Genomic DNA, 72,089 nt, shown 5'->3' on the forward strand with positions numbered 1-72,089 from the left:
TCTCTCCAACGTTGCTCTTTGCTGATTGGATTCCGTCCAGATTTGCGAGTCCTTTCCTTAGTTGTCCAAATTTGTTGATTGTATGGTAATCTTTGCCAATTAATTTCTTCCCTTATTCATCATGATTGACTCCAGCATTCTTGTGGTATCTTCTTGACTTCTTGTAATTGATTTCCTTTCACATGTATATTATTTGCATCATTAAAACTGGATCTAGCAATATCCCCTTTTTGATTATGGCAAAATAATATAGTAATAAAAAGAAGTAAACACCAGTTGACTTCCCTGTGTTTTACTCCCCCTCAATGTATGCAATTGACTTGACTAGTCCATGATACTCCCCCTCAATGTATGCAGTCAACTAGACTATGACCAAGTCGACTTCTCCGTTATACCTGTAAAAATACAGATGTTACCTGGACAATATAGATTTTTTCCCCCTTTTTGTCATCAGCAAAGAGGGAATAAGACGAGAACTAAAGAGATATCATTAAAACTAAGGAGGTAAAGTGAATATCCAACGGCTGGAAGACAGCCCATAAAAGAAGCACAGCAAAAAAATAAAAGTCATCCTAAGGCTGAAAACACAACCCAAAACCAACATAAAACAAATTGTCTTAAAACAACCACACTAGCGGCGTAGGAAATAGGTAAAGGTGTTGCAGATGGCCTCCTTTAACTGTTCGAAGCTTGCATTCGCAGAGACGCTCACACTATCCAACCTGTCATGAATCTCCCTGAAAGCTTTGACAACATTCTGCCTCACTCTGAGAATAACAACTCTAATTTTGGACACGTCAAACCTTGTTTATTTGGAAATAGCATGAATGTCACCAATAGTAGACTGAGTAGCTGTGAGAAGGTTCTTGATTTCAGAGAGTTGAGAGTTAATAGCACGAAGCTTTTCACTAAGCTTAGAACTGTCAAGATTAAGTGGAGGAACAGAGGTTGAAGGTTTGGGTTCTACAGGGGCCTACTTTGCTTCACTCTCGCTCTTTTTAACCCAGGATCCCTTGATATTCACATAGCCTATACTAGCAAAGGCTCTAGAATTGTAGGACTTGGAGACAGTGATGAAAGGATGGTTGGACAGGGAAATTTGATGGGCTTCCAGAATATGAGTGATTGCAATGCCATAGGGTAGACTAGTGGGATCTCCAGCACTCTCGATCATGAAATTGATAACCCAGGAGGAAAGCTTGATTTTGAGTTTGGTTGCAAGGCAATAGACAAAGAATGTGTCTCTTTGAGAGAAGATTGAAAAGGAGACAGTATGGGGAAGCAAAGTGGTTGCCACAATGTGGGTCAGAACTCGAGTTTCGAAACTGACATCACTGGGACCTAGTTGGTTTGGAAGGGATTCAGAGGGACACTCAGCAATACACTGTTTGGCTTGGTCAAAAGTAATTTTGAAGTCATCAGGCCAAATGTTTTTAAACAAAGTAGGAAAACCAAAACAACAACACTGAAAAAGTGAGTCAAACAGGGCACAATCAAGAACAATGTGCTTACCTAGCACTAGAGATTCCAACCTATCAGGTTTACTAGAATGAAGATTTGTATAAAACATTTTGACCAGGGATTCATATACCTTAGGCAGAGGAATAGAGAAGAACTTTGTCCACCCTTGATAAACAAAAAGTTCTTTGACCTTATAATTAAGGGCTTCCATGTTATCAAGATCGAAAATCCTTCCATGAGTAATGGGTTTGTCTTTTAGAGCAATAAAAAGATCCATATTTGGGAAATCCCAGAAATTTAGGTTAGATTAAAGAGAGGCATAGAAATCAACCTTTGATTTCTTTTGAGTGGACGAAATAGGGGGTTCTTCCATGGGTCGCTTGCCTAAAGCCTTTTCTCCTAAAAGTTGTGAGTGTTCAGAAAAATCTCCCTGAGATGAGGCGAAGCCTTCAGAGTGATCAAAACCCTAGGTCTACTTGTTCAGGGGGTGCAGAAGGGGTTTTTGCTTTGGAAAGGGTGCTCTTTTTGGTGTAAGCAGAGGGATTTTTGGAGTGTTTCGCCATTGTAGAGAAAGAGCTTTGATTGAAACTTTTGGAGAAGAGATGGAGATGAGAGTGATTGAAAGGGTTTTCTGTCTTAAGAAGAGGGTTTTGATGGTTGAGTACAGGAAAGGAAAAGTTGTCAGTTGAGAAGACGTGATGATTGGCTTTCCATCTTTGAACTGCGAACTGATGTGAAAGAAGTGAAAAGAGAGGGAAAAAATGGAGGCGTAATTAAAGCATGGGAAAAAGACAATTATAGCAAATAAATTAACTGAGCACATAGGTCCTAAGAGTTATTAGAAGTGCATATAATACCAAGTAAATTTCTTAAAGTACAAAATCTCTCTTCTAATAAAGGCTTAGTAAAAATATCAACTAGTTGAGCAGAAGTTCCAACAAAAGATATTTTTATGTCTCCCTTAAGAATACGATCTCTAATGAAATGATGCTTAATATCTATATGCTTTGCTCTAGAATGATGCACAAGATTTTTTGAAAGACAAATAGCACTAGAATTGTCACAAAAAATTTGTATAGGCTTAAACGAAAGTTCATAGTCAGCAAATTGATGAGACATCCATAGTAGTTGTACGCAACATTGTCCAATAGCAATGTATTCAGCTTCTGTAGTGGACAATGTGACTGATGCTTACTTTTTACTATTCTAGGATATTAATGCATTTCCTAGTAATTGACATGTACCGCTTGTGCTTTTTCTATCCTCTTTATCACCTGCAAGGTCAGCATCTGAAAAACCTTCTAATTTAAAAGAGTTAGAGAGAGGATACCATAATCCATGAGATACAGTTCCAATGAGATATCGAATGATTATCTTTACAGTAGTCACATGTGACTCATTGGGGGCTGACTAAAACCTGGTACATTTACATACACTGAACATGATGTCTAGTCGACTTGCTGTCAGATACAGTAGTGATCCAATCATTCCACGATATTTGGTTTCATCAACAGGAGTGCCCTGTTCATCTTTGTCTAGATTCGTAGAGGGGCTCATTGGAGTGCCAATTGATTTTGCATTGCTCATACCAAATTTTTGAATTAGCTCTTTTGTGTATTTGGTCTGACATATGAAGGTTCCTTCTTCAGATTATTGAATTTATAGCCCAAGGAAGAATACGAGATCACCCATCATACTCATTTCAAATTCGCTTTGCATAAGATTTGAAAATTCCTTGCACATAAGAGGGTTAGCACTACCAAATATAATGTCATCAACATAAATTTGAATAATGATGTTACCTTCTGATGATCATTTAATAAACATGGTAGTATCAATTTTACCTATTGTAAAGCCATGATCAATAAGAAAGGTACTTAGCCTATCATACCAGGCACGTGGAGCATGTTTTAACACATATAGTGCTTTAGTGAGCTTGTATACATGGGATGGGAATTTTGAATCTTCAAAGCCTGAAGATTGTTTCACAAATACTTCTTCATCGATGAATCCATTTAAAAAAGTGCTTTTAACATCCATTTGGAACAGCCTGAAATCTTTAAAAGATGCGTATGCTAGAAAAATTCGTATAGATTCGAAATGAGCTACTGGGGCGAAAGTTTCATCATAGTCGACTTCTTCTTGTTGTGAGTAGCCCTGAGCAACTAGTCTGGCTTTATTTCTTCTAACCTTTCCATCTTCGTTCAATTTGTTCCTAAAGCACCTATTTTGTTCCGATTACAGACACATTATCAGGTTTGGGTATTAGTTTCCACACTTGATTCTTGCTGAACTGATCTAACTCCTCTTGCATGGCTTGCACCCAGCTTGAATCTTTCAGTGCTTCCTCTATCTTTTTTGGCTCAATTTGAGAGATCAAACCGATGTTTGCTTTCTTTTTGAGAGCTGCACTGGTTTTCATTCCTTCGTTTGGATCTCCTATAATGAATTTCTGAGGATATTCAGGCTCGCTTCTCCATTCATTTGGACGAACTGCATTTGTAGTCAACTCGATTTGTGGATCTGGCATATTGCTCCTACTTTCACCAGTTGACTTAGTCGCAGTCGGTGTATTAATCGATTGTTGTGATTCGCCTTTATCCTGAGCTTCTTAAGTTTGATATTCATCACCTGTAGTAATTCCTTTCTCGACCAAGAGATTATTTTCATCAAATATAACATGTACAGATTATTTCACACATAAAGTACGTTTATTATAGACTCTAAAAAATCTACTATTTAATGAATAACATAGAAAAATATCTTCGTCACTTCTTGGATCAAACTTTCCAAGATTATCCTTACTGTTATTGTGAATGAAACATTTTCTCCCGAAGGGACGGAAGTAACTGATATTTGGACGTTTACCTTTCCAAAGTTCATATGGGGTCTTCTTCAGTATTGGCCTTATGAGGCAACGGTTGAGGATGTGACATGTTGTACTTACACCTTCTGCCCAGAAGTGGTTTGGCAATGAGTATTCTAGTAGCATGGTTCTTGCCATATCTTGGAGGGTTCTGTTCTTTCTTTTCACAACCCCATTTTGTTGTGGTGAGCGTGGTGCAGAGAAATTATGAGTGTATCCCTGATCATTACAAAAATCTTCAAATGCTCTGCTTTCAAATTCTCCTCCATGGTCACTCTGAATTGTTGAAATCAAATGTCCCCTTTCTCTTTCAACCCTTTTGCAGAAAACTTCAAAATTTCTTAATGTTTCATCCTTATGAGACAAGAAGATTACCCAAGTGAAACGTGAATAATCATCAACAATAACAAAGGCATATCTCTTTCCTCCTATTCTAGCAGTTCTAGTAGGCCCGAATAAATCCATATGAAGTAATTGCAAAGGTTTTGAAGTAGACACTATATCTTTATTTTTGAAAGAATTTCTGGTTTGCTTACCCATTTGACATGCATCACAAATATGAGTTCTAGAAAAATTCAGTTTGGGCAAACCAACAACTAATTCATGTTTGGACAGTTTTTCTATCAAATGCATGCTAGCATGACCAAGTCTCTTATGTCATAGTCAAGGATCATCAGACATAGAGGATAAGCAAATATGACCATCTATCTTTTCAAACCCATCAAGTATATAAACATTTCCATACCTTTTTCCAGGAAGAATTATCTTACCTGATTCGTCTTCAATAGCACATCCTGTTTTCTTAAACTTTACATCATATCCTGAGTCGCAGAGTTGACTTATTCTCAAGAGGTTGTAGTTGAGGCCATCGACCAGATAAACTTTAGTAATATTATAATTGTTATTAAAGGGAATTGTTCCAGTACCAACTATTTTGCCCTTTGAATCATCCCCAAATTTAACACTTCCTCCATCAATTTTTGTAACTTCTTTGAACATGTTTTTGTCACATGTCATATGACTGGAACACACACTGTCTAGATACCATTTTTCTTTGCGGCTTACTCTGTGGTGTTCCTGCAAGACAAGATAATTACTTTCTTTTAGGTGTAAGCACGTGATTTTTTCCCTATATGAGAAATACTCCCAAAAAAATGCAAAATAAAATGATTTTTCTTGGTGTGCAATTTCGTGTATTTTTGTAATATTTTTGGATAATTATTTGTATTTGTTTGTGTTTGCTTATTTGTTAAATTAATAAAAAATATAAAAATATATCGCATTTTGCATGTAGGATTTAATTCTACAGTTGTTAGTAATTAAATTAGTTTTACAAAAATTAAAAATTACAAAAATAGGCATCTTTTGCATTTTTAGCATTTAATGTCCAAATATACAATTTTATGCTTAGTTATTACTTAATTGTGCGTTAATCATTATTGGGAGTTAATTTGCGATTTTATAACTTAATTTAGTTCTTAATAATAATTTAAGTACTTTTATAATTTAGTTTTAGAAAATAAAAGAAGAAAAGATAACAAAAATACAAATAAAAATCGGATTGGGCTACTTCTTCAATTGTAAGCCTCAGGCCCAAATAATTGCCCAATCTTCCCCATGACCCAGTCCACTTCAGACCGGGTCGACCCGGTCCGCCCCATTAACCCAATTCCCAACCCCATTCTTCATTTTTTGGTCTAAACACAAGAACAAAACAAAAAGAACAAAAATAAAAAACCCTAAACTACCATCCGCCTCCCCCCTCCATCTTCTTCTTCCCCAAACTCAAACCACCCCAAGCATCCATGGCTTCCCTTTACCTTCCTCATCACCCCCACGACCTAGCTGCCCAGCTTCCCGTCCAAACACCACCAAACGACACAACCTCCTTCGCGTTCAAACGACCCCAGCCTTATCCGCCATTGATGAAGCTCGTCGAGCTCAAGCTCGTTGAGCTCGACGTCTATGTCGCTGCTGCTTCTGTCTCAACCAAACAACCAAACGAACACAGCCTCGATGAGTCATCTGTTGTTCGAAGCTCCCATCGCCGCTGCTCGTCACGGCCAAGCTCGCACGCTGCCATCGGGAGCAGTCCGTTCCGCCATGGACGTCGTCGACCAGTTGCTTCTGCTTGTTGCGTCGACCAGCTTCACTGCTTCATCTTCCTCCTCGACGAACAGCTGCTCGACGTCCTTAAGCCAAACAGACCCATCGAGCTGCTGCTTCTGCTTCACTCGATCTCCTTCACGCACACAACCAGTCGCCGTTGTTTCGTCTTCTTCGCTGCTGCGTACTGCCGTCGACGACCCCATGAGTCTGCTGTTTGGTTGCTCACCATCGTACTGTTGTTGACGATGCAAGGCAGTCCGGTTAAAGTCCGGCAAAGGTCGAGGGTTTTTCGTCGAGTCAAGATCCTGTACGTAGTGAGTTCATTGTCAAGTTCATTGTTTGTTTGGTCGTTGTTCGTCGTTTCGATCCGGTTAGTAGTTTTTGAGTTTTATTTTGTCCGTATTTTGTTTTGATATTTTCGAATCTAAAATCAACAAATGTTTGTGTTGTTTATCGTTTGAATTAATTTTTAGTTCATGTTCATGTGTTGTTTGTTGAATTAATTTTCAGATTCCAAATGAAAGATTAATTAATTGTTTTTCATGTTTATTTCATGTTTGTATTGTTGTTTAAGTGAATATTTGTTAGTTTAATGTTTGTTAGATTCAAATTGAAATTTAATTAATTATTTCTTCAATTTATTTCATGTTGTTATGAATTTTCCAGAAAATATTTATGTTGTTTGAATCGTTAGAGTCCGTCATGTTTGTTGCTTAAAATAGATTTAATCCATGTTCATCTTTGTTTGAAGTTCATGTGTAAATTCAGTGATTTAATGTGAGTTTATGTTTGTTTGTGATTTGTTAATTTAATTTGAATCATGCATATTGTTGTTTGTATTGTTGTCTCTTTGTTCATCCATTGATGGTCTAAATTAACCAGGATTGGTTCCCAATATGGTTGATTTATTTCCATTAATTTGGAGTTTGTGTTGTTCATCATGTTCATATGATTTGTTGTTGAGATTGTTGAGAAATTGGTCATCTTGACTATATTTTGGTTGAGTTATGATTAATTGTTTGTTTAGAGCTGAGGGGTAGTTTTGGTAAATTGCATTGCATTCGGGGGTAGAATGGTAATTGCAATAAGGTCGGAGGGGTAGTTTGGTAATTGAACATTATTTTGATTCTTTATGTTAAGCATGGGGGATAATATAATGGGGTGGGGTTTTTGATGTACTTGTTTAATGTAATGGGGGACAAGACAAAACATAATGGGGAGGAATCTTGTACTTTTTTAATATAGGCATGGAAGACAAATTGTAATGGGTTGGGAATGTGTTAGTTATTTAATGTAGGCATGGGGGACAAAGTTTAAAATAAAGAAGACATTTAATAGTGGGCTAAAGCATGTCATTGGGGGAATAATTTTGGGGTTGGGAATTGAAGACTTGTCTTGCTATATATAGAGTCATTCTTGACATTAAAAAGGGGACTAGATTTTGAACATTGAAAAAAAAAAGTTGGAGAGTTGACAGATTTTTTACACTTGAGAGTTGACATACTTTTATACTTGAGAGAGTTTGTGATAGTAAAAGAGAAAGACAATTTGAACTTTCACTCGAACAATTCTGTTTGTTTTTCTTCGAGTGTTATTCAAAAATCCGAAGCTACTGCATCTCGTATCTTTTCTCTCTTCTGCTTTGACTACGATTGCACTTTTGCACTGCTGAGTTTTCAATCTGTTACTGGGTCATTCTACTGGTTGTTACTGGTTTTGCGGTGTTGCTGAACCTGCTGTTGCCGCGTTATTACTGTTGCTGACTCCTACTTCTTTTGTTCTTGTACTGCTGTTTCCAGGTACACATTTATACACTCTTGGCTTGAAGCGAAAAATGAAATATTAATCAGGCTCCTGTTCCTGTTGAATTCTTTTGTTCGGATTTGTGTTTGAATATTAATTTTCCTTTTTGTATAAAAATGTAGTCGATTAATTAATGAGTAATGGAGTTGCATATGTACGATTTCTTCATCTAATAATGCTAGTTTAAATTATTTGAAGAATAGTTAATCTGCTTTGATATTATTGTGTATCCCTCTCATGTTCTAGCATTAGTAAATAATAGAATATAAAAATGAAAGCAGTTTTTCTTTATACAAACTCGATCGCAATTTTCCAATCGCATTAGCCTTAAAACTAATAACTAATAAGTTACGTTTTCAGCATGTAAATAATTAAGAGATTTTCTTTTATTTTAGAGACGAACTTAATAGAAAATATAGTCACTAATAGGTTTATCCTTAAAAATAAAAATGAGACGAGCCTCGCCAAATAAATCACAAACCGCCGGGGCCCTCAATAAAATACATAACCATTCACTAGACTTTGGATTTGGCCGTTTAATGAACCTTCACGGCCTCTTCCTAAAATAACAATACGTTAGACTCTTTAGGACGCGCCTTAATAAATCTTACCTTCTTAAACTCGGGTGCACATTTATGTGACCCAAATCCAATTCTCAACGGAGTCGAAATATGTTTCTAATCACGGGTACATTGATTGTGACGTGGTTCGAGATGCGTGTCCATGACGTTGCAAATTCCTTTTAAAAAATAAGAATGAGATGAGCCTCGGCAAATAAAAGTACAAAATTGTGGGGCCCTCAGTAAAGAGTTGCTTTCAAATTGCTTAGATTTCGGGGTAGACCGTTTAGCAAAATTCCACGGTCCTACCCAAAATAAATATGCTAGTCGCTTTAGGCGTGCCTTTAATAATTTAATTTCCTTAAACTCGGGTGCACATTGATGTGACCCAAATCCAAATCTCAACGGAGTCAAAGTGTGTCGACGACCACGGGTGCATTGATTGTAACATGGTTCGAGATACATTTTCACAACGTTGCAATTCTTGATAAAAATAACAATAAATGATAAAAGCGGTTAAAAGTTAAAATTTGCACATAAGTTCATATTCGTATAAAATCAGATAATCAAGCCAAATATAACAGTTGAGCGACCGTGCTAGAACCACGGAACTCGAGAATGCCTAACACCTTCTCCCGGGTTAACAGAATTCCTTATCCGGATTTCTGGTACGCAGACTGTAATATGGAGTCATTCTTTTCCTCGATTCGGGATTAAAATTGGTGACTTGGGACACCCTTAAATCTCCCAAGTGGCGAATCTGAAATAAATAAACAAATCCCGTTTCGATTGTCCTTTAATTTGAAAAACTCCCTTGCCCCCTCGCGGTGTGGAAAAAGGAGGTGTGACAGCTCTGGCGACTCCGCTGGGGATTAATGACCCAGAACCACTGGTTCAGGGTTAAGAATTCGAGCTTAGCATAATTGTTATTATTTGGCTTTATTTATTATCTGATTTTTACATGTTTTGAGCCTAATGTGCTAAATGCTGCTTTTACCGCTTTGATATTATTTGAACTGTATATAAATTGTGCCGAAACCTTTCTCTTCTTAGCTCCGGGGATGTGCTTACTGGTTGAGACTCCCTATTCTGTTAGTGTCATACTCTGAATAAAAGAGGCTCGGAAAGTTTCTAAGCCAGCTGGCCTTTTGGTTCCCGGAAAGGAGCTCCTTCCTCAGCTCGAGTTGTCCGCTCGGGTACACAGTCTAGAACACCGACCCAGGTTTTGAACATAGAATAACGTGACTTCATGCCGGATCCCTAGTAGGAACGCTTATTTTGCATCACGTTGCATTTGACTTAGGGGACTCAACACAGGGGTTGGGTCCGTCTAGGACTAGCAACCTGATATGAAAAGACCATCCTGATGCATCCTATTTGTTTTCTGTGCATTTATTTCGTCTCGCTGACCGGTGTTTGAATATTATGAATATTGTGAAACTGGAAAAAAGAAAAAAGAAATAGCGGTTAGGGAATTGATTGTTTATTTTCGAATAAAACCAAATGCCTGAATACTGTCAAAACTCTGCCGAAATTTTTAGAAAATGAGAAAAAAAAAATGTTTAGTTTGTTTTATTAAAAGGAAAAATAGAAAAAAAATCATCATTGTTCTGTTTTTCATTAGTTTGTTTTGCCATGAAAATGAAAAAGAGTCTTATTTTTAAAATAGTTTTTTTAATTTGTTTATGAAAATGCCAAAAATAAAAATAAAAAGAGTCGGGCGTTGAACGTGATTTTATTATTTGTTCCAAAAAATATATATATATAATCAAAAAAAATTCGAAAGAAAATTCAAAATTAAAAGTATTTTTCTTTACTTCCAAAATATATATATATCTTTATTTGTTGCAAAGAGTATTTGTCTTGCCAAGAAAATTCAAAGTAAAATTCCAAAAAGATATGACTTGCAAAATATATATATATCTATTTTCTATTATTGATTTCTTTAGAAAATCTTTTTAATTGTTTTTTGTTAAAATAAATAAATAAAATAAAAATATAACAATAAAAATATTTTCTTTTAAAAAAAAATCCGAAAATATTTTGATTCTTCTTTCAAAATTGAAAAGAAAGTTCAAAATTCAAAAAACATTTTTAGAAGCATTTCTTTATTAAAGCTAAAATTTCGAAAAATATTTTCTTTTTTTTAGAATAAAAAAAACAAATGAAAATTCAAAAATATATATCTTAGAAGTCTTTCTTTTAAAAAGAAAATCAATCAAAAATCCAAAAAAAACTCCCTTTCTTCTTTTAAGGTAGTTCTTTCACAAATTCACAAAAAAAAAAGAAGTTAGTCCGTCTACTTATTCTTTATTGGCCCGAACTACGCGGGTTTGATTCTCACCGGATGTGAGATACGTAGGCAACCCTCATCGGGTCCAACCCCACCTTTTGCTAAAAAGCCAAAAACAAATAATTAATAATAATAAAAAAAACAAATAATATGTCAAATATTGAATTTTGTCGTAAATAAGTCATGTGATGTTGTTTTGCCATAAATAGCCGAATGTTCCCGAAAGGGACGTCGGAAGGCTGACTTTGCATAAACAGCCACCTTTTGGGTCAGGTTTTGGATTTAGTCCAATTGGCCCACACAGCCTTAAAAATCTTCGTCCCCGAGACGTTGAAAGGCCGTGCTTGCAATATTGAGTTTTCTAATTTGAAAAAATGATAAAAAGAGTCATAAATAAGTCAGGTGATGTTGTTTTGTCATAAATAGCCGAATGTTCCCGAAAGGGACGCCGGAAGGCTGACTTTGCATAAATAGCCACCTTCGGGTCTTGTTTAGTATTTCTATCCAGTGGACCCGCACAGCCTTAAAAATCTTCGTCCCCGAGGCGCTGAAGGGTCGTGTTTGCAATACCAGGTTTTTATTATAATTTGAAAAGAAAAAAAAACAAAGAGTCAACGGTCAGGTGAATACCGTTCAAATTTTGTCATAAGCCGAGTCAGCTTCAGCCGCGTCTTAAACCGTTCTTGCCGAAATAGCCTTAGGGTATCTTTCAGTTGTCGAAAGGTTATTTTCGTAAAAGAATGGACAAGTTTGTAAAGTGTCATAAAATAATCCTCCCCGGCCTCAAAATTCATGTGAAAGTTGGAAGGGGCCACATTTGCAAAAATAGCCGTTTGGCTGCATTTGGCAAACGGGGAAAGGAACTGGCCGTTTGTTTTGAGTTTGATTTTCGAGGCTGTTTGTTGTGTCTTGTCAAAAGTCTGTTAGTTAATTTTTAAACTTTTGCAATCAAGTTTGTTTTAATTTGAAAGTTGGAAATTCCAAAAAAAAATGTTTATTTACTGTTTATCTTTTATCGGCCCGAACTACGCAAGGTCTGATTCATGCGGGGTCATGATACGTTGGCAATCTCCATAAGATTCGACCGCCACCATAAAACAAAAATAAAAAATATAATAATAACAATAATAATAATAAATAAATAAATAAATAAAGGAAAGTGTGGGAGAATTTTCAGAGGGGCACAATTGTCTAACTGCTTAGGTGCATTGTATTTCTTATATATGATTGTCTGTCAAATGCCCTAACACTAACGTGATGGCTTCCCTTTGCTGTGTTCATATATAGAAAAGTGGTTGGTTGTGGTAACTCCTCCCTGCAAAGCAAAGTCAAAGGACAATGGCTCAGAACCGCAGAACCGAGTGGGTCGGTACTGATGACCGACAACAATTGGTCGAACGGAACAACGGGTTGGTAGAAGAAGTAAAAATGCTGAGACAGCATGTGGCAGACATGTATCAGGCATGGATAACTGGAAAAGCACCACCCCCTCCACCGCCAAGCCTCTTGAACTCTGTCATTTCCCAAGCACCCAACACCATAACGGAAGATCCCCCATACTCACCATCCCAACCCGCTTATGGCAGCTTTCCCAGCTATCCGAGTAGCTCCATCACTCCTCAATGCTTCTCCGCTCCCCAACACCACTTCTTTCCCCGTGACTTCAAAAGCCATACCTCACTTCCCAGGGACCCGACTCCACGAAATGCTTACCCACCTATACAAGCCCATCAAAAGCCATCTGGATCAGGTTTCCGGCCCTGTCAACATGCAAGAATGAAGAGGTTGCTGAAACGAGGAAAGGCTCTCACCCCCATCGGGGTATCTTATGCCAGTCTGTTTGAAAGGCTAAGGCATGCTGGCTCGATTGAGCCACTCCCCGCATGTACTCTAAATCCACTTGCAAGGAGCTTTGATCCGGCAGCGCGATGCGCCTACCACTCCAATGTCATAGGGCACAACATTGAGAGCTGTCATAGTTGGAGAAGGGAAGTAGAGAAAATGATCCGAGAAGGGCGGGTTGTGATTAATAACAGTGACATGGAGCACTCGAACCCCCTCGAGAACTTGCCGACGGAGGTTGATGAGGTTGAAGCTGGTAATGGTCTCGGCAGTATTGATGCAAAGCTCAGTGGCTAAAATGCTAATTTTGATAAAGTGGGAGGACGTTTCGTTCCTTGGTCAGCAAGAGAGAAGCTTGTGGTGGCTCATTTTGTTGTCATTTCTGTTGTTCGGATTATTAGGGTTATGAGTCGGATATTGTCTTGTCCAGTTTGTTTTAGGATTTTGTTCTGGATTGTTTTGTTTGTTTTGTTATTTAAACCATTTCACCGGTAGTCTAATACAAAATCCGGTCTTTTATTATTTCCAGTCATCTTTTTGTTTAGTCCTTTTATCATTCTTGTTCAATGCTGATTCTAGGGACATGACATGCGCACCCAGTTTGGGCCTAATCTTAAAAGTTAATCATAAAACCCTGGGAAGGTGATCAAAGCATTTAAAGGAAATAAGAACGGTTTGAGATTATTTGGAGCCCGAGTCATGTGGAACTGGGGCAAGTTAAACACAAAGAAAACCGTTAAAGAAAGATTCGCCTAAATTGGCATGAGGGTCGTTCATAATAATGAGAATGAGAGTGTCGCCCAACGGTGCTTTAGAAGTGACAAATGAACAAACAGATGTTGAATATAATTGTCAAGTCCAGCACCATCGGAAGAGACTATAAATCTATTGTTTAATTGTGTTGTTTGCACTTGGCATGTTTTGAAGACTGGAATGACGAAGGCATTTTGTTATGCTACCTAAACACTTTATCCTTCGTTACCCCTTTTGAGCCTTATTTATTTTCTTTCATACCCCTCGATCGGAATCAGTAGCAACGAAAAAAAAAAGCAAGAAAGAAAGCAAAAGAAAAGAAAAGAAAAATGATAACAAAAACAAAAAGAAAGTCATAAGAAAAAAGAGGAATTGAGAACTACGTTTGACCTGATTCCTCAAAGAGGATACGTAGGCGCTTCACGGCTCGGTCATAGTTTTGAAAAATGAAAAAAATCAATTAAGATATCCCCAAGAAAGAAACTGGGGTAAAGGTTGCGTTTGTTGTAAATAAATCTAGTTCCGAAGGTTGTAATTAATAACCCCAAATTGATGCATTTTTTGAGCCTTTCATGCCCTTTATTTCTAGACCTATCCTAAAACCCACATTACGGTCCAAAGAAAGACCTTCTGATCAGTCTTCAAAAGATGCCAAGTCAGACAAATGAGAGTCTTACCAGTGAACATAACATTCTGTTCTACAGCAGAAAGGACTCTAATCTCCAGCAGAAATAGTCATACCGGCAACACTCCAAATCCCCAGCTGGAAAGTGGTACAAATGAGAGAGTCTTATCGGTGAAAACCTTCACAGGCACCATAAGGCGACGAAAGATGAGAGAGAAACCAAAATGAGAGAGACTTGATAGTGAAAACCCTTTGGGCACTACAAGTCGAATAAGGTTGGGAATCAGATGGGGAATGGCCAATTGAAGGTCTGGAAAGACGATTAACGGCGGAAGATAGGCCACATATACATGTCATGACCATTAGAGTCGGTATCTGCATTTGATAGGTTTTTATTTATAGTTTCTTTTGTTAAAGAGTCATTTTTTCTTTTGTCTTTTTACTCTGTTCCTTTTTATCTTTTTTTCCTTTCATAGAAAAATCCCCAAATAGAGTCTGTTTGGTCAGAACAAGTGTGAATTGACTTCAAAATATGCCATCAGCTTTCCTATTGTGCAAGATGAGATCTGACTAGTACATCCAAGTGGTACAGTCATCAAGGAACAAACGCGAGGCCAGTGTCAAAAAAGATATCCCCAGCAAAAGGGAATTGACAAAAGGATCGACGAGTGTCAAGAGGGATATCCTTGACGAAATCAAAGGATATAAACCTCAATGTCGAAGCCCGTGGACAAATCAAGGAGAGCAATGAGAATGGTGTGGTAAACTCATACTAGACCAAAAGGTCGGGGAAATGCCAGTTTCCGAGCTATGCCACAAAAGAGGGATATCCCCAGCAAATAGCATCATCCCCAACAAGTGGCGGAGCACAGAACAAGGAAGGAGAAAGGGAAAAGTCATCCCAGTAGGAGTATCACAACCAACCACCATGTTTTCAACTAACAAATTTTGTTTGATTTGAAATAGGTAAAGGAAACGGCATTGATGCCAGAAATGCATGCACAAGGGATATTATCAAACTGGGGCAGAAAATTTTCCTTCCATTTAGAAAATTTTCTGGAAGTCAGGTACCCATTCGAGGAAAAACAAAGATAACGCCAGTCTCAAGGGGAGTGGTCTTAGAACCAATGTTGCCCCAACATAATAAGTTTCAATGGAGGAAGTTGTTCCCCAGCAAAGGGATGAAGCTTGGGCTCAGTGAAGCACTAGTTCTGAAGGAATCAGAATCCCTCAGTAGTGTTATCCTCGACAACGTTATCCTCAGCTGATAACATTTTACCCCCCCGACAGGTAAGTAAATAATTCCCCAATAGCGTTACCCCCAGCAGTTCCGAGGAGTCCAACTCAAGGGAGGTAGTCTTCGAAGGAAGAAGCTATGCAAAAGCAACAAAAAAAAGAATAATAATAATAAAAAAGAATAAAAAGAATATAAGAAAAAAGGGGAAAGTCATCCCCATCAAAATAATCCCCAGCAGGAAGAAGGAATGGTTCACGCATAGGAGACGCACTTCCTAGTTTGGAATCATTAGAGTTTTCCCATAGGAGACGCATTTCCTCCTAAATTTAGAGTTTTACCCATAGGAGATGTATTTCCTCCTAAGTTTGTTTTAGTTTTACCCATAGGAGACGCATTTCCTCCTAGGTTTGTTTTAGTTTCACCCATAGGAGATGCATTTTCTCCTAAGTTTGAGTTTTACCCATAGGAGACGCATTTCCTCCTAAGTTTGTTTTAGTTTCACCCATAGGAGACGCATTTCCTCCTAAGTTTATTTTACCCATAGGAGACGCATTTCCTCCTAAGTTTATTTTACCCATAGGAGATGCATTTCCTCCTAAGTTTAGTTTTATCCATAGGAGATGCATTTCCTCCTAAATTTAGAGTTTTACCCATAGGAGATGTATTTCCTCCTAAGTTTGTTTTAGTTTTACCCATAGGAGACGCATTTCCTCCTACACTTCCTAAGTTTTACCCATAGGAGATGCATTTCCTCCTAAAAGTTTAGTTTCACCCATAGGAGACGCATTTCCTCCTAAGTTTAGTTTTATCCATAGGAGACGCATTTCCTCCTAAGTTAGTTTTTACCCATAGGAGATGCATTTCCTCCTAAGTTAATTTTAGAGTTCTACCCATAGGAGATGCATTTCCTCCTAAGTTTGTTTTAGTTTTACCCATAGGAGAGGCATTTCCTCCTAAGTTGTTGTTAAAATCAGGAGCCCGCATTTCCTCCTATGTTTGTTTTAGTTTTACCCATAGGAGATGCATTTCCTCCTAAGTTTTAGTTTCACCCATAGGAGATGCATTTCCTCCTAAGTTTCATTTCAAAGTGGTTGAAATCAGGAGCCCGCCTGAAGAGAGGAATGGCGTTTATTTTAAAAGTTGTTGTTAAAATCAGGAGCCCGCCTGAAGAGAGGAATGGCATTTTATTTTTAAAAAGTTGTTTGTTGAAATCAGGAGCCCGCCTGAAGAGAGGAGTGGCGTTTATTTTTAAAAGTTGTTTAAATCTCGTCAACCTAAAGAAAGGAATGGCATTTTATTTTCAAAGTTGTTAAAATCAGGAGCCCGCCTGAAGAGAGGAGTGGCGTTTAGCTTTAAAGTTTGTTAAAATCAGGAGCCCGCCTGAAGAGAGGAATGGCATTTATTTTAAAAGTTGTTGAAATCAGGCGCCCACCTACATAACGAGAGGAATACATTCAGTCTTTAATTTTCAAGTGTTGAAGTTGGGAGCCCGCCCATAATAACAGAGGCATACATTCAGTCTTTACTTTCAAGTGTTGAAGTTGGGAGCCCGCCCATAATAACAGAGGAATACATTCAGTCTTTTCATTTCAAGTGTTGAAGTTGGGAGCCCGCCCAGATAACAGAGGAATACATTCAGTCTTTTCATTTCAGGTGTTGAAATTGGGAGCCCGCCCATAATAACAGAGGAATACATTCCAGTCTTTACTTTTCAAGTGTTGAAGTTGGGAGCCCGCCCAGATAACAGAGGCATACATTCAGTCTTTAATTTTCAAGTGTTGAAGTTGGGAGCCCGCCCATATAACAGAGGCATACATTTCAGTATTTACTTTTCAAGTGTTGAAGTTGGGAGCCCGCCCATAATAACATAGGAATACATTCAGTCTTTACTTTCAAGTGTTGAAGTTGGGAGCCCGCCCATAATAACAGAGGAATACATTCAGTCTTTTTATTTCAAGTGTTGAAGTTGGGAGCCCGCCCAGATAACAGAGGCATACATTCAGTCTTTAATTTTCAAGTGTTGAAGTTGGGAGCCCGCCCATATAACAGAGGCATACATTCAGTCTTTTCTTTCAAGTGTTGAAGTTGGGAGCCTGCCCATAATAACAGAGGAATACATTCCAGTCTTTACTTTTCAAGTGTTGAAGTTGGGAGCCCGCCCAGATAACAGAGGCATACATTCAGTCTTTAATTTTCAAGTGTTGAAGTTGGGAGCCCGCCCATATAATAGAGGCATACATTTCAGTCTTTTCTTTTCAAGTGTTGAAGTTGGGAGCCCGCCCATAATAACAGAGGAATACATTCAGTCTTTACTTTCAAGTGTCGAAGTTGGGAGCCCGCCCATAATAACAGAGGAATACATTCAGTCTTTAATTTTCAAGTGTTGAAGTTGGGAGCCCGCCCATAATAACAGAGGCATACATTCAGTCTTTTCTTTTCAAGCGTTGAAGTTGGGAGCCCGCCCAGATAACAGAGGCATACATTCCAGTCTTTACTTTTCAAGTGTTGAAGTTGGGAGCCCGCCCAGATAACAGAGGCATACATTCCAGTCTTTACTTTTCAAGTGTTGAAGTTGGGAGCCCGCCCAGATAACAGAGGCATACATTCAGTCTTTTCATTTCAAGCGTTGAAGTTGGGAGCCCGCCCAGATAACAGAGGCATACATTTCAGTCTTTATATTACAAGTGTTGAAGTTGGGAGCCCACCCATATAACAGAGGCATGCATTTTCGAGATCAAGTCGGAAGACAATAGAACAGAGGGTTACAACAGGAATCCCCAGCAGTAAACAATAAAAATCCCCGGCATCGGGAAGCAGAAGGTTACAACAAGAGGTCCCAGCACAAATTCAGGCGCATGAGTCAAAGGGAAGAAAAGACGCGTCGTGAAAGAAACAGCTGGTAAACATTAAATCATGCCCAGCATAATAAGTCTGATGAAGAGAGTCGTACCCACCAGAAGAATCGCCGAATTGATAAAGAAAGCCATGTCCCTAGCGGACCAAGCAAAATGATGAAAACTGGTATTCAGAAAAGCAAAGGGCCAGTATCATTCCAAAATTCAAGGAAGAAAAGCACCGGAGGAAGCAAAAACCGACAAGAAAGCCAGGCAACAAGAACAAATTTCAGTCTAGCCTAGCTTCTTGTTTTATTTTAAGCACGGTGTAATAAGGAGATCGGTAAGTAGTGATAACAACATGCAACAACAGTAACATTGCAGTCCCACGGTAGTCCCAGCTACCAAAACTTCCCGAACTACATTAACTTGATTCCCCTTTAGCCAGGGATATGTAGGAAACCTTTGAAGCAAAGGTTCGGTTAAATCTTTTTCAAAAAAAATGCTTCACACGGAGTACTCGGATAGGCAAAAATCGCTCGCTTTATCTTTGTACGAAAACCCTTCGTGTCTTCGGGCAAAGAGGGGCAGCTGTAAGCACGTGATTTTTGCCCTATATGAGAAATACTCCCAAAAAAATGCAAAATAAAATGATTTTTCTTGGTGTGCAATTTCGTGTATTTTTGTAATATTTTTGGATAATTATTTGTATTTGTTTGTGTTTGCTTATTTGTTAAATTAATAAAAAATATAAAAATATGTCGCATTTTGCATGTAGGATTTAATTCTACAGTTGTTAGTAATTAAATTAGTTTTACAAAAATTAAAAATTACAAAAATAGGCATCTTTTGCATTTTTAGCATTTAATGTCCAAATATACAATTTTATGCTTAGTTATTACTTAATTGTGCGTTAATTGTTATTGGGAGTTAATTTGCGATTTTATAACTTAATTTAGTTTTAGAAAATAAAAGAAGAAAAGATAACAAAAATACAAATAAAAATCGGATTGGGCTACTTCTTCAATTGTAAGCCTCAGGCCCAAATAATTGCCCAATCTTCCCCATGACCCAGTCCACTTCAGACCAGGTCGACCTGGTACGCCCCATTAACCCAATTCCCAACCCCATTCTTCATTTTTTGGTCTAAACACAAGAACAAAACAAAAAGAACAAAAACAAAAAACCCTAAACTACCATCCGCCTCCCCCCTCCACCTTCTTCTTCCCCAAACTCAAACCACCCCAAGCATCAATGGCTGCCCTTTACCTTCCTCATCACCCCCACGACCTAGCTGCCCAGCTTCCCGTCTAAACACCACCAAACGACACAACCTCCTTCGCGTTCAAATGACCACAGCCCTATCCACCATTGATGAAGCTCGTCGAGCTCAAGCTCGTTGAGCTCGACGTCTATGTCGTTGCTGCTTCTATATCAACCAAACAACCAAACGAACACAGCCTCGACGAGTCAGCTGTTGTTCGAAGCTCCCATCGCCGCTGCTCGTCACGGCCAAGCTCGCATGCTGCCATCGGGAGCAGTCCGTTCCGCCATGGACGTCGTCGACCAGTTGCTTCTGCTTGCTGCGTCGACCAGCTTCACTGCTTCATCTTCCTCCTCGACGAACAGCTGCTCGACGTCCTTAAGCCAAACAGACCCATCGAGCTGTTGCTTCTGCTTCACTCGAACTCCTTCACGCACACAACCAGTCGCCGTTGTTTCGTCTTCTTCGCTGCTGCGTACTGCCGTCGACGACCCCATGAGTCTGCTGTTTGGTTGCTCACCATCGTACTGTTGTTGACGACGCAAGGCAGTCCGGTTAAAGTCCGGCAAAGGTCGAGGGTTTTTTGTCGAGTCAAGATCCTGTACGTAGTGAGTTCATCGTCAAGTTCGTTGTTTGTTTGGTCGTTGTTCGTCGTTTCGATCCGGTTAGTAGTTTTTGAGTTTTATTTTGTCCGTATTTTGTTTTGATATTTTCGAATCTAAAATCAACAAATGTTTGTGTTGTTTATCGTTTGAATTAATTTTTAGTTCATGTTCATGTGTTGTTTGTTGAATTAATTTTCAGATTCCAAATGAAAGATTAATTAATTGTTTTTCATGTTTATTTCATGTTTGTATTGTTGTTTAAGTGAATATTTGTTAGTTTAATGTTTGTTAGATTCAAATTGAAATTTAATTAATTATTTCTTCAATTTATTTCATGTTGTTATGAATTTTCCAGAAAATATTTATGTTGTTTGAATCGTTAGAGTCCGTCATGTTTGTTGCTTAAAATAGATTTAATCCATGTTCATCTTTGTTTGAAGTTCATGTGTAAATTCAGTGATTTAATGTGAGTTTATGTTTGTTTGTGATTTGTTAATTTAATTTGAATCATGCATATTGTTGTTTGTATTGTTGTCTCTTTGTTCATCCATTGATGGTCTAAATTAACCAGGATTGGTTCCCAATATGGTTGATTTATTTCCATTAATTTGGAGTTTGTGTTGTTCATCATGTTCATATGATTTGTTGTTGAGATTGTTGAGAAATTGGTCATCTTGACTATATTTTGGTTGAGTTATGATTATTTGTTTGTTTAGAGCTGAGGGGTAGTTTTGGTAAATTGCATTGCATTCGGGGGTAGAATGGTAATTGCAATAAGGTCGTAGGGGTAGTTTGGTAATTGAACATTATTTTGATTCTTTATGTTAAGCATGGGGGATAAATATAATGGGGTGGGGTTTTTGATGTACTTGTTTAATGTAATGGGGGACAAGACAAAACATAATGGGGAGGAATCTTGTACTTTTTTAATATAGGCATGGGGGACAAATTGTAATGGGTTGGGAATGTGTTAGTTATTTAATGTAGGCATGGGGGACAAAGTTTAAAATAAAGAAGACATTTAATAGTGGGCTAAAGCATGCCATTGGGGGAATAATTTTGGGGTTGGGAATTGAAGACTTGTCTTGCTATATATAGAGTCATTCTTGACATTAAAAAGGGGACTAGATTTTGAACATTGAGAGAAAAAAAAAAGGTTGGAGAGTTGACAGATTTTTTACACTTGAGAGTTGACATACTTTTATACTTGAGAGAGTTTGTGATAGTAAAAGAGAAAGACAATTTGAACTTTCACTCGAACAATTCTGTTTGCTTTTCTTCGAGTGTTATTCAAAAATCCGAAGCTACTGCATCTCGTATCTTTTCTCTCTTCTGCTTTGACTGCGATTGCACTTTTGCACTGCTGAGTTTTCAATATGTTACTGGGTCATTCTACTGGTTGTTACTGGTTTTGCGGTGTTGCTGAACCTGTTGTTGCCGCGTTATTACTGTTGTTGACTCCTACTTCTTTTGTTCTTGTACTGCTGTTTCCAGGTACACATTTGTACACTCTTGGCTTGAAGCGAAAAATGAAATATTAATCACGCTCCTGTTCCTGTTGAATTCTTTTGTTCGGATTTGTGTTTGAATATTAATTTTCCTTTTTGTATAAAAATGTAGTCGATTAATTAATGAGTAATGGAGTTGCATATGTATGATTTCTTCATCTAATAATGCTAGTTTAAATTATTTGAAGAATAGTTAATCTGCTTTGATATTATTGTGTATCCCTCTGATGTTCTAGCATTAGTAAATAATAGAATATAAAAATGAAAGCAGTTTTTCTTTGTACAAACTCGATCGCAATTTTCCAATCGCATTAGCCTTAAAACTAATAACTAATAAGTTACGTTTTCAGCATGTAAATAATTAAGAGATTTTCTTTTATTTTAGAGACGAACTTAATAGAAAATATAGTCACTAATAGGTTTATCCTTAAAAATAAAAATGAGACGAGCCTCGCCAAATAAATCACAAACCGCCGGGGCCCTCAATAAAATACATAACCATTCACTAGACTTTGGATTTGGCCGTTTAATGAACCTTCACGGCCTCTTCCTAAAATAACAATACGTTAGACTCTTTAGGACGCGCCTTAATAAATCTTACCTTCTTAAACTCGGGTGCACATTTATGTGACCCAAATCCAATTCTCAACGGAGTCGAAATGTGTTTCTAATCACGGGTACATTGATTGTGACGTGGTTCGAGATGCGTGTCCATGACGTTGCAAATTCCTTTTAAAAAAATAAGAATGAGATGAGCCTCGGCAAATAAAAGTACAAAATTGCGGGGCCCTCAGTAAAGATTTGCTTTCAAATTGCTTAGATTTCGGGGTGGACCGTTTAGCAAAATTCCACGGTCCTACCCAAAATAAATACGCTAGTCGCTTTAGGCGTGCCTTTAATAATTTAATTTCCTTAAACTCGGGTGCACATTGATGTGACCCAAATCCAAATCTCAACGGAGTCAAAGTGTGTCGACGACCACGGGTGCATTGATTGTAACGTGGTTTGAGATACATTTTCCCAACGTTGCAATTCTTGATAAAAATAACAATAAATGATAAAAGCGGTTAAAAGTTAAAATTTGCACATAAGTTCATTTTCGTATAAAATCAGATAATCAAGCCAAATATAACAGTTGAGCGACCGTGCTAGAACCACGGAACTCGGGAATGCCTAACACCTTCTCCCGGGTTAACAGAATTCCTTATCCGGATTTCTGGTACGCAGACTGTAATATGGAGTCATTCTTTTCCTCGATTCGGGATTAAAATTGGTGACTTGGGACACCCTTAAATCTCCCAAGTGGCGACTCTGAAATAAATAAACAAATCTCGTTTCGATTGTCCTTTAATTGGAAAAACTCCCTTGCCCCCTCGCGGTGTGGAAAAAGGAGGTGTGACAGCTGAAATATTTAAAAGATGCGTATGCTAGAAAAATTCGTATAGATTCCAAATGAGCTACTGGGGCGAAAGTTTCATCATAGTCGACTTCTTCCTGTTGTGAGTAGCCCTGAGCAACTAGTCTGGCTTTATTTCTTCTAACCTTTCCATCTTCGTTCAATTTGTTCCTAAACACCTACTTTGTTCCGATTACAGACACATTATCAGGTTTGGGTATTAGTTTCCACAATTGATTCTTGCTGAACTGATCTAACTCCTCTTGCATGGCTTGCACCCAGCTTGAATCTTTCAGTGCTTCCTCTATCTTTTTTGGCTCAATTTGAGAGATCAAATCGATGTTTGCTTTCTTTTTGAGAGCTGCCCTGGTTTTCATTCCTTTGTTTGGATCTCCTATAATGAATTTCTGAGGATATTCAGGCTCGCTTCTCCATTCATTTGGACGAACTGCATTTGTAGTCAACTCGATTTGTGAATCTGGCATATTGCCCCTACTTTCACCAATTGACTTAGTCGCAGTCGGTGTATTAATCGACTCTTGTGATTCGCCTTTATCCTAAGCTTCTTAAGTTTGATCTTCATCACCTGTAGTAATTCCTTTCTCGACCAAGAGATTATTTTCATCAAATATAACATGTACAGATTATTTCACACATAAAGTACGTTTATTATAGACTCTAAAAAATCTACTATTTAATGAATAACATAGAAAAATATCTTCGTCAATTCTTGGATCAAACTTTCCAAGATTATCCTTACCATTATTGTGAATGAAACATTTTCTCCCGAAGGGATGGAAGTAACTGATATTTGGACGTTTACCTTTCCAAAGTTCATATGGGGTCTTCTTCAGTATTGGCCTTATGAGGCAACGGTTGAGGATGTGACATGTTGTACTTACACCTTCTGCCCAGAAGTGGTTTGGCAATGAGTATTCTAGTAGCATGGTTCTTGCCATATCTTGGAGGGTTCTGTTCTTTCTTTTCACAACCCCATTTTGTTGTGGTGAGCGTGGTGCAGAAAAATTATGAGTGTATCCCTGATCATTACAAAAATCTTCAAATGCTCTGCTTTCAAATTCTCCTCCATGGTCACTCTGAATTGTTGAAATCAAATGTCCCCTTTCTCTTTCAACCCTTTTGCATAAAACTTCAAAATTTCTTAATGTTTCATCCTTATGAGACAAGAAGATTACCCAAGTGAAACGTGAATAATCATCAACAATAACAAAGGCATATCTCTTTCCTCCTATTCTAGCAGTTCTAGTAGGCCCGAATAAATCCATATGAAGTAATTGCAAAGGTTTTGAAGTAGACACTATATCTTTATTTTTGAAAGAATTTCTGGTTTGCTTACCCATTTGACATGCATCACAAATATGAGTTCTAGAAAAATTCAGTTTGGGCAAACCAACAACTAATTCATGTTTGGACAGTTTTTCTATCAAATGCATGCTAGCATGACCAAGTCTCTTATGTCATAGTCAAGGATCATCAGACATAGAGGATAAGCAAATATGACCATCTATCTTTTCAAACCCTTCAAGTATATAAACATTTCCATACCTTTTTCCTGGAAGAATTATCTTACCTGATTCGTCTTCAATAGCACATCCTATTTTCTTAAACTTTACATCATATCCTGAGTCGCAGAGTTGACTTATTCTCAAGAGGTTGTAGTTGAGGCCATCGACCAGATAAACTTTAGTAATATTATAATTGTTATTAAAGGGAATTGTTCCAGTACCAACTATTTTGCCCTTTGAATCATCCCCAAATTTAACACTTCCTCCATCAATTTTTGTAACTTCTTTGAACATGTTTTTGTCACCTGTCATATGACTGGAACACACACTGTCTAGATACCATTTTTCTTTGCGGCTTACTCTGTGGTGTTCCTGCAAGACAAGATAATTACTTTCTTTTAGGTACCCAAGCTTGCCTGGATCCTGGAGGGTTAGTGTTACTAGGTTCAGAACTTTTTGGTTTCCAAACTCATCCTAACACATTTGATTTACGAAAATGACAAAAGGAATATTTATTCCCACTTTTATTACAATAATGACACTTAACATCAGACCCGTTTATAGGCCTTTCATAGGTATTGGAGCTAGTTGACTTGGTTCTAGCAGGTTCTTTTCCAGTTGACTTGTAAGTTGTCTGGTTTGACCTAACAGAACTGTGACTGGTGGATTTGTGCATGTTGTTGAGCTGCATTTGCAAATCCTCAAACTCTTCTTGAAGTACATCATTTTCGATTTCACATACTTCATGTTTGAGTTTCCAGTCTTTAACCTCCCTAGTGAGCCTCTTAAGTTCATTCATCATTTCTTGAGACTCTTTCAAGGTTGAATCAAGGATATCCTGCAATTCATTACATCTTTCACGGTCATAAGATCTTACCTCACTAGTTTCACCTCGTGCCATGAAACAGTTTTCATTCTCGTCATCTGAAACGTCTTCATCTGTCTAGCATCCTGAAGTTTTGTTCATTTCATTTTCCAGAGTTGTCATGAATTAGAGATTTGCTATTTCTTCATGGTCAAAGCTATCCTCATCGCTCCAGCTTCCAAAGGATTTGTTCTTGTTGAAGCCTCTAGAGATATTCCTCTTTAGTTTTGGGCATTCAGCTTGAATATGCCCAAATTTTCCACATTCGTAGCATTTTCCATAAGACGGCGGACTGTATAAGAAAGGCGGCGAGAGAGGTGTTAGGGATATCTACGGGCCACAATGGTGGCCACAAAGGAGATTGGTGGTGGAATGCAGTTGTCCAAGGTAAAGTGGAAGCAAATAAGGCGGCTTACCTGCGGTTAGTAGGGAGCACTGACAAGGAGGAGAAGAGAGAGAACAATCAAAGGTATAAGGTAGCTAGGAAGGAGGCGAAGATGGCAGTGACGGAGGCAAAGACGACAGCTTTTGCTCGTCTGTATGAGGAACTAAGGAACAAAGGTAGGGAGAAGAAGTTATTCCGACTCGCTAAGGTGAGAGAGAGGACAACTCGGGACCTGGACCAAGTGAGGTGCATAAAAGATGATGACGGCAAAGTTTTGATGGGAGATGACCAGATTAAGAGGAGGTGGCAGACCTACTTTCATAAACTTTTAAGTGAAGAAGGGGATCAGGATATTATACTTAGGGAATTGAGGAATGCCGACAGTCACCATGAATTAAGTAATTGTAGGGACATTGAGATCGATGAAGTCATGGAGGCAATGCGTAAGATGAGAAGGGGCAGAGCTACCGAGCCAGACGAAATTCCGGTTGAACTGTGGAGGTGTGTGGGTAGAGCAGGCTTGGAATGGCTTACTGCATTGTTTAGTGTTATATTCAAGACTAATAGGATGCCTAAAGAGTGGAGGTGGAGTACAATGGTCCCGTTGTATAAGAACAAAGGTGATGTCCAGAGCTGTAACAACTATATGGGCATCAAATTACTAAGTCATACCATGAAAGTTTGGGAAAGAGTGGTAGAAATGAGAGTGTGAAGGACGGTGTCTATTTTAGACAACCAGTTCGGGCTCATGCCGGGGCGATCTACCACAGAAGCTATCCACCTTATTAGGAGGATGGTGGAACAGTACAGGAAGAGGAAGAAGGATCTCCACATGGTGTTTATTGATCTGGAGAAAGCGTACGATAGGGTTCCTAGAAAGGTCTTATGGAGTTGCTTAGAGGATAAAGGGGTCCCGGTTGACTATATTAGGTTGATTAAAGACATGTATGCTGGAGCTAAGACTCGGGTTAGGACAGTAGAAGGCGACTCTGAACACTTTCTAGTTATTACGGGGTTGCACCAAGGGTCTGCACTCAGCCCATTCCTATTTGCCCTGGTGATGGATGCACTGACTCATCATATTCAAGGGGAGGTGCCATGGTGCATGCTATTTGCTGATGACATTATTCTAATTGACGAGACTCGAGGCGGCGTCAACGAGAAGTTAGAGATTTGGAGACATGCTCTTGAGTCTAAAGGTTTCAAGTTGAGCAGGACGAAGACGGAATACCTCGAGTGCAAATTTGGAGTTGAGCCGACGGAAGCGGGAGTTGAAGTGAGGCTTGATTCTCAAGTCATTCCCAAGAGGGGTAGTTTCAAGTACCTTGGATCGGTTATTCAGGGGATCGGGGAGATTGACGAGGATGTCACACACCGTATAGGGGTGGGGTGGATGAAGTGGAGGTTAGCATCGGGAGTCTTGTGTGACAAGAAAGTGCCACCGTTACTAAAAGGTAAGTTTTATAGAGCAGTGGTTAGGCCTGCCATGTTGTATGGAACTGAATGTTGGCCGGTAAAGAACTCACACACCTAGAAGATGAAAGTAGCAGAGATGAGGATGTTGAGGTGGATGTGCGGGCATACAAGGATGGATAAGATTAGGAATGAAGATATTCGAGAGAAGGTGGGCGCGAACCCCATGGAGGACAAGATGCGGGAAGTAAGACTCAGATGGTTCGGGCACATTCAGAGGAGGAGCACTGATGCACTGGTGAGGAGGTGTGAGCGACTGGCTGTAGTGGGCACGCGGAGAGGTAGAGGGCGACCTAAGAAGTATTGGGAAGAGGTGATCAGACAGGATATGGCGCGACTTAGGATTACTGAGGACATGGCCCTTGACAGGGAATTATGGAGGTCGAGCATTAAGGTTGTAGTTAAGGGAAAGTTGTGAATATTTCTACAGCATAATAGAGTGAGACTAGCTAGTTAGGAGTTAGACTAAGAATATAATTGGTCGTCTATTGATGCAGGGCTTTACCTGCTAGTTTTATTATACCATCCATTTATTTCGTATTCTGTATTTCATATCTCTTATATTGTTGTTATTGTATTATGCATTTTTTATGGTACTAATATATCAGCTCCTGTTACTTTTTTTGAGCCGAGGGTCTCCTAAAAACAGCCTCTCTACCCTTCGAGTTAGGGGTAAGGTCTGCGTACATATTACCCTCCCCAGACCCCACTTGCGGGATTATACTGGGTCGTTGTTGTTGTTGTTGTTGTTATCATATTCGTTGTATTGCCTGGATCGTCTTGGTGGAAATCTTCCTTTCTTTGTGTTCTTGTATCTTCTCATTAGCCCATCCATATTTCTAGACATCATAGCAATCTCTTCTTGCAGAGCTTAAGGATTATCAATTTCATTTTCAGTCATTTCAGTAGAGGTTTAGAATGCAACCATTTTCTTTTTCTCCTCTTGGTTTGTCTTTTTGAGATGCGTCCTTTCAAAGGCAATTAGTTCTCCTCGTAGTTCATCATAGGACAATTTGTTTAGATCTTGAGATTCCAGTGTGATTACTTTGGTCTGCCAAGTGGTTGGCAGACTTCTGAGAATTTTTCTGACTTGATCACCATTGGTGTAGGGATTGTCAAACGCCTTTAAATCGCTAATTATTTTGCTAAACCTGGCAAACATCTCTTCAATGGGTTCTCCTTCTTTCATTGAGAAAAGTTCGTAATCATGAACCAGCATGTTGATATGTGTTTCCTTTACTTTGTTGGTTCCCTCATAGGTGACCTCAAGTTTGTCCCACATCTCTTTGGTTGTGTCACAACTTTATATTTTCTCGTATTCTTCACCACTTATAGCGTTATGAAGCACGTTTCTCGCCTTGTTGTTCACTTGTACTACTTCTAGTTGCTCCTTTGAGTATGAATTTATATCTTCAGGGTTAGCAAGTGGTGGAGTACTAACTGGTAGGGGATAGTTTTCCTTTTTGATGACTCTCCAGACTTTGACATCGTAAGCTTTAGCAAAGATTTCCATTCGTACTTTCCAGTGAGAGAAATGTTGTCCATTGAAGTATGGTGGTCTAACTTGTGAAGTTCCTTCCTGAAAAAGAGCTCCTATGATAACCTGATTTGCCATGATCTTTTATCACAAGTTGTTAAGCAAAAGTAAAATGTGAGCCTAGCTCTGATACCAATAAGTACGAGAGGGGGATGAATTATAAATATTTAAACTTAATCGCTTATTAGTTGACTAATTTATTGAGTAGTCGGCTGGATATGATAATTCAACAGATATAGTAAAAGAAAGTAAGTTGCAAAAAGTAAATGCAGGAATTAAAGACACCAAAATTTTATACTGGTTCGGATTCAATGTGAATCCTAGTCTAGTCTCCTTGGGTTGCAAGGGAGTTCTCTTTTAGTAAATGTGTTTCTCCGAGTACAGTTGTAGCAAATTTGCACACAGTTTCTCTAGCACTCGTTTTTGATACAATGCCTCACCAGTGTTATGCTCTCTTTCTTCCCCTGACTTGTTACACAGCAGATCTTAGTGAAATACAATGTTTGTTTGCAGTAGAATAACGAGAGTGATTTTGGTTCGATCAAAGTATATCAGACTAGGGTTTAAGGCGAGATATAAATACTTTGATGGATGGTAGAGGCTTGACAACCCAAGAGATTTGATCCTTGGAAAGAAATTGATTCTTTCCAAGAATAAGATAGTAAGCCGTTGTTTCTCCTTGATTTCCTTTCTTCAGCAGAGATACGAGTAAAGACTTGCTCCTTGATTGTTTGTCTTTCCAAACTTAGTCGCATACCAATCTTCTCATAACTTTCGATCTTCTGGGATGTTGCCCCTGATTTGTCCTTAACTTAAGGCTTGCTTGATTCTCCCCAACGTTTCTCTTTGCTGATTGGATTCCGTCCAGATTTGCGAGTCCTTTCCTTAGTTGTCCAAATTTGTTGATTGTATGGTAATCTTTGCTAATTGATTTCTTCCCTTATTCATCATGATTGACTCCAACATTCTTGTGGTATCTTCTTGACTTCTTGTAATTGATTTCCTGCACATGTATATTATTTGCATCATTAAAACTGGATCTAGCATATTTGACCTTTAGCGGTCGCTTGGTATGAGGTATAAAAAGGTATAGTGTTGGTATAAAAATTTAATACCACCTTAATACTTTGTTTGGTTAGCAAATCATGTATAAATTATCTCGGGATTAAAATTAACACCGGGATAACTTATACCTTGTAGAGGATGGGGTAATTAGCACATGGATAACTTATACCTTCTTCTTAGAAATCATGCAATTGTTATTTTTAATACAACATACCAAACAGTGAATAAAAAACAATCCAAGCATAACTTATCCCAGCATAATTTATCTCGGCATAACTTACCCCAGCATAAGCTGTATTCAAACCAAACAACCCCTTATTGTGTCACTTTTAACTAGTGTTAAATCATAACCATCGGCAATGGCATACAAGTTCATGAATTTCCCAGCTTCAGGTATATCTTTGAATGTCATGGACATGTGTCCTTGTAATCAACCAACCTATCAACAATTACCCTTTTTCTTTCTTTTGCTATTGCCTTCGGTCTATTAGAATCATAACCTGAAGCATCTTCACTATTACAGTCACTATCATCTGTGTCATCTTCACTGTTACAATTACTACCATTTGAGTTGCAACACTAGCTGCTTCATCTACTACTAGTATGACTTCGTGCGTTTGCACTATATTTTGAACATCAACGACAATTCATTGTCCTCTACAGCAAACAAGTTAATAACAGTAAATTGGTCATTCGATGGGTCGGCACTTTCTAATTTTAAAAATGGGTCATGCCAACACGTCTAATGGCTTTCCATTTAATGAGGGATATTTTTATAAAGTTGGGTAACGGTGAGGGTAGATGTGGCCCTATAGATAACGGAAGATACATGTGAACAATATATCAAAGTAGAGGGGTATATTTGGACCTTTTCCCATTCCTATATTACTTTCTATTGGTTAAAGAAATAGATAATTTACATTTTACTTGTGGAAAAATAAATAAAAATATTTTGCACTGACTCTATTTGTGTTTTCTAAAATAAACTTACGAGTATATGTGCTTTGGTCAAAAGGATTTCAAAAAAAAAAAAAAACTTAAATCTTCTAGAGTTTATGTACTTTGGTGAAAGTAAAAAGGAAGCACCACAACTTGTGAAATTATATCAATGAAATTATAAAACTGGAACAAAACTTAAGTTAAAAATACTGATTACGATGATTGAAGACTTCTAGTATCACTATTTTTTTATTTATTGAGTTAGTTAAATATGACCAATAATCATCATTTTAGGATCTCCCACTTCTTGTTTAACTTTTATTGTATAACTCAAATTTAATTTGTTAATATAGTACTAGTTATGTAATTTTTCAGAAATATATATCTATTAAGATAGGATACACGCGTTGCGCGAGTACTCTGAGAACTAGTTGATTTTTAATAGTCCTAATGACAAATGGAAGTCAATGTAGCGAAACATTAAACTAAAAAGTGATCCAAGATTACTTTATCTAAATATTTTGGTTCTTTATCCTTCTATTTTTAACGGGAAAAAATTTAAAAATAGTCAAATTTATAAGTGATCATTCAAAAATAGCCATAATTTCTAAAATAATCCAAATTTAACCACTTTTTATGTAAAGATAAATCTGAACAAAAATACTGTTCAAAATCCGAAAAATACTCCAGTATATTATAATGGAGTTCCAGCATAAGTATAATAAAACTCCAGGATATCATAATGGAGATCCAACGTAAGTATACTGAAACTCCAGCATAATATATTGTAGTTCCAGTATAATATACCAATCCAATATAATATGTCAGGTGCTCCAATCTCCAGTATATTATGCTGGAACTTTCCGCGTGTTGAAGTTCCGACATAATATGCAGGAAGTTCATACACAGGTGCACCGATCTCCAGTATATTATGCTGGACCGATCCCTGTTGCAGCAAAATAGTGGCTATTTTTCAATGACTAGTTTGAAAGCTGGCTATTTTAACTTTTTAATGGTATGAAGTTAGTCAATAAAGCAACAAAGAGAAAGGTAGAGAATGGCTTTTCCCAAAAATATAAAAGAAAAGTTCCACTAAGGAATTTTCAAATGGCTTTTACAAAAATGGAATTTGGATTGTCAAAAAGTGCTGCCATTAACACTACATAATTACAAAGGCAGCTTACAATGGGAATGAACAATGACAAGATTGAAGGATTAATATTAATGTAGTTGTTCATGTCTGTAATTCTAGTCCTTGTTCCTAGCCCGATCTTTGCGTTGTCCACCAAGAATACGAGAAATCTGAAGACCTCTACTGAATGCTTGGTTGAACAACATACGAGTTTGGAACTCGGACACAAATGGAAACCATGCCAAGAAAGCAACTGGAGTGAACAGAAGCAATCCCATTAAAATCTCATATCCACGAGCTAGAGTCCGAACTGATCCCCAGAATCCAGCTCTTCGAACAACAGGCTTCAATGCTTGAGCAATCTGGGAATAAAAATGCAAATAGAAGGATATTAACTAATAAACTTCTACAAATAGGTTTCCTTCATACACAAATGGCAAAAATGCCAATTAATATTAAGTGCTCGCTGGTTTACTTTGCCATTCTGGATAGGTGTGCATCCTCATAGAACGAAGGGTAGAAAAGATTAATAAAAGACTCACGTTCTTTAATAGCCATATCAAGGCCTATAAAGTTGTATTTTAACACAACCAACCAACTGCAAACCCTCTAATGTATATCAAATGTTATTTATTCTCCTTTAATTAAAATTTTTACTCATTTATAAACAACGGGAGACTCTCTCTACTTTCTTAAGCTCTCAGGCACACTCCCCGAGGAGCCTGAGAACAAGGTTTTCTGAGATTACACAAACACCATTAGCACGCCAGCTAAATTCCGACCAACCCTCTGAAAATAGCTCCGACAAATTACCCCTCACGCGCCCCCACGCGCAGCTCGTCTCTGGCGAGACAAATGCCACGCGCCGGCGCGTGAGCAAGATCCTGACCTCTTTTCAAAAATTTCTTTTTGGACAGCATGCTCACTGGGTATTTCCGACCAAACCCATACAATCCTTTCTGAATTCCGACAACGTTTATTTTTCCGGTGGCGGGAATCCTTCTGTCCAGATTTCTGGTTCCCGTTTCCTTTTTCTTTAAACTTTCTAGCTCACGGTGAAAACTTTCCTCTAAATTTCAAAAACTGAGCAGTTGGATAGTATAATATGGGAGACAACAGGATATATTTCAACGCAGGATTCAAATCTTTTGACATCACCAGATGGAACTCCAACAAAGACACATGGTTTGAATGGGTTGAGAGAAGTCGCAACATGATGAGAAGATCATCCATGGGCAGAAAGGCAATGGAATGGATCTGCTTTGCACTTAAAGAAGTTTCGACAGATCAAAACAATCTAGTGAAGAGATGGAAGTACAAGGAGCAAATGATAGAACATTTCTGTACTAGGAAATTTAACGCTCATGGAAGATATATGAGTATTCTGTCACTGAAGGGAGAAGGGAGGTCTGTAATAATAATCCCAGAGTTAACTTTGAATTCCGGCTGGAAAGACATAGCAGCTAAGATAGAAAGATTCATTTATCAGAACACCAGGCTGAATTCAATAGTACCACCCAGAAACACTGTGGAAAATCTTCCTTATGCCCAAGGAGTTAAGGAGAGTAAATGGCAATCCAATACCCTTTGAGAGGCAAGGGTCAACACGAGCAATGGGGAAATCTCTGTTTTGGAACCTTCTGGAGGAGAGGACACAGGTCTCCTAAAAAGATGCATTATCGGGTTTTTTGGCAAAGAAATCAATGAGAGACCCACTTTAGCAGACATAAGGCGATGGGCTAGTGCTTCATGGAACAAAGCATATGGAGTAAACATATACGAAATGACAGGCAACATGTTTCTTTTTGAATTTCCAAACAGATTCATGGCGGAGCAGATTGTGCAAGGGGAATGGAGATGGAAAAAGTTCAAGCTTCATCTGGAATGGTGGAATCATACTGCTGGATGCATTCCAAACTCACAAATTGAGGAAACATGCTGGATTAGAGCCATGGGAATTCCTTTACATCTATGGTCACAAAAGATCTTCAAAGAAATAGGAGATCTATGTGGGGGATGGTTAGCTACAGAAGAAGAAACTGATCTCAAAAATCATCTTAAGTGGGCAAGAATCAAAATTGCTGGTGATGGGCAAAATTGCTGGTGATGGCAGAAAGACTCCCAATGAGGTTGGGATTGAAAGAGACGGTACCAAATTTTTCATTCCAATCTGGGCTGAAAAAAAGACACGATATGAACTAAGCACTGACACAAGGTTCAACTTCGATGAATCAGAGCAGTAAAGTGTCAAAAATCGAGCTGAAATCCTATGACCCCGATTTGGCTGCACAAGTCATTTTTAATGACCTCTCGTGTGAGTTTTCTGTTGATACTGGGCTGAAGCCTTATATCGAGGAAATGGGAGGACCTTCTTACTTGGGGGCAAAAGAGTCCTCTCCAGGGGAGCCAACCCCCAATGTAAATCATGAAAGTATGCAAAAGGCAACACTTATCAGTTGCAGTCAGCCAAAAGGTGGAGTAGAGTTAGCAAGATTGGAACATAAGGCAGGGGAGCAAAGTACAAACACAAAGAAGGGGAATGATCGTGTGGGAAGTGCTTTGGATCATCTGAAGCAATCTAGCTCTATCCAAGAGTGGGAAATCGAGGAGGTGAACCCTATAGCAGTTCAGCAACACAATCCATTATTGGATAAAAACATGGATGCAACAATATGGGTCCATCAAAATATGATCAAATTGGGGAAAATGTTTGGAGTAGATATTCAAGGCCATGAAGAAGAAGCACTGGAGTTGTTAATGCAAATTGACAGCTGCAGACAGGTAAGAAGGGTGGAGACAGAGTTGGAGGTGAAGAAACAAAGATTCAAAGAATCGCTGGAATTAAAAGGGTTAACTTCTTTTGATGTCAAATTCAAGAGTGACGGGAAAAGGAGTAGGGAAGAGATCTATCAATCATTTCAATATGAAGATCAAAGTAATTTCCTGGAATGTAAGGGGATTAAATGATAAGAAGAAAAGGGAGATCATAAAAAGTCAAGTGCAGAATTGGAGGGCAGACATTATATGCATGCAAGAGACAAAAATTGAGGGGGATATAGAGGAAATAGTCAGGCAAATATGGGGTGGTAAATGGGTGAGGTATGCAAGTTTAGAAGCTAGCGGCATGAGAGGGGGGATTTTGTTGTTATGGGATTGCAGAGTATGGAAAGGGGAGGTGTTACAGACTGGTGCATACACTTTGACGTGCAAGTTTGACGCTCTTTTACAGAATTTTCAATGTCACATAACAGGAGTGTACGCTCCAAATTGTAGAATAGAAAGGAAAAAAGTGTGGAGAGAAATTGGTGCAATGAGGGGATTGATGGAAGGTTCTTGGGCGGTTTGTGGCGATTATAACGTTACAAGGTACCCTTCTGAAAAACGGGAATGTTCAAGGAGGTCCAGAGCGATGGTGGAGTTCTCGAATTTTATAGAAGATATGGAGTTGATAGATCTTCGACTTGAAGGAGGAAATTATACTTGGTTCAAAGGGGACAATCATACAGCGGCTTCAAGAATTGATAGATTTCTTATTTCAGAAGAATGGGATGTAAGCTTCAGAAACATCAAGCAAACTATCCAACAAAGGTTGATTTCGGACCATTCACCTGTGGCTCTATACTGTGGTGCGTGGGAACAAACTAAATCATACTTTAAGTTTGAAAATTGGTGGCTGAATGTGGAAGGTTTTGATGACAGAATTAGAGAGTGGTGGGGATCTTTTGAATTCTCGGGAAGACCTAATTACATTTTAGCTTGCAAGTTAAAAGCTCTCAAGGGCAAGCTAAAAGGATGGAGCAGAAGTTATGAAGGCAATTTGGGACTGCAAAAATCAAAATTGCTTAGTAAACTAGCAGATTTTGAGACAACACAACAACTAAGAGCGTTGACAGAGGAGGAATCAGTGAGGAAAGCAGCTACTCTAATGGAGATTGAGGAGCAACTCAAGAATGAAGAAATTGCATGGAGACAAAAATCAAGAGCTCTGTGGCTCAAAGAAGGGGATAGGAATACAAAATTTTTCCATCGGACTGCAAATGCACGCAAGAGAAACAACAATATTGACCAAATAATGATTCAACATGAAGTAGTCGAGGATCCAGAAAGAATAGAGAATGAGATCATTGAATTCTACAAGGAGCTATACACAGAACCTGAACAGTGGAGACCAACAGTCAATTTCGAAAATAGTTCAAGCATTTCTGAATCAGAAAGGGAGTCTTTACAGAGGAACTTTGAGGAACAAGAAGTGTTGAGCAGTCTAAAGATGTGCGCAAGTGACAAGGCTCCAGGTCCAGATGGATACACAATGGGTTTTTTTAGAAAGTGTTGGGACATTTTGAAGGAAGATATCATGGCGGCCTTTAACAACTTCCATTCACAGGAGATGTTTGAGAAAAGCTTCAATGCAACATATATAGCTTTGATTCCAAAGAAGACAGGTGCGAAAGAATTGAGAGACTTCAGACCGATCAGTTTGATAGGGAGCTTCTACAAATTGCTCTCAAAAGTCTTAACGGAAAGACTTAAGAGGGTGGTTGGGAAAATTGTCGATGCTCAACAAATGGCGTTCATCAAAGGAAGGCAAATAATTGATGCAGTGTTGATTGCTAATGAAGCTGTGGACTCAAGAATAAAAAGGAAAGAACCTGGAATCTTATGCAAATTGGATATTGAGAAGGCCTATGATCATGTGAACTGGAGCTTCCTACTAAGAATGTTAGAACAAATGGGTTTTGGGCAAAAATGGATTAGATGGATGAAATTTTGCATTTCTACTGTGAAATTCTCCATTCTCATAAATGGATGTCCTAAAGGTTATTTTCACTCACACAGAGGTCTCAGACAAGGTGATCCTTTATCTCCCTTTCTATTCATCATTGCTATGGAAGGTATGAACAACATGATCAAAACGGCTAAAGTCAGTGGATGGGTTAAAGGCTTCGAGGTAAACAGGAGTGGGGCTAACAATCTAGAGATCACACATCTCCAATATGCTGATGATACTCTAGTCTTCTGTGATGCTGACAAAGACCAACTTAGATTCTTAAGGATCATTTTGGTTCTATTTGAGGGAGTATCAGGATTACACATTAACTGGAGAAAAAGCAATATTTTTCCCATTAATGAAGTTAACATGGGGCAACTGACACAGATATTGGGAGGAGAAGTTGGGTCCCTACCAACTGTTTACCTTGGGATGCCTCTTGGTGCAAGATCCAAATCAAAAGAAATCTGGAATTCAGTCATAGAAAAGTGCGAGAAGAAGTTGTCAAGATGGAAATCACAATACCTATCATTGGGGGGGAGGCTAGTTCTAATCAACTCAGTATTAGACTCTCTACCTACTTACATGATGTCTTTGTTCCCAATTCCAGCAGGCATTCTACAGAGATTGGACAAACTTCGAAGATCATTCCTTTGGCAAGGCAATAAGGAGAAAAAGGTCTTCCATTTAGTCAAATGGAAGACACTAACAATGGATAAAAAACAAGGTGGATTGGGGATAAGGAATTTGAAGAACCAAAGCAAGGCTCTTAGAATTAAATGGTTATGGAAGTACTCTAAAGAACCCCAATCTTTATGGGGCAAAGTGATCAAAGCAAAGTATGGTGAAGAAAACAACTGGGTGTCAAAAAAAGTCAGTACATCATATGGAGTAAGTGTGTGGAAATCCATCAGAGAACTTTGGCCTATAATGGAGAATCACTCCTCCATAAGAGTGAACAACGGAAGGAACACATCATTTTGGAATGATAATTGGTTAGGAATTGGAAGCTTAAAGGAAAGATACCCAGATATGTTCGGTTTAGCACAAAACCAGCATAGGACAGTAGCTGATATGAGGAGTCGTCAAGGATGGGAAATAGCTATAAGAAGACAGCTGAATGACTGGGAGATAACAAGATTAGCTGACCTTTACAAAGACCTGGAGGCATTTACAGGATTACAGGAAGGGTTGGATTCAATATGGTGGAAGAGGCACAACAGAGGGGTTTTCCGAGTGAAGGATGCATACAAGATTTTGAATCATAATAATCAACAGGTAGACACATGGCCTTGGAAACATATATGGAAAACAAAGATTCCATACAAGGTAGCTTGCTTCACATGGCTACTAGCGAAGGAGGCGGTCTTAACCCAGGATAATCTCATAAAAAGGGGAATTTCTCTGTGTTCAAGATGTTTTCTGTGTGGGGAAAATGCAGAAACTGTCAACCATTTGTTTCTTCATTGCAAGATTACAGACCAACTATGGAAAATCTTTATTAGTCTTAGGGGTATTTCATGGTCAATGCCATACAGGATTAAAGATGTCATTTATAGCTGGGAAGAAGCAGGAGCTGAAGCAACTAGCAGAGATAGATGGAGGACTGTTCCGGCTTGTATTTGGTGGACAGTCTGGAGGGAAAGGAACACTAGATGTTTTGAAGACAGAAGCAATCCTGTGCAGAAGATCAAACTCAATTGTATTCTTCTTTATTGTTTTTGGTGCAAACAGATGTACACAGAAGATACATTGACAATCATAGACATACTAGGATCTTGCTAGGTCCCAAATTAGAACATCTACAAAGTCTCTCAATGTAAATTTGGTTTTCAGTGCAACCTATGTATTGATATTTATAATATTTACAATAGTTACCAATTCAAAAAAAAAAAAAATTTACTCATTTTTAAATCTCCATAACTCTACTGTGTTCACACATTTTGGTTTAAGTTCACAAAAAGAAAAGATTTGTAGTTGAAGTTCAAGAAGAATATTTGGAAGTTGAAATGGTGAGTGAAAGCCATTATAGCATTGAAATACTCCTCAAACAAGTTTTTCATTTTTTAATATTGAAGTTCAATATTTGCAAAAACTGAAAAATATTATGCTGTTTTGTGCTTAAAGCTTTTCAAAAGGTATCTTTGCTTCGATTGCTTAATGAGTAGTATTATTGTTTTGCAAGAGCATTCACTATTCTTTTTAAGTATAACTGCGGATTAGATAGATACCTTGCACTCCTTGTAGGCGTGGATTACTTATTACTACTAGTATATCTCTATAGCAGTACAGACAGCTGAGTTTGTGCAGTTGTTAATATTGACTACCAAAATTCTACCAACAGACAACATTTAAATGCAACCGACAAAAGAGTAGCAGTAGGCGCTAAAAGTTTTCCTGGTACAACAACTACGCCTCAATCCCAAGCAAATTGGGGTCCAAATTTTACTTACAACACATGTCAATCTATGTTGCTCGAACTCTCCAAAAATGTGGCAGGATACGTGTCGGATCCTCCAAAAGTAGTGCATTTTGAAGGATCCGACACGGGTGCGGCTACATTTTGGAGAGTCCGCGCAACATAGATGTCAATTACTTGTTCATCATCGCAAGAAAAACATTTGTCATATTTCTATGCTTAGTCTATGCTCACTGCTCAGTTTTATAATGAATCAACAATTCTAAGTGGAATAGCACTGAAGCATACTTGTTGATAAAGTATATACGCCGAGTATGGGAAATCTTATTGGATCACCAATATGAGATCTTAATGCATAAAGGTGAACGAGAAAATACATAAAAGAGAACATAAAAAGGATGATGACTAACCAGAAGCATGCCCCAGCCAGTTGGCAAAAAAGCGAGAACACACACCACCATGTCTTTAGGAGTCATATGGAGCAGTGTCATCAGAATCACCAGTGTTGCAACAAATGTTAAGAATATCAATCCCTTTATAATACGGAACACGAGTTGGAGATTCGCACTGAATTTTCGTCGACCAACAGATATTGTCTGAAATATATAGAAAAACAAATCAGAAAAACGATAAGAGCATAATAATGGTTCTCAGGGTGTGTTAATTTAAAGCGGTAGTTATTGACACTGGGTTGATCATTTTTTGAGGTATCAAAGCAACAGCAAAGAGAAGTCTGATCTCATCCCAATTCATTTCGAAGCATTCCATATTTTTCAGGTAAAATTTGAAAGCATCTCACGATTAGAGTCCAGGTTTCAAATATATAGACATACTTCCATTTCCTTTGGATGTCACAGGCAGAGAAAAATACTCGTATTTTTAGTTTATCTTGTAAGATTTTCTTGTAACAGAGAATACGAAATAATTTGGTCTTACCTTCATTACAAAAAGTACCAGAAATATTACTAACCATGAAGCACCATAAACCTGCAATTCATGCAGAAATATTAGAATAGTGAACTGATGACAACCTTAGAGCAAAAGAAGAAGGGTTATAGTCCATGGCATACCAGAAAACTCTGATTTGTCACCGTGATCTTCAAGTGATAGACGAGCCCATACTGATAGACAAAGAAGCGCAAAGACAACAGAATTTCAGCAACAATACCGCGTATTCCAGAATGCCTAAGATGCTCTTGTTCCTCCTCCCACCATGATTCCCAACTTTTCTCTGGGGGGACACCAATACCTCCTCTGTTGCTCATCCACTTATTCCAATCAGTCCAATCATCAACTATCTTTTGCCATTCAAAACCAGAGGGATTGAAGAGGAAGGGAGCAAAGAGCCAGGTTCCCACCATGAACCACATTGACACAGTGATCAAGACATATGCAACAGCTCCTCTATAACCTTGCCCAAAAATTTGATAAACGAGCAATAGTATCATTAGCTCAAGTCCCTTGACAAAGTGGCTACGGGAGTAGAAGCGATAGTTATCAGCAAACTTAGCATGAAAGACCACAAAACCACGGCCAGTAGGCCTATATTTTGCACCTCCATGGAGCAATGTTCTTCCATAATAATGGGTCTTCGTTCCAAGTGAAAATGTGAAGAATACTGGTGCCAACTGCAGTTGCATCAGTACAAATTCACTGAGTGCTGTGCGGAATCCCTTTTCCAAGCCAATCTCCATCATCATAGGGAGGGCCATCAAAAACCCAATTTGCACAAAAGACTGAGAAGCAAGAGCCACTTGAAGAGCTTTGTTGTTCTTGATAGACGGTTGCTTACTCAGCCCTTCCTCAAGTCCACTAAGGACAAGGTAAAGGCGTCCATAGAGGAACACATATACGGTGAGGACAGTAATCTGCCAGAGGCAAGCAAAAAAAAGTTCAGGGGTAAATTAAAAAATACAATCATCATTGAATGAAGTTTGAGACACATACCAAGGTACTGAAATAGAAACCAATGGTAGTGAAATAACATGATAACATTCTGAAAAAGTCAAAACGATGTCCAAGCCTGTATAAATCCCGACTCAGGGTCTGTTCTCCATTGCCATTGGCTATTTTGGCCTCAAATAGAGATATCTGATTAAGTCCCACGTCCCTTCCTTTACCAACTTGAATGTATTCATGGTGAGTAACATTGCCTTCACGTAGTGTAGAATTAAAGCCTACAAGACCATAAATTAAGAAATTAGTTTCTCAAGACAAATTTACATGAGTAGTTGAAAAAAACATACAAAAACCTAAAGATGTTCTCAAACTTCACAAAGTTTGGACCTACCAGCAAATATGTCCTCACTTAAGTTGATAATCTTAGAAGCTTTGCTGACTCCACCCCTTGTAAGGTGGAACAGTCTGTCAAAAATATCTGGGTGCCCATAATGGAATCGAACCCTGGAGAAATATAAAATGGAAGTTATTAAATTGAAGTGGGGAAAGAGCCAACACTCATATAGGACTTTGACATGGATGAATGGAGTATGTCTAAACAACTTTAAACACCCCATCATCATATCTGAAAGAGAAGCACATAGTAAACTAATAGTAGCACAGTTCCATGACAAATGAGGATCAAATATTTGGAGAAGTTCTAGATTATCAAATGCCAATTTTATTTTGTAAAGCTGATATATTCATATTATCTCTAACTGCAAGTAAGACAATCTATAAATCCACACAACTGCTTGTATGAATGAATGACGTGTACTCCAGTACCAATGATGATTATCGAGCGGTCTTTGTTTTAAGATGTATTAAAACTGCTCTGTGTGGTCCTAACCCAGTTTTAAGCTTTGTCCTGCACAACTTCGAATTCTTGACAAGTTGGAAAGAAGTAGGAGATTATAAAAGTCACCTTATACTTAATTGGTAGCAACACCAGAAACAGATGCCTGAAAAGTGTATCCATTGAACTATCTATCTCACTACATGAAAATTTAAAAAAAGAGCTTCTAATATTTGTATAAACGGATAATGCAGTTCTCTATTATAGAGCTTATTAAAAATTCATTTACAGGGCTTATAACTTAGAAACAGAAACAAGGATGAGCACTGGAGATTGAAAGTTCTTACTTCAGAGGGTTTGCCAATAGTCTCTGACCAATTGTCACAAAACTTGTCTCTTGATTTGACATAAACCACGCGAGAGAAGAAACACTGCATCAGACAGAAACAAGAGATAAGTAGTATTCAAAGAGAACAATTTAAAATACTAAAAGTATGGATAAAAAAGATTCAGGACAAGTGAAATACTATTGTAACAAGTGTTTACCTTCCAGTAAATATGTGCTCCCTCAGCCCCAGTATACTAGGGAACCTCACACCATCGTGTTTCTTAAGAAACTCTTGAAGCAAATTCCTCATTTTTAAGGCTTCCTCCATGTAGTTATCCTAGAAATGGATATTTAATGTCATAAATTGGAGAGATTGAAATCAACATCTCATGTAGTTATAATCACTTACCTGATTCATATCTATAGTTTGCAGCCCTTCTCCACGAGTGAAGATAATAGCATGATTCTGGTTTTCAGGCTTTCCCTCACCCAAGATAGCAGGGCCTGGAAGTTTTATACGGTAGATATCCTAAGAGAAGAAAACAAAATAATTTTTAGAATGCATAGTTTATATCCATTCAATTCATTAAAAAAATCATCAAATAACCATTCAAATAGAAAACCTATACTTTTTTTGATAAGGTAATTAATTTTATTAACAGTTGGGGAAAACCAAGCCGTATACCAAAAAAAGAGAACCTGCACCAAAAAATGGTTCTCAACAAAAGAGGCCCAATCCTCTATACCTCATGAGTACACCAAAAAGAAACTAGGAAAAGAAGACTGCTTTACAACTTTACAAAAGTTTGTTCCACCCCTTCAAATGCCCTCCTATTCCTTCAAATGCCCTCCTATTTCTCTCTTTCCAAATAACCCACATGATTGCTACAAGGACAACATTCCATGCCCTTGAACTTCTCTTCCCCCTACTATGGGGCCAACTGTGCAACACCTCCTTCACAGTGCCCGGCATCACCCATTGCACCCCAAGGAGATGATCCACATCTTCGCCCGAGCTTTTGCATGAAACACTAACATAGGTGATCCTTCTCTTTCTCAAATTTTCCGCTGTAAAAATCACTCCCCTCGCCGCCAACCATGCAAAGAAACACACATTTCTCGGTGCTCTAAGAATCCAAATAGAGTAGTGAGGGAAAATATGTTCCTCTCTCTGTAATAAGCTCTTACAAAACGACTTAACAGTGAATAATCCATTCTTACTCTCTCCCCATCTCCATGTATCAAATAAGTTGTTCAGTGCGTCCAGCTCATACAGAATCTCCGCCAGATTGTAAAATTCTTCCATCTCACAATCTTGTAGGTTCCTCCTGAATCTCAAATTCCCCAAAAAGACTGTACTTTTCTGACTACTCCAAATAATGTCTAGATTGCTTTGTAAATTGTATTAAAAAAACTGCCTTCTATTTCCAAGAAACATTCAAAAAAGTTCCCATGAAGTCAAGTTGTGATTAGTGATGTCAATAACTTGAAATGATGCCTCCTGTGAAATCAAAGCAATTTGGTGCCTCCCAATAAGAGATTTTGGCATGACAAGGGCTTCAAATGTGGTGAAAATGGAATAGCATTTAATAAGCTCCTCATATCTTGCCTTTTATCCCATCAAAAGAAACATATGCGATAATCATGACAAAAGATCAGACTTCTCTTACCTGATCCAAGTTTTGACCAGGCTCAGAAGAATTTGAAATGGCAGCTTTGGCAAGGGTGGAATAGTAGACCTTTGGATTAACTTTCTTGGACCTGTCTTTGCTTGGTTCTTCAATTTCATCAATATACGCAACACGCATGGATGGGTACCTATTAACCAAAATATATAGACGTTAGCACATTGCATTATCAAGTAGACAAACTAAAAAAAATGACACATACGTTGTCATAAGCCGGAGAATATCTTGTGCACGTTGATCACCAGATCGCTTGTGTATACCATATAACTGGCATGAGACAACATATGTGAATTTCATATCAGCTACTGCTTGACATTGTGCCCAAAGAGACCTCTCTCCCTTCATCTGATCCTCGTTTAACTCAATAGCTTTATACCCCTCCAACAAATCTGTTCAACATAGAAAAAGTTAACTTATAAATTCAGGTGAATACAATGTTAAATGGCAACAAGGATTTAATATGTAACTCAAGGATTCTGAGATACTAGTCAATTACCATCATCCTGGGCCATATCAAGGAAAGATTGAAGTTCCAGAGCTCTGCGGTAATACATCATCCCTCTCACTAGAAATTAAACAACACATCAATCCATCAAATGTACGAATTTTTTTTAAAGGAGTTTAGGCGGAATGGGGAGAGGATTTAAGAGGGGAGGGGGTAAGAAAGAAAATATTGCAAAATTAACTACGAGATCTCTTTTATCCTCTTGTGCACTCATCAAATATCAACTCCATACCTGTCCTTGTTAAAGTCTGCCCCCTATATGAAGCCCAATGGCGGAGTTTTTCTTCTAAATCAGGAGACCATTTAAACCTGAGGTCGTCTTCACTGGTACAATCCACACGCTCAATGAAATTGAGCCATTCATCTGTATGCCACCATTACTAGTTCAGTGAAAAAAACAGAGAAAGAACCAGAAAAGGAGAAAAAAATTACTAGCAGTTGATCATGTGATTAACAACAAAAAACTAAATAAATCAAGTCAACAAGCAAACCTGGATAAATTTTTTGCAAATAGAACAGAATGGAAACACCATCTTCATTTTGTCTATCCAAATCATCTGATGAGAAAAGGACCTCTTCCGTGTAGTATGGGGTCAAGACACTGAAGTAAGAAAGTTCAAGAAACAAGTCACCAACCTCTTCTAGTATATAAAATCTCTTAAAAAAAAATCAATCATATTCCATAATCCATGTTTTAAGTAAATTTGGATAGCTACACATACTTATATTTAATGTTCTATCCTACTAGAATTATCCAACAACTGCTTGTTCTCCCGTTCTATACTGTTTCTTGTTGCTTATTCATAAAATGGTTCTGAGATTGCTTTCATTCGTTAAGACATTTAGTGGGTAATACTATATTGATCCTTTAGTTCATGCTGTGTAAACTTCAGGCTTTAAATTAATATTCTTTTTTAGGGAAAAGGGCCAATTTAGCCCCTAACTATTCGAAATGGACAACTCTGTCCTTCATTTCGTTCCTGTCCTATAAGTGCCCTCGCCGTCAGCCAAGTTGCTCAAAAATGCCTCCCACTAAAATTTTGGTTTGATTAGGAACTGGATTCTGATTTGGATAGAAAAATGTTACTGATATTTCTAAGTTTTATTTGATTTTTTCTCAAAATTTGCTCATAACTTCACTTACGAGAAAGAAAGCATGTTTCGGACTTTCGGTGCTGTGGGCATTTCCATGAACAATGAATTGGAGAAAAAGGATATTCGCCTCCTAGCTTCTAAGTTGGACGGTACATCCATTGCCGACTCCTTTACTGTAAGCAGCAAGTACAACCTTTTGATCTGTGGAAAATTGAAAACAGTTACAAAAAGAAAATGAACTATAATAACAAATATATCTCCGTCAACTTGACCTACTTTCTCTTTCCAAGCTTCTGATTCAGGAGTAGGAAATTTGATAGCTCCAGCTGAAGCAAATAACTGATATTGCTGATCAAGAGGAACCGTTCCTTCATATCCTGAGACTCCATGGATGGAATCTACCAAGCTGCTTGGTTGAAAAGAAAAAAGTTCAAACAAAATTTATTTGTCACATTCACGAATAACGTGGAAGTTTAGCAATTATAGGCAAGAGAAAAACCTTGATACATGATCTTCCATCATTATATCTCGCGTAACAACTTCTAACATGTCCTGGAATAGAAGTACAACTTGATCCCTGTCCTCCTGCCTATTGTCTAGCTGTAAAAACAAAACAAAAAAATCAGTTTTAATTCAATTTCCCGATTTATCAGTAAGATAAGTTGGATGGCTAGAAATATCTATAAAAGTGACTATGAAAAGAATACAACGAGAATGGACTTGGAAAACCTACCAAGTACTTGATAAGCTTAACAAACAGCTCATATAGACTGGGAAGAGCACTCATCTTGAGTTCACTAGTTAAATCACCAGCCTCAATATGCTTGTCAACTTCTGAAAAGATATACTCTATAACCCTGAATAACAACACACAGAGAGAATTTACAAGTGAGGAAAGCTATCGGAGCAAAGGAATGGCAGAATAAGTCACTATGATCTGGCAGAAACTTACTCCTTCTCACGATGGCCAGAAACCAAAACTTTTATTACATTGCGAAATGAAGCATAGCACTCACAAACAGCAGATGACATATAAGGGTCAGCCTCTATCCTCTTTTTCAGCTCACGGTCCTTTCCATTGCTATCCTTAGCCATATCCACTGCTATTGGAATCTATTCATACAATTTGAATGAGTCAGAAATCAAGTGAATAAAAAGGAAGATCAGCTACTGATTGTTGAATGAGGGTATGAAGAATCAAAAATAGTTAATCCAATAATATCTCAATATGAAAAAAACTAAATATATAGGATTTTGTCAAATGCCATTGTGAAATAAGTCTCGTTTAGTGCCAAACTACATAACAAAATCTTTTACCAATGCAGCAAGTTTGAGACCAAAAATAAAACAAAAATGAAAAAGTCATAACCTTGCTAGCAAGCAAAAATGGCGGCCACTGCACGAGATCCAACTCACGATCAGCCCAATAAGGAACAAGCAAAAGGTCCATCTCACTGAAAACGAATGCAAAGCATAACAGTAGTAAGTAAATGCATAACTTTGATTACACACCCAAATGAGGGCGACGGAATGGAAAAATCATGCGTGTAACATTTCAAATTACCGATTGCTAATAAGATCTTCCTCCCTAAAACTTGTTATTATTTTATTCCACAACTGAGCAAACCTTGCAGCTTCCTTTTCCTTGTTGGATGGCACCTAATAACCGATCACATGTATACAAAGTTCAAGTTAACTTCCTGATCACTTCCTTTTTAATTTTGTTCCATGCTAAAATAAATCCAGATATTCGATATTGCAGACCAAAACGTGGAAGAAACCTAACCCTGTTGAACTTTCGGGAAAATGTTGCTTTTAGTCCTTTCTTTTTTGGTTGGTCGCCCTTTTCCTCCGGTATCAAACAGGCATTAAAAGCACTTGGCAAAGACTGGAACCTGGACCTCAGCATTCCTAAGGTTCGAATCTGAAAGCAAGACAAAAAATTAGAGTTCAATAAAAAGCACACCTAGCTCTATTAGCTTATCATCTTATTTTGTTAGAATTTGCAGAAGCAGCTTATACTTATAGACTAAGCAATCTATATTATGTTCATTTTTTAAATTATAATCAAAGATAACTTAAGACAAAAGACCACAGAAATGAAGCAGTTAGCCACCAACCTCTCCAAGCCTACGAAATGCTCCATAAATACCACCGAATAGTGTGGAGAAAATGGCATACCATATCTGAGCATCCATGAAATAAACCTACAATGAAGTAAATCCAACCAGTGCATTAGCTTAAACTGGAATAAACTACTAGTGATTACACCATGCCTCTGTTAAAGATTATCCGAACGAAGGAGGAGAATCGTACAAGGATAACTGGAGCCCAAAGAGCGATAACAACACCAATGTTGCTGCTTGCTGCAAATCAAAATAGCCATGTCAGGACCACGAGCAGAAGGGCATAATATCAAAAGGCTCAAAGTTCAAGTCAAGTTCATTACCGTGGGGAAAAAACTCATGCCATTGATAAGTGGTAATGTGGACATTCATAATCTTTTTTGTTGGATCCACTAAAGGCTTTATCTGCAGCAAACAACTTTTCATTGTCAATATAATTCGTAAAGCAGGCAACTTCTGTGAATATACAAAATATTGATGTGTGCTTAACAAAAGAAAGTCAAATACCAATTCATAAAACACTATAGTAGGACAAAAGTGTCTCCAGAGTAAGAGTGTAAGACAATAGCAGCTATTGGCTAGCACGTAAAAAACTGATGCATATTACAACTCAATCTTCTAATATGAAAGTGACATTGTCCTACCTAGAACCTAAAACATCTAACGAATTAATAAATAAAACAATGTGCTTCTAAATTATATGGCTTGCTTTTGACAAACTAAAAGGTAAGAGCTGGCAACAGAAGAGGAATTACCTCTACATAAAAACTGAATGCTAGTTTTGTCGCAATTAAAAGTACCCAGAACATAGTGTATCTGAAATTTAGAATAAAAATTAGTAGACCCATCGACATGAAAGTTAAAATGCTTCGACTTAGTGACGTCTTACTTGAACAAAGAAAAAGTGCTCTCATGCATTCCCCTACCAACATAAAGCCGAGGCTGCAATTGACAATAAAAGCCGTATCAGATTTCTAAACAGAACAATAAGTGCTCTTAAAAATGTACAAATGAGTCAAAAAAAAAACATGTACCTGTGACCACCACATCATCAGCATCACAATTTTGTAGTGTGATCTCTCTAGGAATCGACGGACGAAGGGAAAAAGAAAGAGCAGAGCAGCGAGCATATTGGGCGACAAGTAGATAACCACAGCCAGTATAAATAGTGAAGGAGAATTTGAGTTGTTGCCAAACCAATTTTTAATGGTTTGGGCAAATGAAGGAGGATTTTCCCATGTATAAGCATATGTAACAGGTAAAATGACCACCCAAGCAGCTGCGGATATGACCTTCAATATGTATCGTAGTTTAACATAGAATGACATGCTGTGCCTAGCTTTCCAATTAAGAACCACATCAAGAGCGGCTGCAACAATTATAAGGTAAGTTATTATGTAAAAATAGTGCCGCAACAAATATCAGAGCACTGCTCTAGGGATCGCCAAAAACAATAACCATCCACATAAACAAATAACTTTTTGGTGAGACTTTTTACCATTCACAACTGCCTGTGTGCAATCAAACCATATTTGTATGGATTAATACACATTTCACTGGAGGAAATATCTTTTTGCAGAGCATCAAATGCTAAATAACTTTTTTTAATAATGGCGTTGTGCTGGGTACTTTTTACCTCCACTAACACAGCTAGCAAATACGCTTAAGCAAATAGAAAGAATTCACCTATTGTCGCATCTAAATAACTTTTATCATAAATTCTGTTCAACAAATTGTTGCTAGTAGCTCATGGTATTTTAGCTTAACCAAAAAAACACTTAAGCTTTTGTCTCAAAAGTACAAAGAAAAATAATCCTTCATTTATATCCAATTACTTGCTGGAAACTTCCAATTTTATCATCCATAAAAATTGCACCAATCATGTAGAAAAATATTAGTGCAGTAAGATGGGACAGAAGGTAGCAAACTTTGAAAGAGCTTCAATTATAATATAGTTTGCTATGCTGCAGAAAAGAGAAATGAATTTTACAAACCTTGCCCAAGCTTCAAAACTGCAGCTGTTATAAACACACTCAATACTTTCTTGAAAACATCTGAAGTGAAAACCATGCTCAGCTCTCCTGAACCATTCCAAGCAATAATTATCATTGCCTACACACAATCAACAATACCTTGTCAAATTATAATTGTCAAGTACATAAAGATAATGGACAACCTAGCCACGGTCACAAAAAGAAGAAAGTACCTGTAAGCACAATATGAAGAAGCTCCACATTCTGTCAAAGCTCCTAAAGATATGCAAATATGATCGTATCTCAACGAAATTAACTTTCCCCACCCAGCGATCTCTAGAAGGCTTGTTTTCCTGGAATTCACAATTAACTTAATATAATTAGTTCATGAGTTTATATCATCAGGGATAAAGTTCTATTGAACTTCCGAAAAACAGCGGATAGTCTGATGCATTAATCACGTAAGCTTATGGCATAGAGCACAATGACATTGGTACTGTAACACCATATATTAAAGAAAATTACAATTTCATAGGGATGGAGGCATGAAATGCTAAATAAATTGACAATGCTCGAAAACAGTGAAATGCACATAACATGGTGTTATTAAGATGACTTCTGCCGCTAAAACATTACCCCATTTCTCTCAGCACGAAGTTCTTCCACAGGGAGGCAAAAGAAATCAGCATCAGCGCGCATGGGCCAACCTAACCTGAAGCAGTCCACTGACCTACAGTTGTATGCGTAAAGTCAGAAATGAACAAACTATTGAATAACTGAACCAGGAAAAAAAACAGAAAACGGAAAGGTTGACTACCAAAAGTATTCATTTAAATCATCATAGTTCCTCCACTGGGAATGCTTTGCTTTTCCTCTTCTGCTCCTAGCAGCTTCCTGAAAATGACAGAAAAGGGCATAAAAAGAATTTCCCTCACGTTCTAAAGAAAGGTAAAAATACCAAAACTGGTTCTTTTTAATACAATAGATTGAAGAGGAACAGATAGCTTTGAAATGCATCTAATACCCGTGCAATCACTTCATAAATAGGAGTAACAACTTTTCTCAAGAAAGCTTCCTCTTCCCCTCCATAAGCTGGCTTAACATTTTCACCCGTCATGGGACTAACATTGCCAGCTAGCATGCCATAGAGTTCAAATGCCATCTATATGAGAAACCAATGTGTGAGATCCAAATGCTTTAACGTAACAAGAAATATCTGAAGCATATTATAAAAGGCAAATTGTAACAAAAATATAAACAATTGACAAAAGCAGCTGAGAAGCTGGCAGATAAATGCAACATACGGTGTTGACGAAAATGAAATGTACCATGGTAATCTTATTTAACCCTCTTGACAAGTAGAGTAGCTAGTTTATGAAATTATACTCTCTTCTCGATTTACAATTATTAATAAATCTTTTTTGTCAACCTTGTGTGTTACTCATATAACAAAGCAGCAACCTTCCACACCACCAGAAAGTAAGAAAACTCCTCGAACTGTTAGCAGAAGAAAGTATTAACATGTGAGAACAATTTGATGAAAGCTATCGCCGTGTAAGTATGAGCGCTTTACAGCTTTGCTCTCATCCAAAATCCAGCAACAAAGAACCCACTAATTACATCAATGTCGACTTCTGCATTTTTATTTGTGATAAATTCAAAAAATAAGATAAGAAAAAGAATCTATATGTTCTTCAAAAATTGTTCAGATTTCGAGAAACATTAAAAACAATCCACTAAGTTCTGAAAACATAAGCACTTTTAAAAGCATACATGATGGTAAGTGTAGCATAGGCATTCTGGCATGAATCTTAAATTTGCTGCTTCCCCCCATATGAGAAGATACAGCACTTCTAAAAGCTTACATGATGGTAAATGTAGCATAGGCATTCTGGCATGAATCTTAAATTTGCTGCTTCCCCCCATATGAGAAGATACAATCCCATGTATAATAATTTACGCTGCTGTACTTCCTGTTGTATGGTTGGCAACCTACAATGTTGACAATTAGGAAAAGATCAACACATACAAGTGCAAGATGAGCTTAATTTGCAAAGCATTCGGCTCTTTGCTACAGACAAACACATCTACAAGAGATGCTAAAGGAAGCTACAGGCACATGTTATCCTGTTCTGAAGTACAAAGCATCAAAGATGCAGACTTTATTCTATCTACTTTGATAGACAACAATCAAGAAAAGATCTTGGATGAAAGTATGAGATATATTAGCTGTTTTCCTAAAAATCAGAATTTCACTTCAAGTGTTAACGTCTGAAGGCAGTAGGACATAACCATTTCAAAAATTTAAAGAGAAGCTCCTCACCATAAACTGCTTTTCCTGTCCAAATATTTGCACCATTTCTTGTAGTTTTTGAAAAGCTTCTTCATGACTTCATTCAAAGCACGCTCATCCAACTATGCAAAACAACACAATGAACAAGAAGAAAAAAACAGTATTGATAGGCAACTAGGGAAAACTGTAAGAGAGGGATTAAGCACATATTATCTGCAGTAACTTCTTGTAACTCTTGAAACCTCCCACCATGCACCAGTCAAAGCAGATCAATCAATCAAAAAATTTCAAAACACAAATTATCTCTTCATATTCTTGTTATGGAATCCGTCCTTTAACTCATTATATTAACATCTGCATCAGTAGAACATTTAACAATTCCATTTGCTGAGCATAAAGGATTGACTACACATTGGGATCATTGAATTACAGTTCTCATCCACTTTAATGCATGCTAGCATTAACTGCAGTGACCTATTGTTGTTCTTTTGAGGGTCAAAATAACATCAGGAAAGTAAAAAATCAAAAAAGCCAAATGAGGATACTGGTTTTGTTGAGAAGACTGTTCCTCCAAAAGTTCAAACATGGAAAATAGTACACGAAGTTCAAAATTTGCTAAATATGGCACTATGGGACTTGAGAAGCTGCGAGCAAGGAGACAAATACACATCAGATATCTACTTTCAATGTATTTATTTTTTTCAATATGAGGAAGACAGGTTTTTTTTCCTTTTATCAATCACATACATATTTCTTCAGCAAAACTAGAATCAGGTGCGGCAAAGAACATTTGTTGCAAAATAAGTATATAGCAAGTGGAAATAACTCTTTGAGCTTTAGTAGAAACATGCTACCAAATTAAACAGCAACCAAGTAGAAATGCACTCTTTGAGCTTTAGTGAATGTCGCAACTTAAAAATACATTGTGTTTTTTTAACAGTCTCAAAGTCCTCATTGAGAGTAACTATGCTAAACATCTAGTAGTCTCTAACTGTCAGCAAGCAAGCAGATTTAAACAATGCAATTAAATTCAAGACTCCTACTAAAGATTGAAGAATGGCAATCTTTCTTGACCAAGTACGTCAATCCTCTCAACTAAAAGCATATTTATCAGTTGAGGGAAAATTTTGTTCACTCATCAATAAAAGCAGTATCATGTCCCAAACCTTGGGTTGCTGGTCAGGCTTTGGATACTGGCGTATGTGTACATTTGCAAGTAGCAAAATGAGATGCTCCCTCTGATTTGCAACATTATCTTTCTGAGAAGCAATTGACAAAAAAAATGAGCTCAATAAAGCATATTGATTTGCATCCTAACTGAGATAATTTTTCTTCTAAACCTCAAAAGATGTATGAAATAGCATGAAAATAACACTGAGAATAAAAACGAATTGCTACCTGAAACCCAAACATTGCTTGAAGCCAATCAAGAATATCTTCATCTTTCTTCTTCTTGTAATCCTTGGGCCATGGAAGACCTCTTGTATTTCTGAGAGCGTAAACAGCAGCCTGAATCTGTAAAAGGAGGAAAGGAGAAGTTGTTAAAGCAATAAATGTGAAAAGGGAAATGCAAAGGTAAAGAAATGCTTATAGTTGGAAATCCTGTCTGCGAATACAAACCTCAGGAAATCTCATAATTGCCTGATTTACACTATCAGGATCCAAAGGAAGAATATTATAGGGGACTAAAATCTGTGTCTTCTCAGCAACTTTATCATGAGCTTCCAAAATCTGAGTAATGGACAATCAATAATCCACCACATACAAAGAAAACAATGTTATAAACAAGGAAAAGCATTAGAGTTATGGTAAGTCAAAGCAAGAGCTTGTAAAGTCAGCAGAAAAAGAAGGTTTAGCAACAATTTCGTTGAAAAATACTATCATTCTCACCTCACGGTCGACTTCTACTGCTTGCGTCTGGTTAACTGCTTTCAAAACCTCAAAGAGTACGTTTGCAGTTTGGTATGCCTTAGTAAGTTGTGCACTGGAATTTTTTTGAAAAGATGAGATAAACAACTTTCAGTATAACTAAAAGCGAGAAAGAGACCACTATGAGAAGGCACAACAAATCTCTAACAAGGGTGCAAAAGACCCACCGGTCTGCTTTCTCGGCAGCATTTTGCAAAGCTTGAATGTACTTTTTGTAGTAATGCTGGTAAAAGCTCTGCATTTCACGTGCATCACTTTTTTTAACCCTTCCAATCAAGGTTGGATCATTTTCCTGAAAAGTAAGTTTGTTACAGACTTACATGAATTACAAATGGGCACAAACATATCTCAAGTCTTATTAATGATCACTAACAAAGCAGAAAGCAAGAAATCGCACTGGGAAAGAAAGCAAGAAATCGCACTGGGAAAAGAAAGCAAATATTGGACAAGGAAAGAAAGGTGATAGCCCTAAAATAATGGCACGTGAGCTTTTAAGTTGGGCTTCCTAAGTAACATCTAAAGGGACGTTAGAAAAGAAGTGTCTACAAGAGTAAACTGCTAACTCATAAGAACTTTAACGACATGGAACAAACGCATACAAAGAAAACCCACTACCACAAGCAAACTTCATAGGAGAAAGCAGGTTGAACAGAAAACATTGTCTTGAGCCAACCAACCATAAAAACATGTCATTGACATATTATTAGGGAAAGGAAAATCCATGCTTGGCCACTTACCCTTTCAAGCCGCTGCAGGAGGGACGTTTTAAACTGCCGAACACCACGTCCACTAGAAGTGGGATCTAACCGATGAGCTTTCTCAAAAGCATAAAACCGACCTACAACCAGAGTAATGAGTCTGAATGTTAGAATAGACAACTAGAAAGCATATCTAGGATCATGTCCATGCCCAGAATTTGACAATAACAAGATGAATAAGGTCACATTATCCGAATTAACTTGAAGTATTTTCCTCCTTAGAAGTTCGTAATTTGTAAAGCTTTACTCATACCAAATATTCTACCTACTGAAATATAACCACCTTCAACTTTAATTACAAATTACCTCTCATATTTCAACTACTATTTAGACATTTTACCCAACTCCAACATCTCGTATTAATGCTGATTAACAGCGGTTGCCTAATTTGAAGAAAAGAGTAAAAACAAAATGTCGATGCCATCCTAATCTAATTTGAAGCTTGGTTAGTGAGAACACTCATAAGGTAGTGTCGACGCTGCCTCCCCAAACCAAATCAACCAATTGAAGGCCAGAAATTCCATTCCCTGCTTCAAGTCCAAAACCTTATTTCATGTCCTAATCAACATAACCAATTAACTGCCTTGTTTCTTTTAATTTGACTGAGACCACCATAGGTAGCTCATTTTGAGTTTCCTTTGGCATCCCTAGGCCATGCGACTGTAACTCCTGAGCATTATCTTGAAATCAGTACATTTATAATCCTGAAATCACTTTGTCAAGAACTCTTGCTACACCATTCTGACCCATATTTTTGTTTAACATTATGCATATCCTAGGATATATATTGAGCATCTTTTACAGTTTCAGCAAAAAGATACCAGTAAATCTTCAACCCATCAGAAGAAAAGAACTACTTCTAAAAGCTAAAGCCATCAGAATTTACAAACAATTAACCTATTGAATTTAGGCTCTTAGCAACACCAGCCAATTGCCGCCTTTTATGAATCACCCCTACTACAGCACCATGGTAAGAAGACCTCATTAAAATTAATATTACATTCCAAACGTGGGAATATTATTAGACCTTAGTAGATGCAATCAAACTGATTGCCCCTAGCATTGTCTGCCTGAAAGTAAAACTCAGAAATCCCATAGCAAACTCTCTCAGACAGCATTCTGGAGGACATTTTTCCTCCCATTTGATGTTTCTCAAGATAACTTGCCATTGACACACATTTGCCCATGATTGAATCTGTGAGTTCAATTTTTTTAGTAAAGTAATCTGTGAGTTCTAACTTTAAAGCATTGTAACTGATCCAAAGAATGACTCTTCGTTTGTTGAATCATTAAATGGGATAAGAAGAATTCTAACTTGAATACGTTTCTTGTTGTCGAACTTGTAATGAGAAATAACGGGAGCAGTACAGCTGCCTCCTGATTCTTTCCCAATTATCATGTTGGCAAAATGACTTAAGACTTTTTAAATTAAAGCTTCAAAAATGAATAACTATATAGATGCTTAATTAGAAAACAAGAAACATTTCTAGTCTCAGGAACTGACATAGATAGGCGACACGGGGGTTGCTGGGTTCAACTTCATTGGCAACACGAAGAATAGGAGCAATCTCCGCTAGAGACGATGGCACCACTTCACTATCAATCATTGACTCCCCTATGTTCCCCATCGTCTGCGTCCGTGTTATCCGCCGCTGCAGCGACGGCTCAGGGCCCCCTCTTGACGCCATTATAATTAACTTTCACACCCTTATCTTCACTTAAAAGGTCTGAATATAAATTCAACATGCGATCACATTAGTATCAGGTAAATAAAATTAAAAGCCTAAAAAATAACACAAGACAACTGATACAATATCAAGTGATTTTCACAGGCATTAAGTGAAAATGAGAACACTTAAGAAAACACAAGAACATACAGAAAAAACACACAATATACACAGACAACTTATACATACAAAAGAAGAAGAAAAATTACGGTAAAAGACACATCTTGAACATCTATTAACATCCGCACAAAACACAGTTTTACAGGTACATTAATATCAAAACACCCAAAAAATGTAACAAAAAAACACCCAGATACAGAAAAAAAAATTAAAATTTGCAAGAAGATTGAAGAAAGAGAGAACCGTAGATAGTGAGAGCTAGATGAGCATATACTATTCAGTAATAAGCAGAAAACACTAGGATTTATCAAAGTAAATGGGCATATACTCTTCAGTAATAAGCAGAAAACACTAGAATTTAACAAAGTAAAATAAGCTAAAGAGCTGCATTTACCATTGTTTGTTAGTTCAAGAAATAGTGATCAAGATTTTTAATAAATAAAAAAGATTACATTTTTACCATCACATTAGCATAAAACCAACCGGAAAAAAAAAACACCCACGTACAAAAAAAAGGTGAAAATTTGCATAAAGATTTAATTTTTACCAGCACATTAACATAAAACGAATAAAATGTACAGAAAACAAATACAGCCATATACCAAAAAGGTGAAAAAAAGCAAACAGCAGATAAACAACAGGATTTAGCTAGCTAAAGAGCTCCATTTACCATTGTTTGTACTGATCAAGATTTTAAAAAAATAAAAAGATTAAATTTTTACCAGCACAGCAGCAAAAAACCAACAAAATGTACAAAAAAACAAACACACCCACATACCAAAAAGGTAAAATTATGCATAAACATTCAAAAGAGAGAACAGTACATAGAAAGAGCAAGATGGGTAGTTAGAGTTCAGCAAAATAAGCAGATAACAAAAGGATTTAGCAAAGTAAAGCAAGCTAAAGAACTGCATTTTTACCATTAATTGTTAGTTCAAGAATGAGGAAATGCAAAAGGTGGAAAGTTGAAGAGAATGACCAAGACAAACCCTAGAGAGAGAGGGGGGGGTTTTGGGGAGGCTGAAACTTTAAGCTACTTAGCAAGAAAGAAAGCAAAAGTGTAAAAATGGTGATGAGAGAGAAGAGGGAATACAACAACAACCCCAGTATAATCGAATATGGTTGGGTAGTGAGAGTTGGGGGTGGGGTGGGGGTGGAGCCAACGTTAAAGTAAATCAAAATTTGGAGTTTATTGTGGAAAAGGGGGCATGGGGTTAGTGGGGGCCCTCTGTCAAGTATCGAGGTATGTTTATCAAAAAGTCCCTATGTTTTGGTTATATTACCCATGTGCCATTATCATTTGAATTTTTGTTGAAACCGTTTACATGACACTTTTTTTTTTTTAATGAAGCCCCGTTCTAAAACAAAAATGACACATTGCAAAATCGTTTTAGTTTTTTTTTAAGCTTTTAATATTGTCCTTAATGAAAACTTTTATAGTCATACAAATATTATAATATATTTAATGCCACAAATACACAATTATATAAATATATATTATATTTAAGATTATAAATTTTAAATTTTTATTTGTTTCTTAAATTTTATAGCGAATTAAACTATATCATATAAATTGAGAACGCAAAAAATATTATCTAAAAAAAGAAATAAATATACTATAAATTGATAAGTTGTGTGCTACTTTTTTGGTAATTATAGTAACGGCACTACTATTATCTCTATGAGGTTTAAAAAGAGTTCAATCTTTATATATATATATTTGTAACTACAATATAGCCTGTTGAAAATATTAGTAGTAGTGACTATTGTTTTCACTCGCCTTATTATGAAAAAGTATTACTACATTCTTTATGCTCCAGAGATTTTGTTTTTTAAAAAAAAAAAAAAAAGCAAAAAGTAACGTAATATCACCTAAGTTCTATATCAGTAAAATAATATAGAATGTACTTTCATCCAACATAATATGTTCATCCTCATATTATAGCTGTTTAATTCAAAACAAGAGTTTTTTTAAAGGGATAACGTCTCAATGAATAGCTAAAAACAGGGAATATGAAGCAATTTGAAGTTTCAAAATGTCATTTTGATTTCGGTAAAGTTTTAATTTACCGACATCTAAATTAATCATAGATTTGTCAAAACTAGCCAAACACATATAGAAATTGAAAACTCAAAGAAATAAGATTCTTTCTTTCCAAAAATCGCATACAAAGATCTTCTTCCATATTTTTAAGCGTGATTAGCAACATTAGATGCAAAACGGAAAGAAAATTTCATGGATGAGGAAGCAAATAAGGTGATGAAATACAAATATATATATATATATATATATATATATATATATATATATATATATACAAGATTCCAAAAATCTAAGTAAAAAAGTAAATTTTATAATGGGTATGGTTGAGATTCATTGAAAATATATAGATAAGTCAATATACAAAATTTGAGGAAGATTGGAGGTGATTTGGACTGAATTGGTATCAAAATTCGTAGTTAAAATCGAGTTCAAAAAATTATTCTGCGACACATGTATCAAACATATATCACGCATGTATCTCACACACAAGTATACATAGATATACATATGATATACACATTTGATACAAATATGATACATATCTGATACACCGTATGATGCACATATCATTTTTCATGTTCGTTTTCTACTTCGAATTTTCAATTCAAACCACCTCAAAACTCCACTAAATCATCCCAAAATTAAGATTTGAGCTCTTTGAGATGTACCCAATCCATTCTAAATAACATTCACTCAAAAGAAAGCAAAAGTTTAACTTTTTTGGCTACAAATAACTAATTAACTAATATTAATAATATTTTATGAATTGACCAATTTTTATATTAAGCTATTTATAAATGGACATAGCTGGTATTTTCTCATCATCAATAATTCGCTTCTCACTTCCAAACTAAATGACTCATACTATATAAGAATTATCTTTCCTGTTACAAGGCTAAGTTGTTACAATTTCACTTTATATATAGCCACCACTAAATAAAATAATTGATAAGAATTTCAATATTAAATCAAGCAACCACTTACTAAAAGGAAGAGTTTGGCAAAGAACTAGACGTAAAACAAACCATTATGAAAAAGAGAAGATAAAAGAAGGAAAAGCGTAGTATGAACCACTTTATTATAATCTTTGAGCAAAAAGAATAAAAGAAAAATCACTTTATTAAATTTATTAAGCTTTAATACTCTTATAAAGTCAAAAGTTGGGATTTTTTCCGACAATTCATATGGATGCATGTTCTACAAGCAATCTTTGCTAAGTCATCGTATATATCTTCAATTTTAGAAATTAAAGTGTTTTTACAAATTATTACCTTCTTCGTGGAATATATATATAAAATAAAAAAAAATTGTGTTTCTTACTTGATATTCAATTGTTGTATTAGCGAACCGACTAATTCAAATTCGCCACATAAGGCCTATTAAATGGTTCTTATCAAAAAAAAATTCTATACTCATAATTCGTACTCAATACATCTTATCAAGAGTGAAATTTTTTTATCCATTCGATTCATGAAATATATATTGACTACTTATAGTATTGGTTGAAATGTCTCTGTCAATCTTAGAATACGCAATAGAACTTAATCACATGGTTAACAGCGTTAACTTTGAGCTTCTTTTGTTTTATCCAAAGCTTATTTTCTTAATTATTTTTTTCTTCACTGTTTTTCTTCCTCCTTTATAAATGATTCATTCTAGTGTTACGTCTTGTACCAAAAAATAGTGGTTTCTGTTGGGGTTTTTTGTTATTTATAACAAAAGAGGTGTGAATGGAAATGGTGGGAAAAGAAATGGAGGGAATTGAAATTTTTAATTAGTTCACTTTACTAATGCACTTTGTCCCTCATTAGTAGAAGGAAAGAAAAATTTTGTGTATATATAGAGAAACTCATCTTTTAGCTCTTAAAGAGCTAAGAAGAAGGCAAGCCCCGCGATGTCGTCGCTCGGCTTCGGCTTAGGTCAAAGATTAATTGATTAATCTTTTTGGATAAATTTTTTAAAAAATATTTAATTAATTAACAAAAATTCAATCCAGAATAACCCATGATCCGCGACCCGGTTCGGTCCGGCCCGTTTTCTTTCCTGGATTATTTTAAATCCGTTTTAATTTTCCCGCAATATTTTTAACAGTTATGGCTATTCTGAAACGGTGTCAAACTTATTCCAACAGTTATGGCTGCTCTGAAAGATTACAAACCTTTTCAGAAACAGTACCATATTAGCTATAAATATTCCTTCAAATCCCAGAATATTTACTTATGAAATGTTTTGCTTATCTTCTTCTTCTTCTGCACAAAAATTCTAGTGTGTTTTACAGCTTTCGAGCGGTTCGTTGTTCATCTGCGTTTTTGGTACTGATACGCTGGTGAGTTAAATCGTTCTATCCTGGGAGGATATATTCCAGAAGCTCGGGTACTTGAGGGGAATAATTTTCTTAAGGACACACTGTGTATTCAGTGGGCTCGATTTGTTCCAATACTATTTTTCAGAATTTCTTTTGAAGTTACCATATTGTTTTCAGAACTTACTTCTACTAACTTTCTGCTTTTGTTTTCGGAAAGTTTTTTATTTTATTAATTTTACAGCAATACATATTTCAATAACAATCTTAAGGAAATTATTTTATTATATTTTGTATTCTGTTTGTGGAGATTAAAACATTTGTGGTTTTATACTCCGTATGAATTTACTATTCTGATTTGAAGATATAAAAACTTCATCAGAATATTGAGATTCAAAAAACGATTTGAAGAACATAAAAGCTTCATCGTTTTCTATGTAACAGTACATAAAACCTTCAGTTTTTACGTACCGTTTCTGAATATAGTATTGTTTACTATTATGATTTTTGCCATTAATTGAACTCTTCTGTTGTTGGCAGTGAGAAATGGCAATTGGTAATGGAAATTCTTCTGCGACTGTTGCTGCAACGACGATAGCCTCGTCAAGCCGCACTGATGTTCTTCCGACCGAGAAATCGAGGAAATTTTCTGGATCCAACTTCAAAGGATGGCAGCAAAGGGTGTTCTTCTAGCTTACCACACTTGGTATGTAAAAATTCACTAGTAAAGAGTCTCCAGTGCCTGCTGGGGATATGCCGGATAATGAAAAATTTATGATTGTTGAGGCATGAAAGCAGGCAGATTTTCTTTGCAAAGGCTATATCTTAAGCACTTTAGAGGATGACTTGTACAATGTGTACAATGCGATGAATACTTCGAAAGAATTATGGGACACACTTGCGATGAATACTTCGAAAGAATTATGGTACACACTTGAGAAGAAGTACAAGACAGAAGATGCATGCTTGAAGAAGTTTGTGGTTGCCAAGTTTCTAGACTATAAAATGATAGATAGCAAAACTGTGGGAACCCAAGTTCAGGAGCTTCAACTTATTTTTCACGACCTTGTTTGCTGAAGGTATGGTCGTGAATGAAGCATTTCAAGTAGCTACAATGATTGAAAAATTGCCTCATTCGTGGAGAGATTTCAAGAACTATCTTAAGCACAAGCGCAAAGAAATGAAGTTGGAAGATCTTGTGATACGTCTAAAGATTGAGGAAGACAATAAAACAACCGAGAAGAAGTCTCGTGGAAATTCAACGATCATGGGAGCTAATATCGTTGAGGAGACTGCTCCAAAAAGTAAGAAGAGGAAGAGGTCTTTTGGACAGACTAAGGAGCAAAACAAAAAGAAATTCAAGGGCAACTGCTGCAATTGTGGAAAAGTTGGTCACAAAAGCCATGGTTGTCGGCTCCCGAAAAAGGATAAGAAGAAGGAACAAGACAACATAGTAGAGAAGAATGATGACATTGATGATCTTTGTGCAATTCGGAATGTAACCTAGTTGGAAATTCGAATGAGTGGTGGATTGACTCTGGAGCCACTCAACATGTTTGTGCTGTCAAAGAAGCATTTGCGACTTATTCTACTGCCAGTCCCGAAGAAGAGATTTCCATGGAAAATAATGCAACAACCAAGATTGAAGGTTATGGGAAGATATTCCTGAAGATGACTTCCGGCAAGGTATTAATGCTCAACAACGTTCTTCATGTTCCTACTGTTAGGAAGAATTTAGTTTCTACTTCTTTACTAGAAAAGAATAGATTCAAATGTGTATTTGTTTCTGATAAAGTTATTGTAAGCAAGAATGAAATGTATGTTGGAAAATGCTACCTCACATAGGGCATTTTCAAACTCAATGTAATGGTTGTTGACAATATGAATAAAATTTCAGCTTCTTCTTATTTATTGGAGTCAAATGATTTATGGCATATTTGTTTAGGACATGTCAATTATAAAACTTTGCGGAAGTTAATTAATTTAGAAGTATTGCCTAAATTTGAGTGTAATAAATCGAAATATCAAATATCTATTGAATCTATGTTTGTAAAAAATCCTTATAAGTTTGTTGAAATGAATTCAAATCCTTTAGACTTAATTCATACCGACATTTGCGATATGAAGTCGACACTATCTCGAGGTGGGAAAAAGTATTTTATTACCTTTATTAACGATTGTACTCGATATTATTATGTTTATTTGCTTAATAGTAAGGATGAAACAATTGAAACATTTAATCAATACAAGAACGAAATAGAGAATCAATTGAATAAAAAGATCAAAATGATTGAAGTGATAGAGATATAGAATATGAATCTCCGTTTGTAGAAATATGTTCGGAATATGGAATATCAAACTACTACACCTTACACACCTCAATCCAACGGAATTGCAGAAAGGAAAAATCAGACTTTAAAAGAAATGATGAATTCTTTATTAATAAGTTCCGGATTACCGCAGAGTTTGGGAGGGAAGCTATCCTTACAGCTAACCGAATACTCAACTGAGTACCCCACAACAAAACACAATTTATTTCATATGGAAAATAGAATGGAAGAAAACCCAACTTGAAATATTTCAAAGTGTGGGGGTGTCTAGCAAATGTACAAGTTCCTTTACCTAAAAGGGTTAAAATCTGACCAAAATTAGTAGATTGCGTTTTCATTGGATATGCTACAAACAGTAAGGCATGTTGGTTTTTTGTTCATAAATCTGATAATCCCGAGATTCATGTTAATACGGTAATGGAATTAGATAATGCTGAATTCTTTGAAAGCATCTATCCGTATAAAACTGAATGCGAGTCGTTAAGTGAAATACCTAAATGCCCTCGAGAAGAACCAAAGGAAAATACTCCAAGTATAGAAGATTCAAGGCGTAGCAAACGTCAAAGAACATCTACTTCTTATGGACCAGATTTTATGACATTTTTGCTTGAAAATAAGCCTCAAACTTTTAAAGCAGCTATGCCGTCTTTTGATTCAGCATTTTGGAAAGAGGCAGTCAATAGTGAGATTCAATAAATTTTGGATAACCATACATGAGAATTGGTTGATTTGCCTCCAGGAAATAAGCCTTTAGGTTCGAAATGGATCTTTAAACGAAAAATTAAAGCTGATGGCACTATTGACAACTATAAGGCAAGGCTCGTTGTCAAAGGTTATAGGCAAAAGGAAAGTCTTGATTACTTTGACACTTACTCGCCAGTAACAAGTATAACATCTATTAGGGTGTTAGTGGCACTAGCGGCCGTGTATGGTCTTGAAATTCATCAAATGTATGTTAAAACAGCTTTCTTAAATGGAGAATTGGAGGAATAGATTTATATGGAACAACCTGAGGGTTTTATGGTTCCTGGTAAAGAAAAGAAAGTGTGAAAACTTGTTAAGTCACTTTATGGACTTAAACAAGTACCCAAACAATGGCATGAAAAATTTGACCAAACAATGTTGGCAAATAGATTTAAAATCAACGAGTGTGACAAATGTATTTACATTAAAAACACTCCAAGTCATGAAGTCATTGTTTGTTTATATATTGATGGCATGTTGATAATGAGCAAAAGTATGATAGATATAAATGTTACAAAACGCATATTGGTTAGCAAATTCGAGATGAAAGACTTAGGAGTTGCTGATGTGATCTTAGGAATCAGAATTCACAAAACCCCACAAGGTCTAGCATTACCACAGTCTCACTACATTGAAAAGGTACCTGAGAAGTTCAAGTATTTGGATTTCAAAATTGTCAAGACTCTAATTGACGTGAGTTATGCACTTCAAAAGAATAAAGGTGAAAGTGACTCACAACTCGACTATACAAGAGTATTGGGAAGTTTGATGTATATCATGAATTGTACGCGGCCAAATATAGCATGTGCTATTAGCAAACTGAGTCAGTTTACAAGTAATCCCAATCAAATACATTGGATGGCAATGAAACGAGTTTTGGGATATCTGAAACATACCCAAAATTATGCTTTGCATTATAACAAATATTCTTCTATGATCGAGGGATATAGTGATGCAAATTGGATCACCGGATCATCTGAAGTTAAATCCACGAGTGGATATGTTTTCACAATTGAGGGTGGAGCAGTGTCTTGGAAATCATCCAAACAAATGTGCATCGCCCGTTCTACAATGGAATCTGAATTCATAGTTTTAGATAAGGCCGGTGAAGAAGCTGAGTGGCTCCGGAATTTCTTGGAAGATATTCCATTTTGGCCCAAACCTTTGGCACGTATTTGTATACTTTGCGATAGTCAAGCGACAATAGGTAGGGCAGGGAGCGTTATGTATAACGAAAAATCTCGTCATATTAGACGGAGACACAATACTGTTAGACAACTACAGTGGAGTTATCACAATTGACTACGTAAAGTCAAGAGATAATGTGGCGAATCCACTTACAAAAGGCCTATCTAGAGAGGCAATTGAAAGATCATCAAATGGAATGGGGTTAAAGGCCTAGGACATGTCATCATGGCGGTAACTCTACCTAGCAGACTGAAGATCCCAAGATCTAGGTTCAAAGAGATCAAACAAAATTATGAATAACGGTTCAACATTGTCAACTAACTCAACCCATTCTCGTGATGAAGACAATATTAGAAAACGAAGTAAAGCATTAAGGCTTTTTGAAGAGTCAATAAAACTTAAAGTTTTTTAATGATTTGCTAAGTCTGACAGGACCAGATAGTGTGTCTTTAGGATTACACGTTTAGGAATCACCTATGTGAGTGTGATGTGTAAGCCGTTTCAAGGAGAATGAAAGTAAAGGCCCATTCTCTAAGCACTCATGAAACCAGACGGTGTTTATGGCTGAAACGAACACAACCGTGAGGACCATAGATGGTTAGAGATTGATTGTGTGACTTATGTTGTCTAGGTATACAACAAAGCTCGACGGTTCAGAGATATCAAATCTATCGATTGACCGAGTATATCCAATATAAGTTCACTACGGAAGGTTCAAAGGGAAACTTACTTATCCAGATGCAATTAATTCGTGCATGTAAAACACACACACGTCCGTTCATTCCTTTAAGTTTATAGCTATTCCCTATTTATGTGGGGGATTGATGGTTTTTTGTTATTATTTGTTATTTATAACAAAAGAGGTGTGAATGAAAAATGGTGGGAAAAGAAATGGAGGGAAATAAAATTTTGAATTAGTTCACTTTACTAATGCACTTTGTCCCTCATTGGTAGAAGGAAAGAAAATCTTTGTATATATAGAGAAGCTCACCTTTTAGCTCTTAAAGAGCTAAGAAGAAGGAAAGCCTCGCATCGTCGTCGTCGTCGCTCACTCGGCTTCAGATTTGGATTTGGTCAAAGATCGATTGATTAATCTTTTTGGACAAAATTCTTTTCAAATATTTAATTAATTAATTAAAATTCAATCCGAAATAACCCATGACCCGCGACCCGACCCGGCCCGACCTGTTTTTTTTTCTCGAATTATTTTAAATCCGTTTTAATTTTCCCGCAATATTTCTAACAACTATGGTTGTTCTGAAACAGTGTCAAACTTAATCCAACAGCTATGGCTGTTCTGAAAGGTGCAAACCTTTTCAGAAACAGTACCATATTGGCTATAAATATTCCTTAAAATCCTAGAATATTTACTTAGGAAATTTTCTGATTATCTTCTTCTTCTTCTTCTTCTTCTTCTGCATAAAAAATCCGGTGTGTTTTATAGCCTTCGAGTGGTTCGCTGTTCATCTGCGTTTTTGGTACCGATACGCTGGTGAGTTAACACTTTCTATCCTGGGAAGATATATTCTAGAACCTCGGGTACTTGAGGGGAATAACTTCCTTAAGGACACACTATGTATTTAGTGGGCTAAATTTGTTCCTATACTATTTTTTAGAATTTCTTTTGAAGTTACCATACTGTTTTCAGAACTTATTTCTACTAATTTTCTGTTTCTATTTTCAGAAAGTTTATTATTTTATTAATTTTACAGCAATACAGATTTTAATAACAGTTTCTTCATAGTTGGTAACTTAGATATAAAACTAATACCATTAAGGGATACCTCAACTATAATAAGAAGTCTCGAATTTGAATTTTGCGAAGGAAAAAAATATTTTTGTATGAAACGTGTCGCACCTCCTATTTACCGCGCCCGCGGGGCGCGTGGGGAGTTTTCTCCAATTGAAGGACAGTCGAAACGAGATTTTTTAATTATTTCAGAGTCGCCACCTGGGAATTTTAAGGCGTCCCAAGTCACCGATTTTAATCCCTGAATCGAGGAGAATATGACTCTGTTTGTTATTCTGCGAACCAGAAATCCTGAGTAAGGAATTCTGTTAATCCGGAAGAAGGTGTTAGGCATTTCCGAATTCCGTGGTTCTAGCACGGTCGCTTAACTGCTTTCATTCTTGGCTTAATTATCTTGATTTTACTAAATCCGTTTTTATTGCATGATTTTATTACCGCTTTTACTTACAATTATATAAACGAATTACGCGTACGTATATTCGTATTATATACCTTTTATAATTACCGGGAATCGTGCCACGCGTACGTGTACACAATAAAATTGTCCATGTTATAGTTTCATTAAAAAAAAATATATGTTCGAAATTTAAAATAAAATCAGGAACATCATCACCCTTGTATTTAGACAATGAACTGCACATCTCGGGTTATATGAAATTATTTTAACATCCTTGGAAAAATCCTTTTCTTAAATATTCGCTCGAAATTGCGCGTACGCATAATCCGAATTTGCTTTTAAAAATATACTCAGGGTACGCGAACGCATCCCTAATTGCGTACAATTTTTTGTAATAATATTATGAATTTTCCACAAAATTGTTTATTATACTCATACATTTTTATGTGAAAATCATGAGAACTCCCATTTTAGAGGCCCTTAAATTCTTTGAAAAGAATTCACAATCTATTAAATATTGCCCGTTGATTATAATTTCCGAGTATAAATTATATTCATCCCGCTATTCAAATTCGAAGAAAATAATAAAAATAGGATTTTTAACAAATACAACATATATATGTATGCCAAAGAATGAATTGTATATGAAGCTAAAAATGGTTTATAAAGGGAAGAAATATTTTTCAAAAACTTTTATTATTTTTATTTAGTGCAAGTTCTATTTCTACTTACCATTGATATAAAGTATTGCAATTTATGCTTGTATACCTCATTTCATTCTCATATACTTGTTTTTGATCTAATTGGCCTAATTGCTTGGTTAATTTATTATGGTTGAACGTAAGATATATATAATCTAACCGATTTGATTCTCAATTTATGTGAACCGTTGCTAAATACTAAACATTCATATTGTAAAATTCCTAGGCCATTTGTTATTAAGAGAAAGAGCAAATCTACATAATTGACTTAATAAGATGATATGGCATACAACATTATTCGTCATATTTTGGCATTTGCAAACATAGCGGAAGATACTAATGCAACTTTTGACTATTGATTATAATCATAATCACTACTACGCCATATATGGACAAAATGCAACTAACATCATCTAGCTTTAAACAACAACTAATTAACTAACAAAATAAACTAATAGCATATTTTCCTTGATATTTCCATATTATGCTATACCTAGCTAACAATACCATAAAGTGTAAATAAAAGCCAACTTTCTGCCATGCTTCCTATTTACACAACTCAAAGATAACTAAACTAATGAAATTTCGACATGGATAACATTATTACAAAGTTTTATATGAATTTCAAAATAAGACAATTAACTTGTAGTCATCAAGTCGAACTCACTACTGGTTATCCAACATGAAACCAAAGCTGAAATTTAAATGTTTAAACTTAAACGAATAGAAGGCAGTATTACAATTCAAACTTCATTTATTTGTCATGCTGAATCTCTTTCCAACATAGAATTTAAAAGATAAGTACCTGGAAATGAAGGTAGAAGAAGTAAGTTTCAGCAGTAGCAGCAGTAACAAAATACTGACAGAATATCAACAACACAGCAAGTCTGAACAAGACCCGTTAATCCAGATGAACAGTGACAGAAACTTGAGGGAAAGATTTCAGATTCAAACTGAATAATATCCACAACAAACAACGGACAGATTCTAGAAGAATAACATTTTTTCAGATTTCAGTTTCTTCCTGTTTCGGATTCCTATTTCTGACTTTTTCTGTTTCTGTTTTCTTCTCTTCTTCAGAAAATCATTTCTGGTTTTTCTGCTTGATTCTCTTTCTTTTTATCTCACTCTAGGTGTATTTTTCTTAAAATCTCTCTCAAAATCTGATCTAAATCTCCTTAAATACTTCTGAAAAACTGATTTTCTCTCTTTTCTTTCTGTCTGAAAAACCCTCCTTAAAATCTTCTCTTAAATCTGATCCTTAAAACTTATCCCTTTCTCTTGAAAAACTGACCCTCTCCCTTTTGTCTGAAAGGCTCCTCTAAGTCAGTCCCAATCCCCCTCTATTTATACAGGGCTGGTCCTATCTTTTTAAGTGCTGCCTGGACCCCTTTTCTTCTTTAAAAATCAGAAAGTTTCCATTAAAAACTGCTTTTAAATAATTTAAATGATCCTATCCTGATTTTAAGCAGCCCCATTACCCTTTGTTTCCCATTATCTCATTAAACTATAGCCATTAACATTCCACTTTCAGTCCACTATTCTATCACATTACCCTTACTGTTCTGTCCCAAAAATATCCCAGATTTCCTACTGTAATTACTGTTATTACTGCCTTAAATTCAGAATCTAACAACACAGATTTTAAAATCTGTTTAAGCAGCTATAACCAATCCTATGACAGTATATTACATTTATTCACAAGAGTTGAATTTAAACAGAGGATTCTCAATTGAATACTGAACCTGAATAAAACACACTAACATTACACAGAACATGCAGGATTATTTCAACTGAGATTCAAAACTGAACCGAAAAGCAAACAAATACAGGAGCATTGTCAATATACTGACAATGCCCTGAAACTCAATGCTCAGAAATCAACATACACAACATTTATTTTGAATTTACTGATTTATTAAACAATAACTAACTGATTAACACTAACTAACCAATTGATCATAGCAAAATAATCCATCCAAAACAGGTTGTTTCAGTCAACATTTTCAGAAGCAAGATTTATAATACAACTAATCGACGAACTTAATCGAGTCGATTACACACATTGTAAACAAACAAAACCAATAGAAACAATTCATTTATTTGATCAGACATACGGGTATGAGACAAAAATGACAGAATTAATCAAAACAAAAAATATGAAAAATTAACAAGTTATTAAAACAAACGAAAATACATATAGAATACACAAAAGAAATAGAAAAGTACCTCTGAACCTTCAAATTTATTCAGACTCGAACTCAACTTGGATTCGGACTTTGTTTGAAATCAAACAGACCTTAGTCGAAGTATTTTCCACTGAAAATACTTCGACTAAGGTCGATTAAACCTCAATCTTCTATTTAATTTGAAACAGATGCCAGGATTGGAAATTTAGGGTTTCAAATCTTGGATTTTAAATCCGAACACTTCTGGGTAGATTCGAATCAAACCAACGGTATTCTAGGCACGAGGGAGGTCAGGGGGGTAACTGGTGTGAGTTTGAGGTAGGTTGGGATAGGGTCAGGTTTTACTCGAATCTTCAAATGAAGATTCGAGTAGTTCCAGTATGATTCGAACCATGCAACTAACAGATCCGTGGTGAGGGAATTTAGGGGAAGCTGTGGTGTTAATTTGAGAGCCATTGGAAAGGTTTGAGTTTTCAGACCAACCTTCGATTTAATATTCGAAGAGTTGGGGTCTGATTCGAACGAAACTATGGTCAGATCTGTGTAGAGGAAGTGGTGAGGGGTCTAGGGTGTTATTTTGGTGACCGGCGACGTTGTTGCCGCCGGGTTTCAGGCGGTGGGATGCTAGGGCGGCTAGGGTTAGGGGTTTGGTTTGGGAACGATGATGAACAGTGAGAGGAGGGGGGTGTTAAGTTAGGGGCCGGGGTAGGGGTTTGGTCCTTATATAGGGGTGGGGTGGATTGATCTCATCCGTTGGATCAATTAAGATGCACGGTTGAGATCAATCCACTTAACCAAACGTTGTCGTTTGGTTGAAGTTCGGGGTCAGACTGGATCGGGTCAAAGGGTCGGGTAAAGGGTTACGGGTAATGGTGTGAGATCTCCGCCGTTGGATTGATTCAATCCAACGGTCTTTGATGAAGTGCGACCAAACGCTGTCGTTTTGGCTCGTGTAAATTGGACCAGACAGGCTGTTTGGATTGGGCTTTGGGTTGTGGAAGGGTAATTTGATTTGGGCCTGGATTTAAATCCAGGTCCGATTTTCCCATTCTATTTTATTTTATTTTCTAATTTTATTATTAATCATTAAAATCTTAATAAAAATTATAAAAACAAAAATTACCCTTCTAAAGATATTAATTACCTTTTAACAATTATTTAACACACAGACCAAACATTAATCACACAGTGAAATACTAGAACAGACACATATTTTTGTGATTTTATTTTTCGAATCAATTATAATATGCATAATTAAATCCTAGATATGCATGCAACATATATTTTTATTTTTATTTTCATTTTATTATGACAAAGCAAACATTTACGGACGTAACACAAATATTTAACAAACACCACGCAAATTCACAAATTGAATACTAACAAAAATTTATTTTATTTTTGATTTATTTTGGAGTAGCTTTCGTAAGGCAAAAATCACGTGCTCACAGCTGCCCCTCTTTGTGCGGAAACTCGAAGAGTTTTCGTGCAAAGATAAAGTGAGCGGATACGAGCGATTTTTGCCCGTTCAAATACTCCGTGGGAAGCATTTTTTGAAAGATTTGACCGAACCTCTACTTCAAAGGTTTCCTACATATCCTTGGCTATAAAGGAATCAGGTCAATGTAGTTCGGAAAGTTTTTTGGTAGTTGGGACTACCGTGGGACTGTGATGTTACTGCCGCTTCGTGCTGTTTTTACTGCTTGCTGACCTCCTTATTACACCTTACTTCCAAGGTAATACAAAAAGCTAAACTAGACTATGGTACATGAATTATAAAATCTTATCTAGATCATGCTCTTGCGTTTCTTGTTGTCTTGATATCTTGGTGACTCTTGGGCATTTGGCTTATTCCGTTTTTCCTTTTCATTGTGTCTCATATTTTCTTCATCTGTTTGGGACT

General features: G+C 36.8%; 2 protein-coding genes across 3 annotated transcripts; both read right to left on the reverse strand.

Moving 5' to 3' along the window:
• Positions 1 to 24,640: 24,640 nt before the first annotated feature.
• LOC142172773 (uncharacterized) lies at positions 24,641 to 28,687 on the reverse strand. Its single transcript, XM_075236454.1, has 3 exons — positions 28,331 to 28,687; positions 25,230 to 25,520; positions 24,641 to 25,156 (listed from the first exon to the last, which is right to left on the reverse strand). The coding sequence occupies exons 1-3, from the start codon at positions 28,685 to 28,687 to the stop codon at positions 24,641 to 24,643; spliced, it is 1,164 nt and encodes a 387-aa protein (XP_075092555.1).
• Positions 28,688 to 32,008: 3,321 nt separating this feature from the next.
• LOC107763618 (callose synthase 3) lies at positions 32,009 to 57,681 on the reverse strand. Of its 2 annotated transcripts, XM_075237540.1 has the most exons (43): positions 57,462 to 57,681; positions 56,199 to 56,421; positions 54,674 to 54,774; positions 54,104 to 54,228; positions 53,898 to 53,991; positions 53,628 to 53,738; positions 53,406 to 53,522; positions 53,174 to 53,266; positions 52,038 to 52,129; positions 51,580 to 51,706; positions 50,739 to 50,876; positions 50,532 to 50,608; positions 50,351 to 50,444; positions 49,948 to 50,067; positions 49,736 to 49,853; positions 48,776 to 49,110; positions 48,631 to 48,683; positions 48,497 to 48,557; positions 48,065 to 48,146; positions 47,932 to 47,981; positions 47,736 to 47,822; positions 47,402 to 47,539; positions 47,180 to 47,274; positions 46,985 to 47,069; positions 46,568 to 46,728; positions 46,349 to 46,472; positions 46,115 to 46,215; positions 45,892 to 46,021; positions 45,665 to 45,816; positions 45,012 to 45,121; positions 44,753 to 44,884; positions 44,512 to 44,580; positions 44,218 to 44,404; positions 43,998 to 44,145; positions 42,737 to 42,856; positions 42,546 to 42,664; positions 42,347 to 42,430; positions 41,556 to 41,668; positions 41,213 to 41,442; positions 40,336 to 41,133; positions 40,202 to 40,252; positions 39,676 to 39,861; positions 32,009 to 32,440 (listed from the first exon to the last, which is right to left on the reverse strand). In XM_075237540.1, exons 2-43 carry the CDS (start codon positions 56,380 to 56,382, stop codon positions 32,195 to 32,197), a joined length of 5,838 nt encoding a protein of 1,945 aa, XP_075093641.1. In that variant the 5' UTR covers positions 56,383 to 56,421; positions 57,462 to 57,681; the 3' UTR covers positions 32,009 to 32,194. The 2 variants fall into 2 exon arrangements, with proteins under 2 accessions (XP_075093641.1, XP_075093642.1); XM_075237541.1 differs by lacking the exons at positions 51,580 to 51,706; positions 52,038 to 52,129; positions 53,174 to 53,266; ... (5 more) ...; positions 56,199 to 56,421; positions 57,462 to 57,681 and adding an exon at positions 51,488 to 51,555.
• Between the last annotated feature and the right edge of the window lie 14,408 nt (positions 57,682 to 72,089).

Source organism: Nicotiana tabacum, chromosome 18 (genome assembly GCF_000715075.1).
Source record: "Nicotiana tabacum cultivar K326 chromosome 18, ASM71507v2, whole genome shotgun sequence".
Classification (NCBI taxonomy): Eukaryota; Viridiplantae; Streptophyta; class Magnoliopsida; order Solanales; family Solanaceae; genus Nicotiana; species Nicotiana tabacum.

Bases quoted from the DNA above. Each gene is read 5' to 3' on its own strand.
- LOC142172773 (XM_075236454.1), bottom strand. From the start codon at position 28,687: ATGTGGGACAAACTTGAGGTCACCTATGAGGGAACCAACAAAGTAAAG. The intron at 25,521-28,330 runs GTTGCATTCTAA...AATGAATTGCAG, and splicing joins AAGAGGAGAAAAAGAAAATG to GATATCCTTGATTCAACCTT. The intron at 25,157-25,229 runs GTTAAGTGTCAT...CAAATGTGTTAG, and splicing joins GGCCTATAAACGGGTCTGAT to GATGAGTTTGGAAACCAAAA.
- LOC107763618 (XM_075237540.1), bottom strand. From the start codon at position 56,382: ATGGCGTCAAGAGGGGGCCCTGAGCCGTCGCTGCAGCGGCGGATAACA. The intron at 49,854-49,947 runs GTACTTTCTTCT...GATTGTGTGTAG, and splicing joins TCTTCATATTGTGCTTACAG to GCAATGATAATTATTGCTTG. The intron at 48,684-48,775 runs GTACATGTTTTT...TGTCAATTGCAG, and splicing joins TGATGATGTGGTGGTCACAG to CCTCGGCTTTATGTTGGTAG.